At 52.8% G+C, this 63,947-nt stretch overlaps 1 protein-coding gene and 1 pseudogene across 1 annotated transcript; one reads left to right on the top strand and one right to left on the bottom strand.

Annotated features, from left to right (window-relative positions):
* Positions 1–8,683: 8,683 nt before the first annotated feature.
* LOC137167760 (uncharacterized) lies at positions 8,684–14,124 on the top strand (annotated as a pseudogene).
* A 13,661-nt stretch (positions 14,125–27,785) lies between these two features.
* LOC137167761 (adhesion G protein-coupled receptor E3-like) lies at positions 27,786–54,332 on the bottom strand. Its single transcript, XM_067570045.1, has 20 exons — positions 54,091–54,332; positions 50,764–50,876; positions 50,150–50,305; positions 49,327–49,482; positions 48,419–48,574; positions 46,127–46,282; positions 42,834–42,989; positions 41,444–41,593; positions 40,843–40,910; positions 35,544–35,651; positions 34,710–34,887; positions 34,058–34,177; positions 33,183–33,388; positions 32,925–33,095; positions 32,577–32,771; positions 31,859–32,094; positions 31,587–31,653; positions 30,996–31,066; positions 30,469–30,637; positions 27,786–30,352 (listed from the first exon to the last, which is right to left on the bottom strand). The coding sequence occupies exons 1-20, from the start codon at positions 54,330–54,332 to the stop codon at positions 30,191–30,193; spliced, it is 3,036 nt and encodes a 1,011-aa protein (XP_067426146.1). The 3' UTR covers positions 27,786–30,190.
* Positions 54,333–63,947: the final 9,615 nt, after the last annotated feature.

Here is a 63,947-nt window from a genome sequence, read left to right as displayed (position 1 = left end):
CCCAGGGTACAAGCTGGCATCGGGGTACCATTGTGCCCCCTGATCCCGGACTGTCCTTCACAAAGCTTTGTTAGGGACCAACAGCAAACCCCTCTGGGCGCTGTGATCACTCACCCAACAGCACGTGATGCCCCACACCCAGCTAGACTGTGCAAATCCTCCCTGAGCCACTCGTGAATCTCACAGAGAAAGGAACCAGCCAGTTCAGCCTCGCTCCCTGCCTTGCACCCCAAACTTGCACCATCCTGCCCAGGACAGAAGCCTGACCCAGTATAAATTTATTACCTAGTCCGTCCCTCTCTCAGTGTGGAGAGGACACAAACAAGCTTCTATTTACTTAGCTGAGATTTCCAAAACACATCAGCTGAAATGCACTGTGTTAGTTAAAATATGAAACAGATTTATTGACTACAGAAACCTGGATTTTGAGTGAGTGTAAGTGGTAAGCATAAGAGACAGGTACCAAAGAAAATAAAGATAAACACAATCTAAATCTTAACTCTGGTAACACCAGGCAGGATCTAGATTAAGCAGTTTTTCTCACCTCACTAGATGTTCTAGTTTTCAATGCACAAGCCTCTCCCTGAAACTTGGGACCTGTCTCCTGTGGAAGTTTTTATCTCTCAGCACTCTTATTGCTTCCAGCATAGGTGGGGAGGAGAAAAGCCAAAGCACGCAGCCCCTATCCTTTATTTATATCTTTTGACTGCACCTACTACACATGATTCCAGGCACGTCAAGGTGGGCTCTTCTGACTCACAAGGTTGCTCCTGTAGCCTATCGGACTAGCCTGCTTGCTTGCACATATAAACCTTTCCTTATAGATTTAAGTAATGTTGTTTTATTATATTAGAGTCATAGATTCATATTAACATATTATAATTGTAATGCAAGATACCTTACAGACCACATCCTGTATGAAAGCAAAGGCAGTTAGCATGCATATGTTCAGGACCTTTGGCCCAGAGAAGTAATGATGAGTTAAAGGATAAGACATATATGGTTATAACCTTTATGCTAGATAAGTCAGGAGGCATCAAGACAGGGGCGGCTGCCTCAGTTTATGCCCCAAGTAAACTTCACAGGTACACTACAAAACCCACAGAAAGGGCCAGAAATAAGAAAGGTGAGATGAGCGAACCGTCTGGAACCATCTGGAAAGAATATGGATATGTCATTAATACACACGAACCTGCCAGCCTATAGAAGAAGTGTACCCAAATAATTTGGGGTGAAGAAGCCAAGTTTGGACTTCGAAGGAGGAGCCGTATTATTCAGGGTATAAAAAGGGGCAAACCATTTTACTTGGGCGTGATCACCAGCTACTCCTTCTTTAAGCTTCTTTTAGTTAGTGTTTGTTAGAATTTTGTGTTTTTAGTTTATACTTAGTGTTATTTGTAGTCGTAGATGTAGTAAGAAGTGAGAGCTTAAGGCCTGTAAAACAGGCTAAGGCCTAAATGGAAAAAGCCGAGTGAACAGAAGTATAAGGGGTCACTCAAATTAACTGAAACTGGTATAGGAAAGTGCTGATTCTGCAAGGTTGTAAGACTGCCAAAATATTACTAAAATATGTAGTGGGTATAAGAGGTACCAAGATACTAACTCTCTGAAATGACACTTTTATGGGTAGAAATGATACATGGAGTGGCGGTGCCCAAATCAGCCAATCAACGGAAAAAGGTGGTATTAGACTACGTCAGGAGGGTGGCAACTACCTACGTGAAAGGGGGCAGACCGAAAGTGTATGTAACAGTGTATAAAAGAGGGTGTCAGAGGGAATACCGGTGTCCGGTCTAGGGGATAACGGAAAATCCCGCCGTTGGGCCGAGACCATTGTAACGCCGCCAATATGAAACTGACCCAGAGATACTCTGTAAGTCATTTCTCATTGTGCCGCACGCAATAAACCTGGCCTGGGCGCCTTCATTGCTCAGCTAATCTGTGGTCGTGTCGACTCATTCGATCGTGAGAGCCGTCTCAGTTTCCTGGCCAGAGCTGGGACAGCATCTACACAGGGACACATGCACGCAGCCTACACTGATAAACATCGGTGACCAACACACCGAGTACCACAGTAGACTTAGCCTTACAGCTCTTAGCTCTCGAGCACTGCCCAGCACTCCATCCATCCACACAAGAGTTGAGGAACTTAACCGGGTCATCAGGGAAGGGTGTGAGTATATTAATCCAAAGCATGCGGTATAAATATATATCTCACATGTGTCTTTAGAAGAAAACTGCAATCCTACCCATTATCCATTTCATTATTCATTTTCTTTTAATCACTCATTTCTCTATCATTTTATGATATCTTAATAAAAGTTTATAAAATTATACAGATTTAGTTTTCAATGTCATGCACCCCAGGGGTCCCTGTAAAAACTCTTCTAGAGCCTGATTCTGGGACTAGAACCTCATTATCTTCTGATCAAATCAATTGGCGAGCCTATAACTCCATTCACATGACTAAATACCCAGAAATCAGGCAACAGGCTGGCAAGCCAGATAGGATGCTCGAGGAGTGTGTGGCAGGAATTTGTTTAGGAATTCTAGGTGTTTCCAGGCACCTGGGAGACTCACCTGAGGTAAATTGAGTTACAGAGCAAAAGAGAGAGCAAAAAGGCTGGCTGTGTATGAGTGTGGGAGGCTGCCTTAAACACCAGAAACTTCATTTCCTTTGACTGTTTCTTGGCAGTGGTCCCAGAAGTGTTTCCTGTTCTTCACCGCACGATAGCATCTGTTTATGAGTAGTAATTAATCATGAAAGAGAAAGTGGTACTGTTTAATGTTATACACGCGTTTAGGGGCTTTGGAGTGTAGAAGGAGTATTGATATTGAGGTCCCAGAAGTATAAGTAATTGCAGTAGCACTGGGGCCCGGTGACCCACACTTTGAGGTGACCAGTAGATGGCTGGCACAAACAGTGCGATCCAAGAGTGCTCTGACTTAAAGCTATAAAATACTTAGTCTCAAACACTTACACATGTCCACAACAGATTAGTAGAACACCCCCGACCCTCAATAATTACTGAAGTTTGGTATGGCTCTCGAGTGGTACACCGGCAGCCTTCTGATGGCCAATCTTCTGTCTGCTGGTGGAGACCCCAAGAGGTGTCCATGAAGAGATCTCCCTAGTCCAAACCTCTCCCACCCTTATTTATCCTTGTTAGCAGAGAGCACATCAATAAAAACACTTGTCAGGCAAGCAGTTTCAAAAAGTAAGCAAGAGGTTTCCTCAGTTTCCTAATTAGCCAGATATGTTCTCGCAGAGTCCGCCTGACAAACACATTCCAGAAGGCAAATATAGATAAGCTTCTTTTCTCCTAAATCACAGATCCCGGCACGGTCAACAGAGGCTTCATCAGGGAGGGGTGCAGGGTCAGACAAAGGCTGAACAAGAGGCTTCCTTCCCTCCTGGCTCAGTCAGGCTAAGGCTGAGGTTTCAGAAAGGCCTCCTTTTAGGTGCTTTCAGCAATAAGTGTAAGAATTGGTGTTCCAGCTGCAGGCAGCTTCTCCACAACCCTGTGGTTTGCTGCATCAATGACCATCTTATTTATAAAATAAATCAATAGATGCTTAAAATTAAAAGGGCTGCCAACCTATACCTCCAGCCCTACACCTGCTACTGGGCTACGTGATGCTCTGGTGATCTGACAATGCACTATGGGGGAAACGGACCTCTCTGCAGAAGGTTAGCCCAAGGTTTAGGGCGTAAGGAGGGTGTAAGTGGGGCCCAGACCATGGGCTAGCCTTTTTTCACTCAGCTAGTTCGCGGGTTGGGGATTGCTATGTAATGATGCCTGCTTTCCAACAGCCTAGCTCATGGCATAGGCCCACTTATCCACGGCAAGGCCTGGACTGGTATTGATCCCTGCTACAGAGCTGTGGTATTGATGGAGTTATGGGATGAAAGTCAAGCTACCTGTGCAAAGCCAGGAACAGACTCTGATGCAGGTTGGAATCTCCCCTCCCCCCATGCAATCCAGAGCCACGGCATGGGGACACTGGTGCAGCTAGGACACAGGTCTGCCTGTGGACTCTAGGAGCAGCTGCAGTGGGGCTGGCTGCCGTTACAGACAGGATACTGGGCTAACTGAAGCACAGGTCCAGTCCAGTCTGGTGCCTCCTATGCTCTACAGCAGTAATTCCCAACCTTTTTGGCTCAAGGGCCACAAATATAATTTTTACAACCCTGAAGGGCCACCAGTCTCCACCAGAAGCCCCACCCCGGTCCCCTAAAATGCAGCCAGATGGAAGGAGTTCAGCAAGGAAGATCTGCCATCCCCCTGGCTGCAGCAGGGAAACCATGCATTCTACCTGGGTCCCTAGACAGTGGCTCCCTTCTGCAGCTAGGAGGACGGGAGATCAGTGCTCCCCTCCCTCTGGCTCCAGCAGGGACCCAGAGCCTAGGGACCCAGGCGGAGCGTTTTGGCGTGCTCCCTGCTACAGCCAAGGGGAGGGGAGCGGTGATCTCCCATTCCCTTGTCTGCAGCAAGGAGCCTGCACCGGCAACGTGCTCCGCCTGGATACTTAGACCCGTCTACGCTTACCTCCGAGATACGGCGGCAGTCGACAGGAGTTACGCAAGTTTCGCAAAGAACTTGTGTAACTCCCGTCGACTTCTCTGCTTCTCTTCTGCGCGCCGTCTTCACTGCACTGCGGGTTCCCGTCGACGCAGTGCTACGCCACTTGTGAAGCTGGTCTTAGTACATCGATTTCTGGATCGACTGAGTGGGTCTTCACTGATCGATCTGATGGCGGCGACTGCCACCGTCAGTGTAGCTGTAGCCTTAGGCAGTAGCTCCCTTCTGCAGCCAATGGGAGCAGAGCCCTGGGTCACTCTGAAAGACCCAATGTGCCATGAGTTGGGAACCACTGCCCTACAGAGTGTTTTTGGGCAGTAGACCCACTCAGCTCATAGACCCGGTGGCCATTCCACCACCATTCCACCAGCCATCCCATGGCCCTGCACCCCACAGAGCACTTGTGGCATAGCTAAATTCCATGGCACACAACATGGTCTCCCCTCTTTCCTGGCTTCGGCGCACAACAGGTTCTGCTGCATTTCAGACTATTTGCATAGTCTTGTTCTTCCCAGCCCCAACAGAGAGAGGAACTGAAACTAAGTTATACAACTGCACCGAGCGAGATGCTGAGAGCAAGGGACTGCTTCAGCCAAACGGGAGCCTGGGGTTGGGGCAGGGCCTGTTGATTCAGCCCCTGGTCCCCCACAAGGAAGAATGGCCCAGAAGGAGTTGTATGGGAACTGGCTGTGCCCTCCACCATTACCAGGGAAGAGAGTGGGGAGACAAACAGGTACAGATAAAGAGGTTGGAATTGGGGGACCATCTGTAGCCAGACTTAGAAGGGGCAGTGGTGTGCAGATGTGTGTTCTGTAGTGGTTGCATGAAGTGTGCAGCCATGTGCATTGTGTAGGGGGTGCGAGGAGCATGCACCTGCAGATGTGTGCACTTTGTGTGTGGATGTGCATGTATAAGCCCTGTTTAATGTGGGTTATGTAGTGTGTGCATATTCAGTTGTGTGTAACGTGCTTGGTGTGCAGCATTGTGTGCGTACAAATGTGCTGTTGTGTGTAGCAAGTTTTGTGTCCATATGTGTGGAGTATATCCATCTTTCTGTGTGAAGGGTTGTGTGTGTTCTGTGTGTCCATGTGCACAGATGTGTGCCATTTGTCTTTGGGGGGGGGGGGTATATGTGTGTAAGTATGTGCAGATATGCATGTTGTATAGTGTGTGGTCACTTTGTGTGTGTGTGCGTGGGAGATGTGTGCATATGTTCAGAAGGGAGTGTCCAACAGGGGGACAAGTCAATCAGCCATAAACACAATACATTTCCCCACTCAAATCTAGCGGTAGCTGGGGAACCACTTTGTGGTTCTCCCTTGTACCAGTTTAGATCTTTGGGGAAGAAAATGACTGGTAAAATAACCGAGGAACCACAATTGACTTTGAGCTGAATTCTGCTCCCACTCAAACACAGGCAGCCAGCCTGAGGTCAAGGGCTGAGCAGGCCCAGTTCTTTTGGCGCTAGTAGAGTTGCAACTGGTTGTACCTGGGTGGAACTGAGCGGGGCTGTGCGTGGTGTAACAGAGAGCAAAGTCTGAGCCAGATCCCAAGCTGGTGTCAACTGTCATCACTCCGTTGACTTCAGCGCAGTGACACCTCAATGACAGCAGCTGGGGATCTGGACTTAGGGCATGTCTACATTAGGGGATACTTTAATTTGAGGTTTACGGACACAAACATGCGTGTGCTAGAACAAGCCTTTGGGAAGAGTCCACAACATCGGCTTTTACAAAGGTTAACTTCTTCCAGTGAACTGGCAAGTATTTAACTCCAGGTAATAAACTCTAGGTCTTGTCTACACTAAAGTAGAAATATTAACATGTCACCAGGATCAGATATGTCATGTCCAAGGCTCTCGCACAGATCTGAGAGGCCATCCAAACCTATTCAGGTGCTGACTATGCTGTAAGAAAGAACGGTATTTTAACAGTTTCTGGGAAGACCATAACTGTAACCCCTGACCTGGCTGGATTCGTAGTCGTGATGGGATGTAGGAGGCTCAAAGGAGAGCCAAACCTCCACAACCACACTGAGGTCATTTCTCCCTCTCTTGTGGAGTCACACCCCTTCTCTCTCAATTCCTGCCAGTAGGAACCTCCATGCCCCAGGCAAAATGCTTCTGAAGAGCAAATTTGTTTCCCTTTTGGAATGCACCAAGCATCAGGTATTTTCAGAAGGCGGCTATCACAAGAACCGTCCTGCTACATGACCTTCAGTCCACCAACCTCCAATGAAGATGACATGAGCTGAATTCTGTGCTTTGCCGCCTTTGGATAATTAGGGCCAGATCCCCAGCTAATGTTAATCACGACTTGTCTGCACTAGAAATATTTGTTGCTTTAACTATATACTGGTATTGTTAAAGTAGAAAACCCCACGTAGCATGAATGCAGCTATACTAGTATAAAAGTCTTCATCCTGGCATAGTCTCTGCTGATACAGGCAGAGGTATAAGCTATATTGGTATAAGGCACCTTTCAACCAGTATAAATGCATCTATGCTAAGGCAAACAACAGAATATGGGCACCTATGTGGAAGGGCGTGGGGTGGGGCTACTGATGTTATTTTGGTCTCTGAATTAGTATATCTGTGCTAGGACAGGCATGCCAAAGGGGCAGAAGTAGGGAGAGGGCATCACAGAAAAGCAATTAACAGAAAAAAAATGCATTGCTACTACCCCACCACCCAAATGCTCTGATTTCAGTTACACTAGTGCCAAAACATCCTCAAAACCCACATAGATCTCACAGGGGTGAGAAAGCATTCCCCCCCCCCCCCCGCCCATACACACACTTCTGTATCACTTGTGTCAAGGAACCTCCAGTATACATACTAATCTCAGTAGCACTGGTGCATCAGCACCACACTGTGTGTCTCTGATCTGTATCACTAGTGTAAATCCAGAGTAACTCCAGCAACGTCAACTCTGTAAGCCTCATTTTATGTTGTCTTGAGCCCCGTTCTGACCTGGTATTTTACACCCACCTTGCACTGGAGTAAATGACTGTGCAAGGTTCAGGGCGACGGGAATCAAGCTCTGCCTATACAAGCAACACCACTGAATGTTAAGTGGGCTTGTACTAATATTGAACATGGAAGATAGGGGTGGGGGAGCGTTACCAGCAACTCCAGACACATCCGTGCTCCAGTGATTCTCCCACTGGGTCATCTCCAGGAGAGGCCATTTGGGTGAAGAGAAAAGTTAGTGCCATATCCTCTCCTCCCCTCCCCCCAAGTTCTTATATTATTTATTTATTATTACGTGTATTACAGTAGCACCTAGAGACCATGACTAAGATCAGGGCCCCATTGTGCTAGGCACTGTACAGGAACAGAGAGAAAGGCAGTTCTTGCTCTCACCATCTAAATGGATGAGGGTACAGCTACACAGTAACACAAAAAAAAAAAAAAAAAAAAAAAACCCCACCACTCCATGGCAGCGGTCTCAGACTGGAATCAACTGACCTGGGCTTGGGGCGCTAAAAATAGTAGAGTAGATGTTTAGGTTCAGGCTGGAGCCTGGACTGCAGGAGCCTCGCCTCTCCCCAGGTTTCAGAGCCTGGGCTCCAGCTCGAGGCTGAATGTCTACACTGCTAGGTTCTCTCCTGCAGCATGAGACCCAGGAGCCTAGCCAGTTGACCCAGGCTCGGAGACTGGCTGTCACAGGTCCTTTTTTGCAGTGTAGGCATACCCTAAGACAAAGGGCGGGAGGGACTCCTGGCAATGCGGTTGAGTCCCATGCCAGCAATCCCACATTAAGGGATCAGATTCTGATCTTGGTTACAGTGGTGTAAATCCAGAGTAACTCCACTGGGCCAGATACTCAGCTGTGTAAATCAACACAGCCCAGTTGACTTAAAGGCATCAGCCAACCTCTTACTATAGGGTGGCAGGAGGAAACTTCCCTTGGAGGCAGGTTATCACCAGAGCACCTTCCTCTGAAGCAACTGGTAGAGGCCGCTCTTGGAGACAGGAGACTAGACTAGATAAGATTCCTGATCTGAGCCAGTGTGGTCAGTCGTTCCTAGCTAGCTGAGGATTTATTTTAACCTGAATGGAAAAGCCATATTCTTTCGTTTCCCTTTTAGACTCGGAGATGTCAGAGGAGTTACAAGTTTTAATCTATAACCACTCGGAGAGGCTAATGAATGGTAGGTTCTTGGACTCTAGCCAACATGGCGTAGGTACTTCTGGTTAACAGTGGACAGTGCTGGGTTTGAATTAGGTGTGGATGGGTCAATCTGGGCTATGCTAATCCTTCCAGGAGTCCTTGGTCCATCTCTAGCCCACACACCCAAGTATCTCAGAGCTTTTTGCAAATAATGAAAAAAGCTAAACCAACCAACCCCCGGAGGAGCTCATAGCTACACCTAGGTCTGATTCTCCTCTCACTTACCTCAAGGGAAGAACCCTTGACTTCAATAGTTACTTCTGATTTATACCAGAATTACCCCTTCAGACCTGATCCAGCTCTCACATCAGTTTATCTTGGTTTCACCCCCATGACGCCAGTGGAATTAGTCCCAGTGTGACGGGGGAAGTTCGTTTACCCTGGCGTCCGGATCTCTCACTGGGAGCAGACTGTAAATCCCACTGCTGGTGTTCAGTCAAAGGGACAAACACCACACACAAACCCACTGGAGTGAAGCACAACCCAACGGGGAGAAACCCCAGACCCCAAAACAGTAACACACCCCTGGGTTCCTCAGTCTGTGACTATTTACAGTCACTCTTCGCTCCACCCACGCAGCGCTGCTCACCATCTGCTCTTCATCCTCTGCTTCGGCTCCAGGTCCGCAGTCGGTGGCTTCTCGGCCTCGATTCTCGCTGCCCACGCAGACACTATGACACCCCGCCAGGCTGCCGCTCCGATGTACAGCCCCGAGCGCCGGCACTCGCTGCCTTCAGTCACTGCTGCTGGGGCTGGCCTCGGCCAATCAGCTGTCGGGGATTTTCCCGCCTTGCAGGCCTTTGCCCCCGGCCCTCCTGTTGTGCACACGGCACTGCTGCCTTTGCATTCCGCACTCGGGCTGCTGTTTCCTGCCTTTTCACCCGTCACTGGGTGGATTTCAGGCCTTTGCATCCTGCCAAGTGGCATTGTCTAGCTGCCAGGGTCCGACTCCAAGATGGATTCCAAATCCAAAATGGAGTCTGGCCTGGTTCACAACTATTTACACTTCACATAACGCATCCTGTAACAGGTCTCTAACACCGGTGCACACAGGTTTAAGTGAGATCTAGATCAGACCAAGTGAGTTTAATGGAGTTACTCCTGATTTACACGGCACAGCATGAGAGGAGAATCAGACAGACACTGAGGCTGCACGAGGTGAAGGACTCGGTTAAGGTCACACAGAGACTGGACAGTTAGGAGATGCTTAGCTGATGTCAGTCAATAAATGCCCATTTACAGCAATTGAGGCTTATCGTTATTATCATTTATTTGTATTGTGAGAGCACCCAGTGGCCCCATCCCTACTGTGCTAGGTGCTGCACGAACATAAAACAAAATTGTGGGCCCTGCCCCAAAGAGCTGACACACTAAGGCAAGAAACATCAGGTGAATACAACAAATAAATGATAGGATCACTAGATCACCAGGAAGGAGTTAAGGATCTGGCCCTTCGTGAGGAAGGCTGCCTCTCAGAAGAGCTTACGCCTGGTTTTTCAGCTCCAAATGGCTATTTAGCTGCATTTCAATTGTTACTTGCATTACAGTGGCACCTACAGCCCCTGACCATGATCAGGGCCCCATGGTGCTTGGTGCTGTACAGGCACATGAAGAAAGACAGCCCTTGCCTGCACAATCTAAACAGCCAAGGCAGACACAGGATAAGAGGGAAAAGAGACTTGCCCACAGTCAGGGACAGACCTGGAAATAGAACCCAGCTCCCCTGAGTCCTAGGACAGCACCTCTTCTGCCAGACCATGCTGCCTACTTCCTAGCTGCTTTATGTGCTGCATTGTACTTTTCAGTGCTGCAGGAGCTGGATGCTGCACGAACAGAGCGAGATCGAATCGAGTGCCGCATGAACAGGAGCTATAAGGAATTTTGGGACTGCAAAGGTGAGAGAACATCAGGGGCGTTTTCATCTCCAGTATTTTCTCCTGGTCTGATCATACTAGCAGTGAAAATATGTTGTTGTGATCACTTTTACCCCCAAGCAGCATCAAAAGGGACTGGTGAATGAAGGGCAGTTCCTGCTCTTGGTTACCCAGTGTAAATCCAGAGTAACTCAACAGAAGAATATTGAGTCACTTTGGGTTTACAGCAGTGTGAATAAGAGCAAAATTTGGAGAAAGGAGGATTTTAACGTAGCCAGAATCCAAACCAAAAAGGACTTACAGGTTAAAATGTCTCATGGAAACAAATGGGAAGATAGTGCAAACTCTGGAAAACATGTGACACACTCCCAGTGAGCGACCCCACTAAATAAGCAAAAAACTGCTTCCTGCATGAGCCAAAGTTTCCAGCGTTAATGCAGGGCTGCCCTGAATTCTGCCTTACAGCCTCTGTCTGCAGCACCTTCCCAGAGCCTGTGAAATGTGCAGCCAACTGGAAGAAGTCTGAGAAAGCCGGCTATTACTTTTCAAATATGACTAAAGACTGGAGGGGTGCGAAGCAGTTCTGTACTGAGCAAGGGTCTCACCTGGTTATCATTAACAATGATAATGAGCAGGTAAGCCCTCCTGTTACAGGGCCGTCCGATCCGGCCCGGTCGCTGTGCCCCTTCCTCAGGTCCCGACTCCAGGGGAGGACACAACGCCTTCCTAAATGGGGAACAGTTAGCTCTCTTGGGGGTCTTAGCCCGGCCCTCAGGCAGGGCGGGTGAGCAAACAGTCAAAGGCTCTGACCCTTCGGCAGGGCAGGCGAGCCGTGGGTTCGCTCTCTGGGGCGGTCGGGAGGAGAAGTCTCTCCTGGGGTGGCTAGGGAAGGGGGGAGGGGGACACAGGCCCACCCGTCTCCACTGCGTCCCAGCCCAGGGCCCTAGCAGTGGCACTGGCATTGCCCCTCAGCCGGCAGGGCTCCCGCCACACACACCAACGGGGCTCGCCCCTGTCCCAGCCACTGACTATGGCCGTCCCTGGGCCACTTCCTGCCCATATCCCCCAGTACCTGACTCCTCAGGGTCACTCCATCCAGGGTAGGCCCACCAGTTCCTCCTCATCCACAGGCGGCAACAGGGGAAGATCCTCTGCTAGGGGCAGCTCCTCCAGGTCACAGGGCTGGGGAAAGGTTCCGCCTCAGGCAGCTCAGCCAGGTCCTGCCCTGACTCTGGGGGCTCAGCAGCCAGCAGCTCCTCCAGGTCCCATCTGGCCTCGGGGGCGGGCGGGAGGGAGGGGAGGGGATCTCCCACCTGGGCTGCTCAGCCAGCTCTGTCCAGTCCCAGGGTTCAGGGGATTCAGTCCAGCCCCAGGGCTCTGGTATCTCAGCCCAGTCTCTCTGGCTGGGCTGTCTGGTCCAGCTACATGAAGGCCCTACCCAGTCTCCAGGCCCAGGTTGATCCAGGGATGGTCAGAGTCTCTGTTCTGACCTTGGCCTCAGCCAGCAGAGCAGCTCACCTGTCTCTAGCAACACTCTCCTCCAGACTGAGCTCTGGGGCCTGTCCTTTATACTGCCCCTTCCTGTCGGAGCTCCGCCCCACGGTAGCTGATTGGGCTGGCTGGGTGGTCCTATCACTGCCCGGCCTGTTAGTTGCCGGGCAGACTGGCCTGCCGGCCCCACCCCAGCCCGGCCTTTCTGTTGCCGGGCAGACTTGCCTTCTGGCCTCTTCCGATCCGGCGAAGTTCCTGCGGACCTTCATCGGGTCCCGACTCCGGGGAGGCCACAGCACCTTCCTACACATCCCCTCTGTTTGCTGTAACATATCATTCAGAATGGAAAAAAAGAGGCTTAAGGGTCAAATCCTGCTCTCAGTTCCAACTGTGCCAATGCAGAGTAATGCATGAAATCCCTCTGAATTTACTGGCGTTTGCATCACCTGATCTTCCTCTTGGACTGATGTAACTCTCCTGGCTAAGTTACACTGACGGGAGAAGAGAATCAAGTTTGGGGTAGGAGTTTGTGACTCTCATCACAAACGCGATTTGAAATTTGACCAACTCCTGAGATGTGTAAATCAGCATTGCTCTGCTGAAGGCAATGGAGCTCCTCTGCCAATCTAAGCCTATCGGTGCTTTATTTTATAGCACTGGGGAGGAGGCTATGGGGGAGGATGTTTGCGGGAGATGTACACCCTGCCCCATTGAGAACTCCCAAACTCATCACCTATGAGGCAGTGAAAATCCTTTCAGAAGGCATTGACTTTTGATCGCTAGACGGCTGGCTGACTTGAGAGTGAAAGGCTGCTGGGATACCAGGCTGATGGGTGCATTAGAACTGCACAGACTGACCATTCGGTTTCACCGTGCCAGTCTCAGGAGTCATCATGTTGGCCTTCTTCGTATTAAATTCTTGTCCTTTCTAGGGTTTTTTGAAAGACAGTAATAAAAACACGATATACTGGCTGGGACTGAGCGATGTAGAAGAGGAAGGGAAGTGCCAGTGGGAAGACAATAGCCAGTTTTCCACCAGGTAAGCCCCCTTTCACACAAATCCCTTAATCAGAAAATTAGTCCCGATACTCAGGAATTTTGAAGCCATGGCTGTCTGTTTTGTCTCCTGTCTCATGGGAGAGGCCTGAGCAGGATAGGCTCAGAACAGGCACTGATCACAGGAAGCAGGGATGCTAGGGGTGGCTCAAGGGTGCAGGGTGCTGTCCCAGTTCTGGGAGGCGATTGGGAGCTAATAGGCTCAGAGTCAGGACTCGTGGGTTCTAGTCTAGGCTCAGCCGCTAACTGCCTTTGGACAAGTCCTGTCCCCTCTGCCTTGGTTTCCCCCAACACGAAGGGGAAGACGCTCCCCCAACTCCCGGTTTGACTGCGTGGCTGCTGACGCTGCTGTCCCCATGGCCGCCTGCAGGTGGCGGTGTTCTTCGGGGGCTTGTCCATCAAGAAGGATGAGGAGGTGCTGAAGAAGAACTGCCCCCACATCGTGGTGGGGACCCCGGAGCGCATCCTGGCCCCCGTGCGCAACAAGAGTCTCAACCTGCACAGCGTCAAGCACTTTGACGAGTGTGACAAGATACTGGAGCAGCTCGGTGAGGGGGGCTGGTCCCAGGGGCAGCTTCTGTGGGGCGGGACGTGCAGGAGATCTTCCGGCTGACGCCCCACGAGAAGCAGTGCATGATGTCCAACGCCACCCTCAGCAAGGAGATCCAGTCTGTCTGCAGGAAGTTCATGCAGGATGTGCGTCTCCCCTCTGCCCGGCCTGCTGATTCCTGCCGCTACTGGAGCAAGTGGGTCAAGGCTGAGGTGCCCGGGGGCCCTGGCTCCCCAGGAAGGGGCTTGATCCAGGCCTGTCTGGTGTTTGCAGATGGGGGGGCTCTTTGCCTGGGTTCAAGCAGCCGAAACATCGGGCGGGGAGGATGCTTGACTATGGCCCCCCCTTGAAGTCCCCATGGTGGTGGGCGGCATGAGAGAGCTGCCTCCAGCCCTCCCCCACTGCATTGCCCTGGGTGGGTCACGGAACCGCCCCAGCCCTTGGAGGTCCTGTGCTGGTCCGTGTCTCTCCCCCCTCCCCCCGCTTCACGCTGGCTCCTGGTTGGCTGCAGGCACTCCCTGTAGGAGTCCAGCGGCTCCCCCCAGTGACTGTCACATGGTGCGGATGGGAGGGGCTCTGGGAGGCCCCTCCCTCTCTTGGATTCCCAAGGGGCTCCCCACTGACGGCCCCTCTTTGCTCCTTGCAGGTGGCGCGTGCCAGGCGCTTCGGCACCAAGGGCCTGGCCATCACCTTCGTGTCGGACGAGGGCGACTCCAAGATCCTCAACGAGGTGCAGGATCGCTTCGAGGTGAACGTGGCGGAGCTGCCCGAGGAGATCGACATTTCCACGTACAGTACGTACCCGCGGGGAGGCCTGCCCCGTGTCCCTTCCCTCTCCTGCCTGCAAGGGCGGATCTGCCCAGGGGGAACAGTTGGGGGGCTTGGGCCCAAATCCTGGCTTTTTGGGGGGCACCACAGCTGGGGAGCCCTGTGTACATGGGAGGAGGGAGAAATAACCAGTCCTGAGTGGGGGGCAGATTTTCCTATGGCACCCAAATGCCATGGTGATGGGCCTGGAGATGAGACTCAGCAGTGGATGGGGCCCCTCCTGATCTCAGATGCTTGTGCAACAGCAGCAGCCAGGGACATCCCATTCCCCACTCCAAAGCCTCTGCCCCCACCACTGTAGAGGGGGCTGTGATGGCTGCTGTGCTGTTGTTTTGGGGGGCAGGGCTCTGTGGTGAAGCCTCCTAGTGGTAGCGGCGCTGGGGAGTCTGGCTGAGCCAGGTCAATGGGAGCTCCCTGGTGGCAGAAGTGGGATTAACAGCCTCTTTCTCTTTCAGTTGAACAGAGCCGATAACCGGATTGGACCCCCCCTGCCCAGAACCAGCATGGCTGCTGTTTTAACCCTTTCTAAGCCACATCATGGGTATTTCATTTTTTACACAGTTTTTAAACCTGTAGGTGTGTGTGTCTCGAATAAAATTTTTATGACCAAATGCCCCTGGGGTTTGTTTAGCTCCCCGCACATGCAGAGTTGTGGCATCACAACTCAGTGCCACCCTCTGGGCCAGCCTGCTGGGCTTCCAGCTATGGCTGTCTGCGCTGCCAAGCCTTGAGTAGGGGGCAAGGCCTAGTGACACCATGAGGAGATGGCTCAGTGCGGCACGGCAGAAGCAGGAATCCTGGTTAGAAGACGGTGTGTCTAGTGTCAAGGTAGAACCCGTAAGCAGAGGGGGTGAGGGAGACTGAATGGACAAATGGACTTAGAGGGACTAAAGCTCACACACGGAGGGGCCAGATCCTCAATGGGTGTAAGCTGGCATCACTCCTTTAACATCAGTGGAGCTCTGCTGATTTACTCAAGGTGGGATGTGGTCCGTAAACCTTCCCAGTTCTGAAGAGTCTGGGTTTTCCTTTCTGTTGGCAAACGGTACAGCCAGCTGCTCGACCGCACTTTGGTTGGTTGTGCAATACATTCAAGAGACCAGATAACCAGCACCAGTCAGGTTCATTGCTAAAAATCAGTAATAGGATATTACAGGGGAAAAGGTTCAATACAGCTCCAGTTTCCAGGAACCCATCTCGTGCAGCAGTGTTGAATTCACTGTACGAAGAAGGCTTGCTTCCAAAGTCACACCCCTAAAGCTGTCCTTTTTATACCCAAGCTCTTTACAAGGAAAAAGGTACCGTAGCCATCCTCTGAGGTTAGTCTTAACCAATCATCTTTCTACCTTGTTTCTCTTGTATCAGACTGTGCCCCTTATCTCTTTGTTCTGGACACACGCATTCCACGGAGCAAGAGTGCGACGGCAGCTGCTCGGCTTGTCCCATGTATATTGTCTTTATCTTTTGGCCATTCCAGTGAGAGTAACTCCCTGCCTGTTCCTTGGTAGAACCCCCTATGTTCTGATCCTGGCAGTTTTCCTGGCTACTTAAGCTAATGCTAATGCAAGTTGTTATGGGATTCTTAGCAGAGGTGAACAAGATTATAGAAAAACAGGCCAGTGTAGGCCTTGTATCTGTTAGAAGTGTATCTGTTAGAAGTGTATATACAATACAATGTTATATGCAATAAGCACATCCCATCAGTATTAATATATGGAATGTGACTCATACCTATTGATAATGTGATATATTCTATTAGCCCAGCACACATTGGTCAACACTTCAGAAATCGATTTAACCTCCACCTAAACAATCCAGCTATTCCCAATGACCCAGATCCAATTACTCCCCACCCCCAAGTACAGTCTCAGTAATCCCACTGAGAGCTGCCAAGCCTGCGTCAGTTTCATGGCAGAGACACATTCTGTGTGGGGCTCTCATGTGATGGGCAGGAACGGGTCACATACAGCATTACATTCTGCCAGCCAGGGAACTTACCGAACGACGTTTGGGTGCTCCCTGGTGGTGAAGAGGGGAATAGGACGAGGAGAAGAAATACTTGAAAGAAATAAAAAAAAAGATGTGATTTTAACATGTTATATACAGAAATAAGCAACAGAATGAGAGAGAGCGAGAGAGGGGACTTCCAGCCCCGCCTATGGACCAAATTTTGCTTGTTTACCCCACTGTGATTCTGGTGTAAATCCAATTAAGTCAATTCTTTCATTAATAGCTAGGATTATCGTAGCAATATGCAGGAACTCCAGCTTTGTGCCACGACGGAAAACTGGCTTAACCAGCTACCTGGAAATTCCCCTTGTGCAACTGCCACCTGTCACCACGTAGCACACTCAGCAGTGTAAATTCCAGCTCGAGGAGTCACACCCGCTCTCGTTCTGATCGAGCTCGCACGCTAAAAATAGAAGCGTGGCCGTGGTAAGGGCAGTAACAGGAGAGGCTCGCGGCCCAGACTATGATCCCATCCAAGAGAACAGGTACATAAACAGGGGGCTAGTCCCTCCTACCACCACAGCAACACTTCTCATTGTAGCACATAGCTAGATGAGAGCTATGTCTTCTCAAGCTGGAACACTCACTTTCCAGCTCCAGTGCAGACATTCCCATAGACCCCTCTGGATTCTCCTACCCCAACCCTTGAGTTCAGCCCATGGCCTTCGTTCCATTCACCCAATAGATACGTGTCACCTCGGGTTCCCATGGTGGCTCAGCTGCTAACGGGAGAGGACGAGCTCTGAGGAGTCTGAGCTTTGCAGCCTCCTTATCTTGAAGAAATTAGACAGGAAGGCAAGTTAACTTACGTCCTGCTGCTTTAGATCGTATCAATCAACAGCACTGCACACAGGACAGCACTGCCTTCTCACCATGCCCTGTTCTCCTTCCTTCTGACTAACCGCATCTCCCAGTCGCAGAATAGTTTGCTTTGGTGAGACACTGAGAACCTATGGGGGGAAACTGAGCACAGTGCAGACGGCCTAGCACCATTTCATGGAATCACAGAAATGTAGAGTAGCAAGGGAGCTCAGGAGGTCAACTAGTCCATCTCCACGTTCTGAGTCAATTGGATCAGATTCCCCAGCTGGCGAAAATCAGCACCACTCCATTGGGGTCAACGCACCCATTTACACCAGCTAAGGATCTGGCCCTATGTAATAAACTTCCCCATGCTCCGGAATGGAATGTGCTCAGAATGATTTCCTAGAACTAGAAAGAGGAAAATTCACTAGAATGAGGAAGCGCATCAGAAATGACCTTAAGTGGCTAAACTGAGGAAACTCAACTGACTCTGTGCAGAGGCTCCTCGAACCAAACCATGGAGCTCTGCCAGGAGGCAAAGCCCAGACACCCAGGCACCGTGAGGCTCCATGCTTCTCCCTCACTGACGTTCATATCTTATATACAAAGTGACCTGAACAAATTGGAGGATTGGGCCAAAAGAAATCTGATGAGGTTCAATAAGGACAAGAATCCCACGTACTGCTACAGACTGGGGACCGACTGGCTAACATCAGTTCTGCAGAAAAGGACCTGGGGGTTACAGTGGGCGAGAAGCTGGATATGAGTCAAGGCTAATGGCACATTGGGCTGCATTACTAGAAGCATTGCCAGCAGATCGAGGGAATTGATTAGTCCCCTCTATTCGGCACTGGTGAGGCCTCATTTGGAGTACTGTACCACGTTTTGGGCCCCTCACTACAGGAAGCATGTGGACAAATTGAAGGGAGTCCAGTGGAGGGCAACAAAAATGATTAGAGGGCTGAGAACATGACTTATGAGGAGCGGCTGAGTGAACTGGGCTTGTTTAGTCTGCAGAAGAGAAGGATGAGGGAGGATTTGATAGCAGCCTTCAACTACCTGAAGGGAGGGTCCAAAGTGAATGGAGCTAGGCTGTTCTCAGTGGTGGCAGATGACAGAACGAGGAGCAATGGTCTCAAGTTGCAGTGGGGGAGGTCTAGATTGGATATTAGGAAAAAGTTTCTCTCTAGGAGGGTGGTGAAGCACTGGAATGGGTTACCTAGGGAGGTGGTGGAATCTCCATCCTTAGAGATATTTAAGGTGTGGCTTGACAGTCCTGGCTGGAATGATTTAGTTGGGGTTGGTCCTGCTTTGAGAAGGGGGTTGGACTAGATGATCTCCTGAGGTCCCTTCCAACCTAATATTCTATGATATCCCCTCATCGCCACACCCCCTGCACAGTTCTTGTTCCTAGTTTTGTTTGCCCTTGTACAATTCCCTGTGCTCCACACCCCACCCACGTGCCTGGCCTTGTCCAATAACCCCACCCCTGTTTTATGTCCTAGCCTAATCGTCCCCTTGTACAATCATCCACAGCCCCCACCCCACCAAGGTCCTGGGTCTTATCTGCCCCATGCCTCCTGCTCTGCCCACATCCCAGCTTTGTCTGCAGCTGGTACAGCCACCTCTGTGCCCCTCTCCAGGCAGGCGCCTATGCATGGTACGACCTCCCACAGTCCATCCTACAGGCTCCAACTCTGTGCACACTTCAGTCCTTCTCTGCTTTGCTCTCTCGAGTGAATCTTGCTGATCGGCATGGAAAAAACCTGATTTTAGCTGCTCCCCTTCCCTGGCCCCTGCCTGTCTGTCTCTCCATCCTTAGCCTGCAAGTTCCTCAGGGCAAAGACTGTCCCTTCTTGCCTCTCTGGAAAGCACCCAGAACACTGCAGGCCACAACAAACAAATCACCACAATGTACACAGCACAGAATTAGCCAGTGGAACTCACTGCCACTGGATGTCAGTGAGGCTGAATTGAGCAGGTGGGTGCAGGAGGGGGGGTGCAGGGGTTCGGTGTGAAGAGGGCACAGTACAGGGAATAGGACAATGGGGGCGGGGAAGCCTGAGGAGCCTGCAGGGTCCCGGGCAATGGGGGGATGCCATGCCCACGGGGGCCAGGTCACCAAAATACAAGTTCACCCAGGACACCATTTTCCTAAGGCTGGCCCTGCAAAGGATGGAGGGCTTGATTCCAAACAGGCCCCTTTACCCTGATATAAAGGGGCCTTCGTGTGACTAAGAATCAGGCCCTATGTATTTTTATGCATTATAAGAGCCAGTGACATGAGATAGGATAAAAAAAAGAAACTTAAGGGCTCCACCCACTTCTGCTTCCGGGCAGAGAACCATCACTAATTGCCTGGAGTTAGAAACGTCCCCCAGTTCCAGAATTGTCCACCTCAATTCAATTCAATTTCAATTCAGGGCAAATCCCAAAGGGACCTGGCCTCTTGCAGACTGAGCCCTAATCAATCAATCTCTGGCAAGATGCTTCAGGTGGTCTGACTGCATTTATTTTATGTCCATCACTGGCAATCTTAAGGACATAAGGACATAAGGACAAGGACCTAAGGACATAAGGACATAAGGTCATAGGCGGCGTTACAATGGCCACGGCCCAACAGCGGGACTTTCCATTATCCCCTAGACCGGACAATATTATTCCCTCTATTATACATTGTTGCATACAATTTCGTTCTGCCCCCTTTGACACAGGTAGTTGCCACCCTCTTAACGTAGTCTAATGCCACCTTTTTCCGTTAATTGGCTGATTTGGGCAAAACAACGCCATTTATCACCTTTTAGTCATTTCTATTCATCAAAGTGTCATTTTAGGGAGTTAGTTCCTTTTAGTATCTTGGTACCTCCTATACCTGCTACATAATGTAATATTTTGACAGTATATATACTTGCAGTATCATCACTTTCCTGTGCCAATTTCAGCTAGCTTGGTTTTTTCCACTTAGGCCATAGCCTGTTTTACAGGCCTTATGACAGGTCTTATACTTACTACACTGGCTTCTGTGGGGATTCAGAAGTGCAGTCTGTGGCTGGTTGGGGAGTCTGGCTTCAGTGCCACCCACTAGTGCTGGGAGAATCTGCTCTCCGTTTGCAGCCTGCCCAGACCTTGGCATTATCAGTTGGCTACTCTGGGCACGGACAGGTCACATCTATCCTTTGAGTAAGGATTTCCAACCAACTTTGCACCCACTTTGTGATAATTTCATCTAGTCCACGTTTCCTTAGTTTGCTTACGAAAATGTCATGTGGCACTGTGTTGAAAGACTTACTAAATCCAAGATATATCACGTCCACCTCTTCCCCCCATCCACTAGGCTGGGTACCAGATCAAAGGAGGAAATAACAAAGTTACTTACCAGTAACTGATGTTCTTCGAGATGTGTTGCTCATGTTCATTCCACTATAGGTGAGTGCACGCCACCGTGCACGGTTCCCAGAACTTTTTTCCCCTTAGCAGACCCTGTAGGGCCGGCTCTGGTGCCCCCTGAAGTTCCACGCACATGCTGAAGTATTTGAGGCACTGCCGGCCCTACGCCCACTCAGTCCCTTCTTTCTGCCAACTCCAGCAGCGGGGACGGGGGGTGGATTGTGGAATGGACATGAGCAACACATCTCGAAGAACATGAGTTACTGGTAAGTAACCTTGTTTTCTTCTTCGAGTGATTGCTCATGTCCATTCTACAAAGGTGACTAACAAGCAATACCTTGGAGGTGGGTAGGAGTTACCGGTGAGCTGCCCTCAGCACAGCTCTGCCGAATCCCACGTCCGCCCTCGCCTGCCGGACGATGGCGTAGTGGGACGTGAAGGTGAGTACCAACGACCAGGTGGCGGCTTTGCAGATATCCTGCAGGGGCACGCTCTCCAGGAAGGCTGTAGACGAGGCTTGAGCTCTGGTTGAGTGCGCTGTGATGGTTCCCGTAAGCGGCACCCTCGCCTGCGCGTAGCAGAAATTGATGCACGATGTAATCCACGAGGAGATGCGCTGGGTGGAGACAGGTGAAGAGCTGCGTGGATTTCCAGAACGGCTTTGTACGCTCGATGTAGAAGGCCAGGGCTTGTCTCATGTTTAGCGAATGCCATCTCCCGTCCTCCTCCAAACCGTGCAGTTTGGGAAAAAACATGGGGAGACATATCTTGATTATAATGAAATTGGGAAACCACCTTGGGCAGGAAGGCTGGGTGTGGCCTCAACTGCACCGCATCCTTATAGAATACTGTATAAGGGGACTCCGAGGTGAAGTCCCTAATTTTGGAGACCCTCCTAGCTGAGGTAATGGTCACCAGGAAGGCTACCTTCCATGAAAGCAGGAGCAGAGGGCATGAAGCCATGGGTTCAAAGGGGGGCCCCGTGAATCTCTTGAGGACCGGGTTGAGATCCCAGGGAGGCACCGGGTCGCGGACCTGCGGATACAGCCTCTCCACCCCCTTGAGGAACATGACTGACATGGGATGGGAGAACAGGGATCTCTCCTCTAGTGACTGATGGAAGGCCGAAATGGCCACCAAGTGAACCTTCAATGAGGCCAACGCCAGGCTCTGGAGCTTTAGCTGGAGCAGGTACTCCAGGATCGCCTGCAGAGGCGAGAGGCTGGGCGGAATGTCCCAGGACTCCACCCAAGAGGAAACTGTTTCCACTTAGCCCAGTACATGACCTGTGTAGAAGGTTTCTTGTTTCCCAGCAGGACTTGTTGGGAACCGAGCAGGCTCTCTCTCTCCCTCCGTCAGCCACAGAGCCTCCAGGCCATGAGGTGCAGGGAGTCCAGGTCCAGGTGCAACAGGCGACCGTGGTCCTGGGCAAGAATGTCGTGCCGCCTCGGGAGCTCCATTGGCGGGGCGATCAAAAGGTCCAGCAGCACCTTCCTGCTTATTTATATAAAACATAGCTGCGGTGTTGTCCGTCAGCACCTGCACCACTCTGCCTGTCAGGAATTGGAGGAACACCTTGCACGCTAGGCAAATAGCCTTCAGCTCCTTCACGTAGATGTGCAGGTGCCTGTCCTCCACGAACCAGAGCCCCTGAGTGCTCAGGTTGGTGCTGATGTGGGCTCCCCATCCCACATCCGAGGCGTCGGAGATTAGGGTGACTGACGGGGCCAGATCCCTGAATGGGACGCCATTCAACACTGCTCTGGGAGACCTCCACCAGTCTAGGGAAGCTAGGATTGGCGGGGGAACTGTGAGCACCTGATTCAATGGGTTTCTGCTCAGCACATATACCGAGGCCAACCACGCCTGAAGCCACCTGAGCTAGTCTCACTACATACATGCAGGCCACCATGTGGCCCAACAGCTGTAGGCAGTGCCTGGCTGTTGTCCTGGGGCATCGGTGCAGCTGGGAGATGACAGAGACCATCACCTCGAAACGTGGCAGAGGCAGGAAGGCTCTTGCCTGGGAAGCGTCCAGGGTGGCTCCAATGAATTCTATGCATTGCACTGGGGTTAGTGTGGACTTCTGCTTGTTTATGAACAGTCCCAGCCTGCTGCACGTGGAGCAAATGAGAGTCACGCTCTCCTGCACTTGGGACCTGGACCTGCCCCTGATCAGCCAATTGTCCAGGTAAGGGAAGATTTGCACACCCTTTCGCCTCAGGTGGGCTGCCACTACTGCCATGCAGTAACTATGCCCAGGGAGTCTTTAGTAGGATGTTGTGGGTCAAGGCAATCTCCTGTGTCTGGGCTTTTACCTTCCCCAGCTTTGGATGTGCCCTAGCAGAGGGTTACTGCCCTGGCTGTTTTTTCTAGCCAAGCGATCTGGGGAAGAGGGTGGGATGAGCCATAAATGACGGGTTTCTGGGTGCATGGGGCAGTGGCGGAGGGAGGAAAAGTCTGAAACTAGGTGGATGGGTTTGGAGCTGGGCACGTCCTGGCCCGAGAGCTGGGCAAGAGGAATTTGCCTAGGTGCAGCGAGTGAGTGCGGCCGCTCGAGGAACGGAGCGGTGTGCAACAGGGAACTACAGCCACTCTGGAGGCTCCAGCAGAGATGCTTGTAAGATGAAGCGTGATGAGAATAGTCGGCCCCTTAAAGGCAGTAGTGCCTAGAGATTAGCCCACTCCACCACATGGCATGGCCCTTTCAGCAGCTCATAGAGGGAGACCGGAGGAGGTAGAACTAGTGAGGCAGTGGCCCTGGAAGGGAACAGTGATCGGAGGAGGGCTCCTGTCCCTGGTGCTTTAAGGACCCGGGAGCCTTGTAAAGCGGGTGGGACAAGGCTCCCCGGTGGCACTGGTGTAAATAAACCCACCACACATGGGTGTGACCACACGTGACTAAAGATGTGAGTTATTCTCTGGAGAAAGAATGAATAGCCCAGGCCCCAGGAAGGGGGGGGCTTTGAACGACCTTGGTCCAGGAAATTGTTTGCAAAGACCCAAGAGGTGCTGAGTGCAATGTTCTTGCAGGGCCATGACTGCTCACAAGTGGCTGCGCAGGAGCGGCACACACACACGAATCAGTGCCGTGTGTAAGGGGCTTATTAGCCCCTCACTGACACTTAGCGGGTCTTTTGAGTCGGCATCTCCTGAGGAAGCAGGACCCTGAACCAGACACAGCCCCAGGGCCAGTGGGGAGAGGCCAACTCAGGTCAGCCTGATTGACAGGGTGGTTCAGCCAATGAGGGAGCCAGGAAGGCAAGGGGAGTCCCGTCCTCCGTGTGAGCTGGAGCTGCCTGGGCCTGGGCCGAGAGCGGGGCCGAGCTAAGGACAGAGCAGCCAGCGGCTGGGGGCCAGAGGAGAGGCCCAGGGAGCTGAGCTGAGCTGACCCATAGCAACAGGTGGAGCAGGAGCAGGAGCTGGGGCTGGGCTGGGCTGGAGCCGTCCGGAGCCGGGTGCAGTGATTGAGCGGCTGGGGGGAGCGAGGGGGACCCTGGGTGGGGCTGGGCACAGGGAGACACCCCCAGCCCAGAGGCCTCGCAGGCCAGACTGGGAGGGGGATCGTGACCCTGACGGGGGGATGATGCTGGGGAGAAGGACCCTGCCCCCTAGAGCCGGGGGCGTGTGGCCCCTGCCAGAGCCAGCGTCTGACTCTGCATCCCTGCAGCGCGGCCAGGCCTGCGCAGGGGCCTGCGACGTGTGACACAGACTGTGAGCGTCCCTCACACCCCAGAGACTCCCCTGCATTTCGTATGTCTTTATTTGCTGTTTGATTGCTGTCTGTTTAATACATTGTATTATTTGCACTGTGTGCAGTGACCAGGGGTCAGGGACGCGCCCCGTGCAGAGTTAGTACCTGCAGTGGGGACTCCCTAGCCCCTGCCCTAAGGGACCACGGCAGGATTGGGGGTTGAGCCCCAGGAATCAGGGCCCAGCCTTGTCGGAGTTACAGGGACCCCCCCACACAGGAGAGTGGGAGGGGAGCCCCCGAGGTCAGGCCGGCCTCTGGGTAAAGGGAGTGGGGGCAAGGACTCAGATCCTGTCGCTAGCCATCTCCACCGGGGTAGTGCATGAGCCAGGAAAGATCCCCAGAATAGCGGCCCATTCCCCCGCTTACACATAGGAAGCCTGACATAACAAGAGTGCCTGAGGAAAGACACAGAACAATGGAAACCTCAGAGTGTGAACTGCCCAAGTGTTTCAGTTTAGGGCAGACATCACAGGGGAGGGAGGAAGTGGGGGAAAGAGGCGGTAAAGCAGATATTGGGACCGGTGCCATATTTAGTAGAGGTAAAAAAGGCGATAACAAATGAGGCCCATTGATCAGCTATTACCAGCTAAAAGTTCGGGGTGGTTACAGGCCCCTGAAGCTAGCAAAAGCGGTGACGGGTTTTGTTGGCAAGTGGAAGTACCAGAAATTGGTAGCCAGGAATGAGAGAGTGAGAATGCGCCTGCTGTCTATGTACCTCCAAACCTTCCAGCTCCCCAGGGTCGCTCTTCCATTGTAAGATACTGAGGCTCAGCAATGTGGCAGCTGGGTTGATAATAATTTGCATCAGGATTCGAGTCCTAAACCGCCACCTCTTGAGGCTAAGGAGCAGCTCCACCACCTGGCAGCAGCAGTAGGCTGTTATAGCTGAGCAGCTCAACCACCAGAGGATGACATGATACGCTTTGCTGGTAGATGGCACCTTGAGAACAGGCAACATCATTAGGACTCAACTGTCATTTTTTTGTTTTTTCTGAACTTGTTGCAGTTGAAGAGCATAAGTAAAATTCAAACAGCCTGACTTGACCCAGGCTGGAAACCGCAGAGGAGGGTCATGGGGGCCAGGAAAAGTAGACAGACCCCTGGAAAATTGCTCATCTTCACCATCCACCCTGCAGATCTCTCTGGGTTTGCATTCTCAATTTCCCCAGAAGGTGTGTGGGCTGACGTTCTTGCTAATTTTCTTCTCTACCCAGCGTCACTTTTCACCCTCCTACCCGGGCTCCTGCCCTGCTGCTGAGGAAGAATGGCCCTGAGATGACCTTGGGAGCTGGCATATTTTTTCCCCTCTCTTCCTTCCTTCTATTGTAACAAATCCAGATCTCCCCAGGCCTGCTCAATGCTTCACACAAAGCCAGCTCAGAACATCGCAGCCACAATGATGAACCCCAGACCCTCCCACTCCTGGGGCCTGAGCTAACCGAGAATCTCTGTTTGCATCATAGGGCATATGACACACAGGTGAACAGCTCCAAAGCCACAGGAATCCCCAGGGATGTGAGGAGTCAAGACACACCGAGAAACCCGGGATTGTCACTTGGGAGTGTTATTGCCTTGACAGTAATGAACTCCACTTGCTTGGGCATCAGGGAAGGGCTGAGTCAGAAGGAGGAAGAGGGGAGTGGCCTGGTGCTCTGAGGTTGGCAGAGCAGAGGGGTTGATATGGGATGTAGTGCTCTGAAAATGCTGGCAGTACCTAGTGGATACCGACCACTGGGCCTCTTCAGCAATTACCCTGCCCAGACTTTGGTTAGCAGCCAGCCTTCCATGATGGAATATGCTTAGCTTGTCCCCATTTCACAGCTGCCCTCATGGAGCAGAAAAGCCTACCACTGCTGCCATCTAACTGAAATACCACTCAGTTCAAGTGGTGAAGATCTGGGCTTTGGTTATGCAGGTTCTAAATTGACGCCCGGCCGCTGCCCTGTGGTGGGGATTGTTACAACATGAGAATTTAGTGAAGGAGGAAGAGAACCAGCAGAAAGCACTGAGAGTGATCAGAGATATGAAAAAGAAGGGAGGGGGCAGGACATTATGAGGGCAACTATTGATAATGGCCTACTTTGTAAAGGGCATTGAGATCTTCTGAGGAAAGGCACTATAGAAGAGGAAGGGATTATTAGGGGGCAGGTCCCAAAGGCTGATCCTATCTACTTCCTAATAGAGGGGTCAGCTGCTGCTCTAGAGGTAAAAGGGTCTTGTTGATATCTCCTCAACCACCAGGCCATGTAATGACCTAGGGAAGATCCCCCTCTGGATTCTGTTGAAGTAAAATGCTTAGGCCTTAAACTTTGGTCAAGGAAAGTATGTCTTATGGGTAAAGTGAGGGGATAAAACAGAGAGTGAGACAGTGCAGAAGAAAAGAATGTAAACAGTGCTGAAAAATATCAACTGTCAGCTGAAAATACTTGTACTGCAGTTTGCTTATGTCTGTGACCTTGACTAATGATAAGAAGAATGAATGCTGTAATTCTAACACTGTTATAAATATATGTTAAAATCTGCCGAAGGCTGGAGACCCTTTACTGACCAGAGACAACCCCGTCAGTGGCTCTCCCCTTGCATATGCTTGTGCTTTTATAATAATAAAAGAGTCTCAGATCTCTGATGAGCCTCAACTAAAACGCAGAATGAAGCTTTGTTTCTTCCACAATTCCTGACCAGAAGCAGCAATCAGCAGTTTGTAATAAACCAGCAGCTTCCTCTCCCATGCAGAGGTGGCCATGTCTGGGGCTGAGCGGAGCAGGGAGCTGTTTCAGACACACAGGCCTCCACTTTTCCTCAACGTTCTTCATTCTTGTGTAAGTGGGATTGGAATGAGCTTCCTCCTCCCCCACCCCCGACATCTAGTGATGAGCTGGGTGTGACGGGTTCCCCCGGGTTACAACCTAGGACCCGCTGTGCCCCCTTAACTCTCCAGCCTGGGCTGTCCATTACAAAGCTTTGCTAGTGACCAGCAGCAAACCCCTCCGGGTGATGTGATCACTCAGCCCAGCAGCACGTAATGCCCCCACACCCAGCTAGATTGTGTGACTCCTCCCTGAGACACTCACAAATCTCACAAGAAAGGCACCAGCCAGTTCAGCACAACTGTCTACCTTGCACCCCCAAGTTGCACCATCCTGCCCTGGCTGGAAGCCTGACCAGTATACATTTATAACCTAGTCCTCCCCTCCCTCACTGTGGAGAGGACACAAACAAGCTTTTGTTAATTTAGCTCAGATTTCCCAAGCACTTAAGCTGAAACGCGCTGTGTTGGTTAAAATATAAAACAGATTTATTAACTAAAGAAAGCTGGATTTTCAGTGAGCATAAGTGGTAAGCATAAGAGACAGGTACCAAAGAAAAGAAAGATAAACACACAATCTCAATCTTAATCCTGTTAACACCAGGTGGGCTCTAGATAAAGCAATCTTTCTCACCTCACTGGATGTTGTAGTTCTCAATGCACAAGTTTCTCCCTGAAACTAGGGACCAGTCTCCTGCCAAACTCTTTGTCTCTCAGCGCTGTCATTGCTTCCAGCATAGGTGTGGAGGAAAAAGGCCAAGACATGCAGCCCTTATCCATTATTTCATATCTTTTGATCGTGCACCTAGTAGACATGAGTACAGGCACGTCCAGGTGGGCTCTGCTGACTCACAAGATTGCTCCATCCCACCCCTGTGGTGTCGTCTAGTTCAAGTGAATCATAGAGTTGAGCAATCTCCATTGTACAGTCTTGCACTGCTGTCACTGTATTGTAAATCCTTTGTATCCCGTTGCAGATTCCCTGCTGGAGAATAGTCACTTCACATCCTGCTAGGCAGGGGCTACTGCCCTGGTAGAAGAGACTCTTAAGCATACAGCATATTTCTCTAACAACTATGCAGCAAAATCTCATAACTTGATACACACTGACGCTACACATATTTGGACAGCACAATGGGTTTAAGATATTCTGACCTTTCATCAGATATTTATCTGGCCTGCTTAGTATGAACTATTACAGCCACACTGAAAGTATGAATATGGGGTTCACAGGGTACTGCTTTGGGGTGCAGTGTGTCACCCGGGGGGGGGGGGGTGGAAGACTTCAGGAAGAGGCTGTTTTTGCAAAGCCCACCTGTCCTGCCTAGGAATTCAGCAGTGGGAATTGCTTTGCCAAAGTGATCAGTTTTGGCTAGTGCTGGGTGACAAATCACTTGAGTACTGAGTGCAGGGGTAGTGGCATGTTGTGATCCTGATTGCGTGAAGACAGGTCTTTGTACCCAGTGATGTGGGCTCTGCCAAAACAATCCTAGCTGCCGTTGGACCCTCTCCTTCCGCCCCGTTTCAAGACACCGCTGATTTGACTGAAATGAGAGCCTTTGTTTTGTTAAGTGATCATTAGAGCTGAAATCGCTGATAACCAAGACTAGCTGCTGAACCTCAGGGCACGTCTACACTTAAAATGCTGCATCGGCGCTGTAGTGCTTTAATGAAGATGTTCTAAACCTATGGGAGACAGCTTCTCCCATTGTCTTAATCAATGTACATTCCCGAGAGCTGGTAGCTGTGCCGACGGGAGAAGCTTTCCTGCTGACATGGCATTGTCTACATGGGGAGATAGGTCTGTATAACTACATTACTCAGGGAGGTGGATTTTTCACATGCCAAACAACGTAGTCATACTGATATAGGTCTGTCATGTAGACCTGTCCTAATTTGCATAGATGGCGGCAGCAGCAGCTGAGGCATTTCTAATGCCATCTTCCCCACCCCTCCAGTGGAAGGGGAACCCATGTGAACGTACCTTAGAACTCTGGGCCTTCGCTCACCAAGAACAGCAGCTGTGAGTGGGGTGCAGTGGAGGGAGAGGGCAAAGGCAGATTCAAGGAGCATTTGTTGGACTTTCACCGCGCAAGGGGAAAAACTGAGGCAAACGACACCGGCCAATGGATTCTGGGCTGGGAGTTTGCTCATGGTCACATGCTTTCGAGTCGTGGTTGTGGTATTTTCCCAGATTAATGCCAAATTCCATTTCTCTTTTTTATTAAAAGTTCTCTTTTTTTAGACCCAGACTCTGTGCTTGCGAGAGGGAAATTCTGGCTTTTAGCAGCGCCCGAGGTGGTGATACTTTTCCTAGATTACTGGGTGGGGGCTCCAGCCGGTCCTGTTTCGTACTGGAACCCTGCGGTATTGAACTGGTGGTTGCTGCTGACTCTACCTGGCAGAAGGGTTACGTCTGGCAAAAAAAGCAGAAACATGGCGATAGATTCCACTAGAGTGTGATGTGCTAACTGGTGGCTTGTCTCTGGGAGGCAATATGCAAAGTTGCTGAATTCTGACCCGTAAGAATAGTGGAGCCAAGAGAAATTCTTCACGGTGATCACTGCTCATAGGGGATGAGTTGTCCACACTGACGAAGTTTCAATCCCAGGGGATGTTCAGATCATTACACTGCAAAAGCCAACACTTCCCAGTCTACAGTGAATGACCCCTGGGGTTCTCAGAAGAGCCAAAGGAAGGGAACGTGGAGGTGGTAGGAAAAGGCATTCTGTGCTGGTGCCTAAGACATCTAGGATATCCCTCAAGAGGGACCGACTCTCCCTGACATGCTCGATGACGTTCTCAGCTGTCTTATAAAAAATCCTGGGTCACTCGGGAGGCAAAGCACCTTTACAGCAATAATGAGACCAAGCTAGAGATGACTGTCTAACAGGCTGGTATGGGAACAGAGCAGAGGACCTCTTATCATCTTGGTGTCGGCCATGTGGACAGTGGACATGGATACATCGTACGTCTGAGACTTGGTGCCGAATGTTCGGACTCTCTTGATCCACCTCCGGTACTCCTCTCTCACCTAGACAGTCAGGGACACGTTCAATGCATTAGGTCACTAACCCTGAGGAAATCAGACATGGCCACCACTAGGCCGGTGAAGGCTCTGGGTGGATGATGAAGGGCCATGGGCATTACCTGGCGATTGAGGAGACAGTGCACCAGAAAGATGAAGGCTCCCTGCAGGCCGTAGCTGATGGTGAATAAATACTCCATGACTGTGGCTGCTGGGCCAACTTTTAAGAGAGCAAAGATCCACGGGCAGCCCAGAATGAAGAGCTGGGCTATGGCTTTAAAGGTCAATAACCTGGATAAAGGCACATGGAGAGATCTCGTTACAATTATCCTGTGGACAGCAATTGCATCAGGAGGGTCTGGGCAGTGTGGAACAGAGCTATCGGCCCCTGCTTTGCTGTGTGGGACAGGGGTATTGTTAATGCCAACACAATGGGAATTTAGAATGATAGAAGATGGAGGTTGGAAGGCACCTCAGGAGGTATCTAGTCCAACCCCCTGCTCAAAGCAGGACTAACCCATGGGACCAACATGTTCCTGTGCATCCTAAATAGGTTGTCCCCTTCCTGCAATCCCCACACCTTCCCTGTGCCAAGGACTTTCCAAACCAAGGGATCTGACCCTCCTCCATTGTTTCATTGCCTTCTCACCTTTGGTCTCTGAGGGAGGCGTGTTTGTTTCTCAGGATGCACAGGATCAGGACAAAGAATGCTGCATTTATCTGTGGAAATGGCAGGAAATATTTCCTGTAAAATGTCCCTTCCGGGGCCGGGGAGCCCAGCTGAGGCAGAGAACGATCCCAGGGGACTGATCCGAACACTGCTGAACCAGTGGGGAGTCCAGGTGGGAATCATCCAAGGGAATCACCCCTCCCTTGTAATCTCCCGTGGCAGCTCTCGGTCCCTCCCCATGCACAGAAGTGATGGCACAGCCAGGGCTGAGATGAATCAATGGGATCCCAGAGGCCAGATTGTGCTCAGAGTTAAATATGGAGCCACTCCAGTTTCCGGTGGGGTCAATAGTTATTCTGGGTTTACACTGGTGTCACTGAGAGCAGGATCTGGCTCGGATATAGCATGGGACTAATCCCAGGACTGGCCCAAGCGGATGGGCTCAGTGGGACCTAACTGGGTCGTTCCTTGGGTTCCCGTGGGCCCCGTTCTCCTTCCTGCTTCACTGAAATCAGTGGGGCCACAGAGGTGAGACGCGAACAGGGCCATGTGGTTCTGGGAAATACCCACCAGGATTATGACACAGACTGGACCCAGGAAGCTCCAATGAAATCCTTTCTCCTGGCTGAGCCAGAAGCTGCAGGTAGGAAGGAAGAAGAAAGGCATTATCCCACAAACAATAACGTGGTGACATAAATGTGACTGCTCCCCTTTGTCAGCCCTCGCCATCTACCACCGCATCTCCTGCTTTCTGTCACCACTTCTTCTGGCAGCCCCTCCACTGACCCTCTCAGGTGGATGCTTCTAGCATTGATGGAGGCCGGAAACACCGCTGCACTTACTATTGGGGAGATCCATAGCCTTCAGGATTCAGGGCTGCAGAAATAGCCACCACCAGGGCTGGGAATCCGTAGCCCAACGGGTACATGTATCTCGTCTTGAACCTGCCAGCGCTGGTGTAATTCACGACCTTCGGGTTCCTGACGGTGAGGAAGAGATGCAGCCCCTCCAGGAACATCCAGGTGAAGCAGGCCAGGAAGAGGTAGTGCAGGAAGCCAGCAATAGCAGCACACACCACCTGGGGGAGACAGAGAGCTCAGGGACACTGTGGCTGGGAGGGGAAATGCTGAGTATGGGACAGACCTGCCTGGGGGGTCACACCGGGATTCTGGTTAACACAGCTCTCCAGTTATAAGACTCCCTGACCCAGAGACAGCAGGTTCCTGGGACTCAGGGGGCCCAGGTTCTGTTCCCAGGAATGGAACAGATTCCCAGGGTGACCTTGGGCAAGTCACGTGGGAAAGGAATTGAGGCACAGGGAGAATGTGACACAGGGATAGAACTGGCCGAACTCCTGGGAATGGAGAGACTCAGGCCCCTGTGTCCAGCGTAAAGGGGCCTAAAGGGGGATGGAAAAATCTCCCTGGGAATCTGACCTGGGTCCAGCCCAGCCCAGAATCCAGGGAGCACAAAGGGGTTTGAACCACACACCCCTGCCCCGCTGCAAGCAGAGGAACAGAGCAGGTGACAATTGGGCCCTGGGAGTGGAGCAGGCCGTACCCGACTGCTGGTGCGTTTCACTGCGGTGAGGAAGAGCAGGTCGGCCAGGAAGAGGCAGAGGCAGAGCTGCAGGTGGATGGAGGTGCTGACGTTGCAGATGGAGCGGCACAGCAGGAAGGTGAGGATGGAGAAGAGGAGGCAGAGCAGGGAGAGGGTCAGCCCCACGTAGGTGACGACGGTCAGTGTGTAACTCTCCTGTAACACAGCAAAGGAGAATCACCACCACCCTACTCAGCCTTTTCCCGGCAAAGCCTCCAGTCACTGCAGTGACAGTTTTGCCCAAGCAATGGCAGAGTGCGGCTGGCGCTGAGAGTCCCGCCCTGCGATCCGAGTCTAACACCGAGATACCGTCACTGCGGTGGGAGCCATAAGGAGGGCGAAGCTGGAGAGATGGTCGCAGCTGCAGGTGGTGTGAGTGCTGTTCGCGTGCAGAACGGTGCAGCCGTCCGCAGACCAGGTGCCTTCCCCGCCCACGAACTTCCAGTAGACGCAGAGAGACTCTTCCTTCGCTTGTATGTCCTGGAAACACAACAGAATCATCCTCATCCCCACGGGAGCACAGAGCGCTGTTTGGGTTAGCACGTGTCCATACACACAGTAACAGACCTGGCTGTGGCGCAGGGTGAAGTTTGCAGGTCTGGAGAGGTGAATGTGTCTCCTGCCTCCGACGGCCCCACTCACCACCCTGGAGTTCAGGTGACTATTCCCCAGCTTCCCACAAGCTGGTGGATTTCCCTGGCTGAGAAGTGTCCTGTTGATGATGGAGCCCAGGGTGGAGTAAGAAATAAAAGCAGCAGCAGCCGTCAAACCTGCTGGGAGAGGAGACGGAGACGCTATTGCAAAGAATGAGCCAGCCAGGTGCCCAGCAACCAGGGATCCCAGCGAGCCCGTGGCAGAGCTGGGAATGGAACCCAGGAGTCCTGGCCACAACTCATAAGATTTCGTCACTGGACCATGCCACCTCCTTTCTGAGAGCCCCCAGGAACACGTCTGGCTGGAAGCTTTTGGCTGCAGGAAGCAGAGATGATGATATCATTTTTCTCAGTGAGAGCAGGCAGAGGGGCTGGCCAGGGATGAGCTTCCCCTGGTTCTGGAGGATTAGGGGCCACCAGCCTGAATGTGGCAGCTGAGGGTACATGTTACCCTGGTCCCCTCCTATCCCATTCGGGGGTCCCTGCTCTTTCCATTCTCTGGGCCCATGTCCTACCAAAGAGTTTTGCATTAGCCGCCTCCCTTTGGACCCCGCAGCCCCTCACCGCTTGGAGCTCAAGCTGTAGGGCAGCTGGGAACGAAGGGGTCTGCAGAGCTCACAGCCCCACAACCTGAGAAGGAGCACTCTGGTGTTAGAGACAGAGGTGAGGGTCCCAGCCTGCAGATCCCTGGGTAGGGAGGAATGGGGGAACCCAGTCTGGGGGTCAGTGCCTGGGAATGGCTCTGTGCTGTGGTTTGGGCCCTGGGTGTCTCCATCCCCAGGATGGTACCTTGTGTGGCTGCCCCAGTGACTGTATCGCAGTGGACGTCCATCGTCTCCCCATGAGCGCTCAGCCTGAAGACCTCGCTGTCCTGGCTGCAGTCCCCTGTGACGAGCCGCGTCTGGACAGCTGCAGGGCAGAGGGGGAGATGACAGAGCCCCTCGCTGTGAAACCACTTTCCTGGGAATCCATCCCGGCTGGGCCAGCTCCACGCCCCCTCCCACGCCACTTGGTGCGGCGGGGTTCAGGGCTCTTCCCCACTGGGGGAGGGGGAAGTTTGGAGCTCCCCCTCTGAGTCCCATTGGCCACCCCTCCGTGCCCCCTTCCCACATTCTGTCTGTGTCTCCCTGGGGATGCTGTGTACAGCAAGGGGAGTACCCCCGGGGGGGGGGGGGGGCGGTGTGTAAAGTCCCTATGGTGGATTGCCAAGTGTTGTATTTAACTCCTTCTCAAGCAGTTGCTGTTGCTCCCGGGGGCACTGGCAGGGCTGGGCTCTATTTCCTGGGCCGGGTCAGGGCAGGTCCATGTCTGTGTTCACCACAGGCTCACAGCCACACAGATATTTCGGCTCCAACTTCCAGTGGATTTGGGGCCCAGTGTAGAACCCCGGATCTCCCGGCAGCCAGCAGGCAGCGCTGAGAGCCACCCTTCCCCCGCTCACCAATAGACTCTGTTGTCACGTTCTGTGGTATCCTCTCTGGAGACCTGTGCGCAGTGGCCAGCGTGGCCACTTCTACGCTCTGCAGCAGGATGTCCACAGCCAACACCACCTCCCCTTCGCTCATGCTGTCCCAGACGGAGGTGTTGTTCATGAGGGCGCTGAAAGTGTGAATCTCTTCCTGGGGAGAGGAAAAGAAACACCCTGGAAGCGAGGAGTCCGGGGGCGCAGGCGCCACGTCCCATGTGTTCACAGTGACGTGTCTTAGGGACATCGGGCGTCACAGCCTCTCCCAGCTCAGGGGGCTGCAGTGCTGTCAGAGGGGAATCCTTTACAAAGCCAGTAGGGGCTGGAACCCTTTGTCATTCCTTCTTCGTCCCCCGCTCTCCCATCCCTCCCTCCCAGGGCATAACATTGTCAGAAGCCCATGGCTACCGAGGTCAGAAAGGTATGGCAGAGCGGGGAGAGACCCAGACTGATGAGCTGAAGGAGAATCCCCATTAACTATTAGCAGTATGGGGCTTCTGATGCACAATACAACATTTCTGAACACTAGAGGGTGGAAAAAGACACATGTGCACACACCCCACTAGAGGATGCACACAAGCATCACCACCAGAGGGCATCTGCATGTGCCCACACCCACCCACACCACTAGAGGACACATACGCGCACAAACACCCATCCACCAGTGGAGGGCACAGATATTTTCTGAAGAGTATCTGTCACCCGCAGTGAGACTCCTAAACCGGCTGAGCAGCAGGCAGGGCTCTGGGCTGTGGGTCACATGGGGGGGCCTTAGCCAGCAGGGCACATTCAGGGGGTGGAGCCTCTCACCTCTAGAGATAATGCCACACTCCTGGCTCCACACGTCAACGTCAAAATCTCTAAGGTCGAATTCAGGAAAGAGCAAAAACTGCTGCTGCTGCTGCTGCTCAGCTCTCCCTGCAGAGACCAGGGCAGAGGGTGAGTTCTGCAGGCACTGCAGGGCAAACATGCAGGGGCCTGATCCTGACACCCTTAATTGTGTGACTGAAGCTTTTCAGAATCGGGCCCTAGATCCCTGAAGACTGTATCAGACTTGTGCAGCCCAGGACACGCCCGATGGGCTGTTACCGCAGTGAGATTCATGCGGAGAAACGGAACAGGTGCGGGTGTGTGAGAAGAAGGTCAGAAGAATAAACAGGGAACAAAGTGCTGAACTTAGAAGCGAAAGGTAAGAGAAGGATCGGGGAACCCACAACTCGATGGGGGGATGTCATACAAAAGGATTTGATGAGCTGCAGAGTTTCCGAGGAACTGCTCCAAGACAGACTAGAAAGAAGAAGGACTTGAAAACAAGGTTACTTACCAGTAACTGATGTTCTTCGAGCTGTGTTGCTCATGTCCATTGCACTATAGGTGAGTGCACGCCCACAGTGCACGGTTCCTGGAACTTTTTTCCCCTTAGCAGACCCCGGAGGGCCGGCTCTGGTGGCCCCTGGAGTCCCACGCTCATGCCGTGGTATATGAGGCACTGCCGGCCCTACTCCCCCTCAGTCCTTTCTTTCTGCCGACTCCGACAGCGGGGACGGGGGTGGGTGTGCAATGGACATGAGCAACACATCTCGAAGAACATGAGTTACTGGTAAGTAACCTTGTTTTCTATCTTCGAGTGCTTGCTCATGTCCATTGCACTCTAGGTGACTAACAGCCATCCCTCGGAGGTGGGTAGGAGTTACCGGTGAGCTATCCTCAGCACGGCTCTGCCGAATCCTACGTCCTCTCTTGCCTGCTGCACGATGCCGTAGTGGGACATGAAGGTGTGCACCAATGACCAGGCGGCTGCTTTGCAGACGTCCTGCAGGGGCACTCTCTCCAGAAAAGCCGCAGACGAGGCCTTAGATCTGAGTGAATGCGCTGTGATGACACCCGGCAGCGGCACATCCGCCTGCTCGTAGCAGCACTTGATGCAGGATGTGATCCAGGCGGAGATGTGCTGGGTGCAGACCGGTGATCCTTTCATCTGGTCCCCCGCCAGGGCGTGGAGCTGCGCCGATTTCCGGAACGGCCGCGTCTTCGATGTAACAGGCCAGGGCTTGTCTCGCGTCTGGCGAATGCCATCTCCAAACCCAGACCGCGCAGTTTGGGAAAACACAGGGAGATCAATCGTGGTTACAACGAGGTTCAGAAACCAACCCAGGCTAGGAGGCCGGCATGGCCTCCACTGCTGTTTATCCGTATAGAATACTGTATAAGGGGGCTCCGAGGTCAAGGCCTTAATTTTGGAGACCCCCCAAGCTGAGGTAATGGCCGCCCGGAAGGCTACCATCCACGAAGCGCGGCAGAGGGCATGAAGCCACGGGTTCCAAGGGGGAGGGCCCTATGAGTCTCAAGAGGACCAGGCTGATATCCCAGGGAGGCACCGGGGTGTGGACCTGGGGATATCGCCTCTCCACCCCCTTGAGCACCCTGACCAACGTGGGATGGGGGAACGGGGATCTCCCCGCTAGCGGGTAATGGAAGGCCAAAATAGCTGCCAAGTGGACCGTCAACTAGGCCAGCACCAGACCCCGGAGTACTCCAGGGTCGCCTGCGGAGGCAAGAGGCTGGCAGAGTGCCCCGGGATCCGCCCAAGAGGTAAACCATGACCACTTAGTTTGATACACGACCCGTGTAGAAGGGTCCCTGCTGCCCAGCAGGTGTTGTAGGACCTGCACCGAGCAGGCCCCCCTACCTCTGTCAGCCACAGAGCCTCCAGGCCGTGAGCTGCAGGGAATCCAGGACCGGGTGCAGCAGGCCTCTGTGGTCCTGGGAGAGATGGTCATGCCACCTCAGGAGCCCCATGGGCGGGGCGAACGAAAGGTCCAGCAGCATGCTGAGCCAGCGCTGGCTCGATCAGGCCTGAGTTGTGAATATGACATCTGCCCTGCCCCTGTTTATGTTCAGTAAGACCTTTGGCAGGAGTGGAGTGGGTGGGAACGCGTACCTGAGGGTCCCTGTCCCATTACTGAGGAACATATCTGAAAGCAACCCAGTCTCATGACCCCGGCGCAAGCCGAGCCTTGGCACTGCGCATTCCAAACCGGCATGAACAGATCCGGTTGGGGGACACCCCACTTCTGGAGGATCGCAGTCACTATCCCTGAGTGCAACGACTAGTCGTGGTGGGGTAGAAACAACCTGTTGAGGTGATCTGCCTCGTCGCTCCTCACCCCATGAGGTGAGATACAGTCCAGAGGAGTCTTGCCTCATGGCAAAGCCCCATGGACGGGTAGTTTCCTCGCAGAGAGGCAGGGAGGACGCCCCTCCCTGTCTCTTCATGTGAAATGGCTGCAGTGTTGTCCGGCAGTGCCTGCACCACTCTGCCTGTCAGGGATCGGAGGAACAGCCTGCACGCTAGGCGAACGGCTCTCAGCTCCCCCACGGTGACCTGCAAGCACTTTTCCTCCACCGACCAGAGCCCCCGAGTGTTCAGGCTGGCACCCATGTGGGCTCCCATCCCACATACGAGCTGTCGGAACTTAAGGTGACCGACGGGATCAATTCCATGAAGGGAACGCCCTTCCCTACTGCCCTGGGGAATCTCTACCAGTCCAGGGAGGCTAGGGCGGGCAGGGAACTGGACCACCCAGTTCAGTGGGTGTTGGCGGGGAACTGGACCACCCAGTTCAGTGGGTGTTTGCTCGGCACATATACCGAGGCCAACCATGCCTGAATCGGCCTGTGCCTCAGGCGAGCTAGCCTCACTATGTACGTGCAGGCCGCCACGTGGCCTAACAGCAGTAGGCAGTGCCTGGCTGTTGTTGTGGAGTATCGGTGCAGCTGGGAGATGCTAGAGACCAGCACCTGAAAACATGGCTGACGCAGGAAGGTTCTGGCCTGGGGAGCGTCCAGGGTGGCCCCAAGAAACTCTGTGTGTTTCACTGGGGTCAGTGGACGTCTGTTCGTTTATGAGCTAGACCCAGCCTGCTGCATGTGGAGCAGCGTAAGTCGCGCTGACCTGCACTGGGAATCTGGACCTACCCCTATCAACCAATCGTCCGGGTAGGGAAAGATTTGCACACCCTATCGCCTGAGGTGGGCCGCCATTACCGCCACGCAAGTTGTAAACACCCTTGGAGCCGAAGGGAAGGGGAGGGAAGGGGTAATAGGACTACCGAGGCAAGTCTTGCCGGTGCTCCCCTTGCCGAAGGGATGCACCCGTAGGGGGGTGTCTCCACGGGGTCCGACTCCTCAACCGAGGAGCAGTGTTTGTGGCCTCAGACTGTGCCCGGGCCCGGACTGTACCCCAACTAGCACTTTTACCGCCTGCTTGGAGACCTTGAGGGGGCAGCGGCTGTTCTGATGACTGCCCCCCCCCCCCGGGTGGGACCTGAGCCACCACAAGGGCAGTTGTCCTAGGTCCCGGGTGCCTTGTCCACTCTGGGGACCATGCTTCCGCTGCCTACTGCTGAGGGGAGCTCCACCTTGTGGAGAGCTGCAGCACGGCGTGGAGTCCCGGTGCCACGTAGAGCTGCGGGGTGGCTGCAAGCTCCAGCCCCTTTTGGGGCTGCGGTGCCGGTAGAGCCCCATTGCTGGCAGGAGCCCCGCTGCCTTCGGGATCTCCAGATCCGGCTCTCTTTTTTTGTGTGTGTGCCTGCAGTACCGCGGGAGCCCCGCTGCCGTCCGGCGCACCAGCCCCGCTTGGGGCTCCGGAGCTGGCTGGAGTCCCACTGCTGCTGGAGGCTCTGGCCCTGCTTAGAGCTGCAGAGCCGGCGGGGGGTGCGAGCCAGCGGGAGCCCCGCTGCCCCGGGAGTTCCGGCCCCACTCGGGGGTGCAGAGCCGGCAGGAGCCCGGCTGCCGCCTTTTTTTTTTTTCCCTTCTTCTTCTGGAGATTTCAGAGCTGGCAGGAGCCCAGCTGCCACCGGGGGCTCCGGCACCGCCTGGGAGGTCCGGTGCCGGAAGAGCCCCGCTGCCACCAGGAGCTCCAGTACTGACCCGCTGGGGGAGCGTCTCTGCTCTGCCCCCGGTAGCTATCTGGCGGGAGACCGTCCTCCTCGTACCAGGGATCTCCACCGCCCTTCGGGGGGATCCACGCGGGCTTGTCCCGGGACCCCAGCCCCTTCTCCCTTGGTGGATGGCGGGGGTGAAGGTGGCATGGGGCGGCCAACAAGGCTCATGCCGCCAGCCTCCGCGATGGCAGGGGCACTCTCCCACTCCGAAGAGTCGGGGGTGGACCCCTGCACAGAGATGCAGACCCGGAGGGGACTCGACAGGTCGTGGCTGGTGCATCTCTGTCCTTGAGCCTGTCCGTACCCACGGTGCAGGGGAGCGTCCGCACTCCATGCACTCTCCTCGTCGTCGGCACCGGGGATGCTGCTCCGTGCCGAGTGGAATCCGGTGCCGATGGTGCGCTCCACACCGAGGGGGAGCAGGACGACCCGGACACAGAGCGGAGCGCTGCGCTGGGAGCATGGCTTTAAACCGGATTGCTCACTGTTTACAGCCTTGCATATCTTACTCATCTGCTGTCCCCCCAAGCACTTCAGGTACCAAGTGGGGGGGGGGACAGACAGGGATGGGGTTAAACCCAGGCGGCTGGGACATAGCCCGGCCACCTTAAGTCCGTCAGGGACTATTCCTAATCTACAACACTTAACAACTACTTAAACTAACTAGGTACTTTGATTAACAAAGAGATCAAAGAAGGGGAATGGCACTTGCAGAGAGCAAGGCTAGTTCCATCCGACAGTCACGGGCGGAAAGAAGAGACTGAGGGTGCGTAGGGCCGGCAGTGCCTCATGTGCTGCGGCATGGGCGTGGCACTCCAGGGGGCACCAGAGCCGGCCCCACGGGGTCTGCTAAGGGGAGAAAAGTTCTGGGAACCCTGCACTGTGGCGTGCACACACCTATATTGGAATGGACATGAGCAACACATCTCGAAGATAGAACAGCTGATCACACGTAGATGGGACCAGCCTAGCAGGAGGAGAAGGAAGAGGAGGAGGAGGATTGGGTCCCAGCTATGAAAGGAACAAACCCAGCAGTGCCTTAATCTTGGCTGGGGTTTGTAGGCGCTACCGAAAAACAAAGGTTTTTGTCTGGGAATTTGCATATTGGTGGCACAAATCACAGGACAAAATCCCCACCAAATGAAGGAGGGGTTCAAAGGTACCTGCACAGAGCAGTTCCTGCGCCTCTCTTTGATTCTCTCCAGCTCAGCGCTGCTGTTATAGCAGGGGTCTTGGAGCAGCAGGAAGAGAGGAGCAGATATTAGCGCTTTCACCGCAGATTTTCATATCAACTGGCTCCTGCTTGAGGGAAAATCCCCCTGTCCTCCGGCCCCGCTGGCTGCTCTCTGTCTACATGCTGCGCTGCCAACAGTTTAACAAGCGGCTGCTCTAATAAAACTCCCTCCCTTCCTCCCCATCTCACTCTGTGGCCCTGTCCCCTCCATTTACACTGCGCTTTGCCCCGCCCTCCTGCTCCCGTCCCCTGCTTCCCGCACATGACTCTGGGCACCTGCCCCCCTCCAGCTGGTCTGAGCATGTGGTACGGTGGCTGGATGAATTTGCAGGCTTTCCTTCTGCAAACACAGGGGCATTGGCAGCCCCAAGTCTGTGCATTAGCACTAGAGGGCGCCCCTGAGTGTGAGGGTGGGGAGAGAAACTAGTTATCCCTGCCCCCTGCCTGCCTCCTAGACTTCCTGGTTTCCATGGACTCTGCAGAGAGATCTGCTGGGTACAGACGCCTCTGCCTGCAGGGGGAGAACTCACCTTTACACGTGGTTTGGTTCAGTATCCAGCTCCCGACTCTGGTGGAAGGGATTAGGCCGGCTGGGCACGTACACTGGAAACTCCCGTTGGTGTTGATGCACAGGGCTTCCGGGCCGCAGATGTCAGAGGATCTGGCACATTCATTAATATCTGGGAGGGGAAATCAGAGAGGTCCCACTGAGCAGCTGTTTTGAATCCCTCACCACAGAGGTGTCATCAGCAGGGCTTTGAACCTGGGACTTTCAGCACCATAGTGAAGTGTACGTTAAAGGAGCAATTCCATTGCCAGGCAGCAGTAGAAAGTTATCTTCTTGATGGACCAAACACTAGAGGGGAACCTCTGAGGCTCACTCAGGGCCCCACTGGGACCTGAAGCCAGGTGGGGCTGGAGTCCCCTGTCATTCCGTAGGAGCGGAGAGTTTTTGGACAGGGGAGGGGACAGTGAGAGCCCAGCAACTCACAGCATCTCTGCTCTCTTCTCCTCACTCCCCTCCTGTGAAAAATGGGGTCAACTGCTCTCTGCTCCTCCTCCCTTCATCCCTTCAACAGCAGGACTGGAAGTGGGGGATAAAGAGACCCTGGTGCAGCCCCCCCTCCCAGGAGACAGGGGTGAAGAACCCTTTTCGCTGCAGGAGGACATGAGGTGCGCTGGGGGGTCAGGGGCAGATGTGGCGGCTGCTGCAGGGGGCAGAACTGATTGCGGGACTGGATGAGGGGCACGGAATTAATTAACCAGAAGGTGGAGGTGGTGGGTGCAGGGGGGTGGCAAGAAGCTGGACGCTCAGCGCCATCAGCTGCCAGAGAGCTCCCGCCATGGGACCAAGCCAGCGTATCCTACCCCTGGGAGAGTAGGCAATGCCAGAGTGGCCACCAGCCTGGATCCCCTCCTGGTGGGTCCTGTTTCTGCTCTAACACTGGGATAAAACTGGAGAAACTATTAGAGTAATTAAGGCTGCTCTGGATTTTACACCAGTATAACCAAGGCCAGAGTCTAGTCTAAGGGGCCTAATCGTCCTTCAATTCACCCCCGCTGGCTGCTTCTAATGAAACCCCTGAGAAAACCCTGGTTTCCTCAGGACTGTCCCACCGAATTTAACAATCAAAGTCCGGATTCTCAGCAACACTCAGGCCACACTAGGCTGCTATGGCAGCGTAACGGCCACTTGAGAATTTGGTGTATTGAAAATTGTGTTAGCCTTACTTTACATCTGCAAGGGGACTTTCTGGTCCTGTTTAGAGGCCTCCGTGCAGAAGTGTGTGATCTGATCACAGCGCCATTACTACAGCTGGCAGCAGCATCTGGTGCAGCACAAGGCCTGGAATGAGCGCAGAGGTGCGGGGGGGGGGGGGTGTCTCAGCAGAGCACAGTGGGGGACAAGGGACAGCTCACCCTGACAGACGCTCTCACTCGTGCCTCTGAACGTGGCTTTCCCAGAGCTGGACTCGTAGCCATTGATGCAGCTGCAATAGTAACTCCCAGGCATGTTGGTGCAGTTTGTGTGGGGTCCGCAGTCTGCCTGGCTGGGCTCCAGACACTCGTCAATATCTGCAACACAGGAGGGGTTGCTCTGTCCAGTCCTGGCAGGGAGACGTTCCCCGTATCACCCCCTGCACTGAGCTGGGTGACAGGACCCAGGTGACTGGGCCTCTTTGAAGTTTACAATCAAGGTCCTGATTCTCAGCAACACTCAGGCCACACTAGGCTGCTCTGGCAGCGTAACGGACACTTGAGAATCACCTGCCCTGAACAAGGGGCTGCCCCAGCCGGTGTGGAGCACCTTTTGGGGCCCTGCCCCCATCCCGTTCCCAGCCCCTGATGTAGGGGCCATGGCCCGGGCGCTCTGTGCTGCAGCTATTCTCTGCCTCACAGGGTCCATAAAGGGCAAAACGGGGCCGTGGCTGGGGTGCCCTGCACTGTGGATATTCCCTGCCCCCAGGTCCCATGGGGGGCAGAGCGCACTGAACTATTTCCATGGCCCACATATAGGGCCCCTTCCCAGGCTCAGGGGGGCACTAGCAGCCTGGATGCTGTGTGCTGGGGCCAGTGATGGTCCCCTCCTGTCTCCATGGTGCTTCTCTGCAGCACAAGGAGTTTACTGCGTGGGTCTCTTTCTAAATCTGGGGTTTATTCCTCGTCCAAGCGTCGGGGAGAGGGGGGAGCCTGGCCCCCTGCTCTGTGGGAACACACGAGGGTCACGTCTCATCACATCCTCAGTGATGGCCTCGAGCCTTTGCCAAAGCTGATGCAACGCCAGGTCTGGGCTGAGCAGGTGTGAGCTGTGTGTGGGGGGGTGTCTCAGCAGATGAGGGCCAGGGGAGAGCTCACCACGGCAGGTGTTCTCACTCGCGCTCCTGAACGTGATTTTCCCAGAGCTGGATTCATATCCAACGACGCAGCTGCAACTGTAACTCCCAGGCATGTTGGTGCAGTGTGCGTGGGGTCCGCAGTCTGCCCGGCTTGGCTCCAGACACTCGTCAATAACTGCAACATAGGAGGGGATGCTCTGTGCAGTCTTGCTAGGGAGACGTTTCCCGTATCACCCCCTGCACTGAGCTGGGTGACTGGACCCAGACGACTGGGCCCCTGTGAGGTTAACAAAATCAAAGGCCTGATTCTCAGCAACACTCAGGCTACACTAGGCTGCTCTGGCAGCGTAATGGCCACTTGAGAATCCCCCGCCCTGAACAAGGGGCTGCCCCAGCTGGTGTGGAGTGGCTTTAACAGCCCTGCCCCCACCCTGTCCCCAGCCCCTGATGTAGGGGCCACGGCCTGGGCGCCCTGTGCTGCAGCTATTCTCTGCCTTACAGAGTCCATAAGGGGCAGGTCAGGGGCATGGCTGGGGTGCCCTGCACTGTGTATATTCCGTGCCCCCAGGGCCCATGGGGGGCAGAGCGCACTGAGCTATTCCCATGGCCCGCACATGAGGCCCCTTCCCAGGATCAGCGGGGGAACTAGCAGCCTGGACGCTGTGTGCTGGGGCCAGTGAGGGTCCCCTCCTGTCTCCATGGTGCTTTTCTGCAGCACAAGCAGTTTACTCCATGCGTCTCTTTCTAACTCGGGGGTTTATTCCTCGTCCAAGCACCGGGGAGAGGGGTGAGCCCGGCCCCCAGCTCTGCGGGAACAGGCGGGTGTCATGTCTCATCACAGCCTCAGTGATGGCCTCGTGCCTTTGCCAAAGCTGGTGCAGCGCCAGGTCTGGGCTGAGCAGGTGTGAGGTGTGTGTGGGCGGGTCTCAGCAGGTGGGGACCATGGGAGAGCTCACCATGGCAGGTGTTCTCACTCGCGCTCCTGAACGTGATTTTCCCAGAGCTGGATTCATATCCAACGTCACAGCTGCAACTGTAACTCCCAGGCATGTTGGTGCAGTGTGCGTGGGGTCCGCAGTCTGCCCGGCTCGGCCCCAGACACTCGTCAATATCTGCAACACAGGAGGGGACACTCTGTGTAGTCTTGCTAGGGAGACGTTTCCCGTATTACCCCCTGTACTGAGCTGGGTGATGGAACTCAGTAGACGGGGACTCCACTGAATTTAACAATCAAAAGCCTGATTCTCAGCAACACTCAGGCTACACCAGGCTGCTCTGGCAGCGTAACGGCCCCTTGAGAATTTGGTGTATTGAAAATTGTGTTAGTCTCACAAGTACTCACTTTACATCTAGAACGGGCCTTCCTGCTCCTACTTGCAGGCTGGGGGCCTCTGTACAGAAACATGTGATCTGGTTTTTTCAGAAGTTTGTTTGCAAAAGAGCTAGCCTAGAGCAAACGGGCGCGGGGGAGTTATGCCCATCTGTCGCAGGGAGCAGCCTGCTTTGTCTCTCTCTGTTTTGGGTTCTTGACTGTTAGGGTTCTGAAGTTAAGAAATAACCTTGTGTTGTGTTGCTGCCAGCCAGCAAGAGGATTTTATGCTTCGTTTCCAACTGTGTGCGTGTGTACCATGAACATAACAGATGGGAGAACAGTCACTGTGGCATCTATGGTTCAATCCCTGTCCCACAATGGGGCCAATAACATCAATGGGGCCAAGATTGGAGGAGATTTAGGAGTCCATGTTTGAAGCTTGGTCTCCCAAGGGGTAGAAATGTGGCAGAAATCCCTATCACGTTCCAATCACAGGGGAACACGCTGGCATTGCCAGCCTGGGTCAGTCCCAAGGCCCTTCTACCCTAGTGTCCTGACTGCGACAGGTGCTACAGAGGAAGGTGTAAGTGTCCCACCATAACCGTGGGATAATCTGCCCCAGGGAAGGTCTCTAATAATCAGAGGTCGGCTGAAGCCCTGACGTGGGATGTTTTCCTCCCTCCCAAAATTATTGTCCATTAACTATCACAGCCCCAGGTATTGTTGTTCCCCATAGAGGCGGCCAGTCCCTCTTTCAAACTTGACTCACTCACAGCCTGGCTGCCAATCGGTAGCAGTGATTCCATGGGCTAGTGCTGCACCGAGTGGAAGGAGTTTCCTCAATCGGTTTTATCCTCCATACAAGCTCTGGAGACCAGGATGAGCCCAGCCCCCAACTCTGCGTGAGCAGGAGAGGGTCACGTCTCATCACAGCCTCCGTGACGGCCTCGTGTCTTTGCCAAAGCTGGCAGAAGCCGCAGTGCAGCGCCAGCCCTGGAATGGGCATGTGAAGTGTGTGTGGGGAAGGTGGTGTCTCAGCGGATGGGGGTCAGAGGAAAGCTCACCACGGCAGGTGTTCTCACTCACGCTCCTGAACGTGGCTTTCCCAGAGCTGGACTCGTATCCATCGATGCAGCTGCAATAGTAACTCCCAGGCATGTTGGTGCAGTGTGCGTGGGGTCCGCAGTCTGCCCGGCTTGGCCCCAGACACTCGTCAATATCTGCAACACAGGGGGGTCGCTCTGTCCAGTCCTGGCAGGGAGATGTTCCCTGTATCACCCCCTGCACTGAGCTGGGTGACGGGACCCGGATAACTGGGCCCCTGTGAGGTTAACAATCAAGGGCCACTTGAGAATCCCCTGCCCTGAACAAGGGGCTGCCCCAGCTGGTGTGGAGCGGCTTTTGGGGCCCTGCCCCCAACCTGTTCCCAGCCCCTGATGTAGGGGCCGTGGCCCGGGCACCCTGTGCTGCAGATATTCTCTGCCTCACGGGGTCCATAAGGGGCAAATCGGGGGCGTGGCTGGGATTCCCTGCACTGTGGATGTTCTCTGCCCCCAGGGCCAATGGGGGGCAGAGCGTACTGAGCTATTTCCATGGCGCACACATGAGGCCACTTCCCAGGCTCAGGGGGGCACTAGCAGCCTGGATGCTGTGTGCTGGGGCCAGTGATGGTCCCCTCCTGTCTCCATGGTGCTTCTCTGCAGCACAAGGACTTTGCTCCGTGGGTCTCTTTCTAACTCTGTGGTTTATTCCTCGTCCAAGCGCTGGGGAGAGGGGGGAGCCCGGACCCCAGCTCTGTGGGAACAGGCGAGGGTCACGCCTCATCACAGCCTCAGTGACGGCTTCGTGTCTTTGCCAAAGCTGGTCTATCGCCAGGTCTGGGCTCAGTAGGTGTGAGGTGTGTGGGCGGGTCTCAGCAGATGAGGGCCAGGAGAGAGCTCACCACCGCAGGTGTTCTCACTCGCGCTCCTGAACGTGATTTTCCCAGAGCTGGACTCGTATCCAACGGCACAGCTGCAACTGTAACTTCCAGGTATGTTGGTGCAGTGTGCGTGGGGTCCGCAGTCTGCCCGGCTCGGCCCCAGACACTCGTCAGTATCTGCAACACAGGAGGGGACACTCTGTGTAGTCATGCTAGGGAGACGTTTCCCGTATCATCCCCTGCACTGCGCTGGGTGATGGAACTCAGTCGACGGGGACTCCACTGAATTTAACAATCAAAGTCCTGATTCTCAGCAACACTCAGGCCGCACTAGGCTGCTCTGGCAGCGTAACAGCCCCTTGAGAATTTGGTGTATTGAAAATTGTGTTAGTCTCACAAGTACTCACTTTACATCTGAAAGGGGCCTTCCAGCTCCTACTTGCAGTCTGGGGCCTTTGTGCAGAAGCCTGTGATCTGCTTCTTTCAGCAGTTTGTTTGCAAAAGATCTAGCCTAGAGCAAACGGGTGGGGGGAGTTATGCCCATCTGTCGCAGGGAGCAGCCTGCTTTGTCTTTCTCTGTTTTGGGTTCTTTACTATTAGGGTTCTGGGCTTAAGAAATAACCTTGTGTTGTGTTGCAGCCGGCCAGAGAGAGGATTTTATGCTTCGTTTTCAGCTGTGTGTGTGTGTGCTATGTACATAACAGATGGGAGAACAGTCACGGTGGCATCTATGGGTCAATCCCTGTCCCACAATGGGGCCAATAACTTCAATGAGGCCAAGATTTGGGGAGATTTAGGAGTCCATGTTTGAAGTTTGGTCTCCCAAGGGGTGGAAATGTGGCAGAAATCCCTATCACGTTCCAATCACAGGGGAACACGCCGGCATTGCCAGCCTGGGTCAGTCCCAAGTACCATCTACCCGGTATCCCGACTGCGACAGGTGCTACAGAGGAAGGTGTAAGTGTCCCACCGCAGCCCTGTGATAATCTGCCCCAGGAAGGTCTCTAATAATCAGAGGTCGGCTTAAGCCCTGAGGTGGGATGTTTTCCTCCCTCCCAGAATTATTGTCCATTAACTATCACAGCCCCAGGTATTGTCGTTCCCCAGAGAGGCGGCCAGTCCCTCTTTAAAACTCGACTCACTCACAGCCTGGCTGCCAATCGGTAGCAGTGAATCCACGGGCTAATGCTGCACTGGGTGGAAGGAGTTTCCTCAATGGGGTTTATCCCCCATACAAGCTCCGGAGACCAGTGTGAGCCCGGCCCCCAGCTCTGTGGGTGCAGGCGAGGGTCACGTCTCATCACAGCCTCTGTGATGGCCTCGTGACTTTGTCAAACCCGGCAGAAGCCGCGGTGCAGCACCAGGCCTGGAATGGGCATGTGAAGTGTGTGAGGGAGGGGGTGTCTCAGCGGGTCGGGGTCAGAGGAGAGCTCACCACGGCAGGTGTTCTCACTCGCGCTCCTGAACGTGGCTTTCCCAGAGCTGGACTCGTAGCCATCGATGCAGCTGCAATAGTAACTCCCAGGCATGTTGGTGCAGTGTGTGTGGGGTCCGCAGTCTGCCCGGCTCGGCCCCAGACACTCGTCAATATCTGAAACAGAAGAAGGGACGCTCCATTCAGTCCTGGCAGGGAAACGTTCCCCGTATCACCCCCTGCACTGACCTGGGTGACGGGACCCAGGCGACTGGGCCCCTGTGAGGTTAACAATCAAAGGCCTGATTCTCAGCAACACTCAGGCTACACTAGGCTGCTCTGGCAGCGTAACGGTCACTTGAGAATTCCCCGCCCTGAACAAGAGAATCCCAGCTGGTATGGAGCAGCTTTAGGGGCCCTGCCTCCATCCTGTTCCCAGCCCCTTATGTAGGGGCCGTGGCCCGGGTGTCGTGTGCTGCAGCTATTCTCTGCCTCACAGGATCCATAAGGGGTAGGTCAGGGGCATGGCTGGGGTACCCTGCACTGTGGATATTCCCTGCCCCCAGGGCCCATGAAGAGAAGAGCGCACTGAGCTATTCCCATGGCCCGCACATAAGGCCCCTCCCGAGGTTCAAGGGGGCACTGGGAGACCGGACGCTGCGTGCTGGAGCCACTGAGGGTCCCCTCCCATTGCCATTGCTCCGTGGGTCTCTTTCTAAATCTGGGGTTTATTCCTCGTCCAAGCGTCGGGGACAGGGGTGAGCACGGCCCCCAGCTCTGTGGGAACAGACGAGGGTCACGTCTCATCACATCCTCAGTGATGGCCTCGAGCCTTTGCCAAAGCTGGTGCAGCGCCAGGTCTGGGCTGAGCAGGTGTGAGGTGTGTGTGTGGGGGTGTCTCAGCAGGTGGGGGCCAGGAGAGAGCTCACCACGGCAGGTGTTCTCACTCGCATTTCTGAACGTGGCTTTTCCAGAGCTGGACTCGTAGCCATCGATGCAGCTGCAATTGTAACTCCCAGGCATGTTGGTGCAGTGTGCATGGGGTCCGCAGTCTGCCTGGCTCGGCCCCAGACACTCGTTAATATCTGCAACACAGGAGCGGACGTGATTTGCACTGAGCTGGGCAGCGGGACCCAGGCGACTGGGCCTCTGAGCTATGAGTGAATAATGCCCCGATTCTCAGTTCTTCATTTATGTTGCTGGAATTTCTGTCCCAGGCCCCTGAGCGCCCAACCCCAGGAATGGGGGGGGTCGGCTCCACCTGCACCCAGATCCCCCATGTGAGGGGAGGGTGGGGGGATGTCCCCCTGGGTCTCCAGGCTCTCTGTGTGTTGGGGGAGGGGAAAGGGAAAATGAATCTCCTCTGTCCCCCCTCCCCATGGATCCCTGCATATGCGGGGAGGCAGAAGGTGTAGCTGGCTGCCCCTTTCTGTTCCTCTAGGTAGGGATCTGTGGGGCCTCTGCCACCAGGGCTGATTAAGGGCAGGCTGGGGTTCAGACTGGTCCATATGACAGGCCCCTCCCACCCCAAACTGTGCCCGATCCACAGAGCCCAAGACTCCTGGCACTTTAGCCCCAGCTGCAGCAGCTCCTGCTCCTAGCTCTGGAATCCCCTGGTTCAATTCCCCAGGAGGGCAGCCCTGACCAGTGCTGGTTCCCCCTGTTCCCCAGATGGGCTGAGCCCTGCACAACAGGCCCTAGAGTTGGCTGCTCTGGTGCAGTCCACCAAGAACAAGGCAGGAGCCCCGTTACTGTCACAGGTGGCTGTTAGATCGCTGAAGATTGGATTCCCACTCGGCCGGTATCCATCCTGGCAGGTGGAGTGGGTGCTGTTCACACACTTGGCGTTTGGCACGTGTGACAGGTGGTTGCTGCAGCTCTCAGAGGTACCTGGAGGGGCAAGAACAGCTGGACAAGGTCAACCAGCGCAGAGCGGCTCCCCCCAAAAACACACACAGCAGGACCGACTCCTTTCACAGGCCCCATTCACTGATTCTTATCCCTGGGCGTCTGGCAAACAGCTCTGCCGCCATCCACCGCCTGGCAGCAAGTTTCACCCACTGCACAGGAGGCCTGGACTACCCAGGTAGTGCAAACGGGACGAGCCACCAGGGCCTGGCATCGGTTCACATGAAACAATTTCACTAAATTTTTCTCTTCTCCACAGTGGTTGCGGTCACTCTCCTTAGCCTCAGTTTCAATGTGAAAAGTCACTTCCAACTGGAAAATGGGAATTTCTTGTTTAAAAAATTATTTCATCTCCCTCCCCCCCCAATTTTTTTACTAGTAAAAAAAAAAATTACACTGATCTCAACAGGAGCTGGGAAGGGAAGGCGAGGGTTACACAGGGCACCGTCTCCTCTCACCTGCACACATCTTCCCTGCTCCAGTCAGGTGTAATGCAGGCAGGACCTGCGTGTTGTTCTTCAGGGCAACTGTATCCTCACCCACAGCCCCGACCCCACATTCCCATCCTGGGCTTACATTCAAGAGACCAGATAACCAGCACCAGTCAGGTTCATTGCTAAAAGTCAGTAATAGGATATTACAGGGGAAAAGGTTCAGTACAGCTCCAGTTTCCAGGAACCCATCTCGTGCAGCAGTGTTGAATTCACTGTACGAAGAAGGCTTGCTTCCAAAGTCACACCCCTAAATCTGTCCTTTTCATACCCAAGCTCTTTACATGGAAAAAGGTACCGTAGCCATCCTCTGAGGTTAGTCTTAACCAATCATCTTTCTATCTTGTTTCTCTTGTATCAGACTGTGCCCCTTATCTCTTTGTTCTGGACACATGCATTCCACGGAGCAAGAGTGGGACGGCAGCTGCTCGGCTTCTCCCATGTATATTGTCTTTATTTTATGGACATTCCAGTGAGAGTAACTCCCTGCCTGTTCCTTTGGTAGAACCCCCTATGTTCTGATCCTGACAGTTTTCCTGGCTACTTAAGCTAATGCAAGGTGTTATGGGATCCTTAGCAGAGGTGAACAAGATTATAGAAAAACAGGCCACTGTAGGCCATGTAACTGCTAGAAGTGTATATACAATACAATGTTACATGCGTTAAGCACATCCTATCAGTATTAATATATGTAATGTGAATCATACCTATTGATAATGTGATATATTCTATTTGCCCAGTATACATTGGTCAACACTTCAGAAATAGATTTAACCTCCACCTAAACGATCCAGCTATTCCCAATGACCCAGATCCAATTACTCCCCACCCCCAAGTACAGTCTCAGTAATCCCACTGAGAGCTGCCAAGCCTGCGTCAGTTTCATGGCAGAGACACATTCTGTGTGGGGCTCTCATGTGATGGGTACAAACGGGTCACATACAGCATTACATTCTGCCAGGCAGGGAACTTACGGGTCGACGTTTGGGTGCTCCCTGGTGGTGGAGAGGGGAATAGGATGAGGAGGAGAAATACTTGAAAGAAATAAAAAATAAAGATGTGATTTTAAAATGTGATACACAGAAATAAGCAACAGAATGAGGAAGGGGGGGGGGGGGAGGGAAGAGGGTCTTCTGGCCCCGTCTATGGACCAAATTTTGCTTGTTTACCCCACTGTGATTCTGGTGTAAATCCAGTTAAGTCAATTCTTTCATTAATAACTATGATTATTGTATAATATGCAGTAATTCCAGCTTTGTGCCACAACGGAAAACTGGCTTAACCAGCCACCTGGAAATTCCCCTTGTGCAACTGCCACCTCTCACCACGTAGCACACTCATCAGTGTAAATTCCAGCTCGAGGAGTCACACCCGCTCTCCCTCTGATCGAGCTCGCACGCTAAAAAGAACTGTGGAAAGGGACGTAACAGGAGAGGCTCGCGGCCCGGACTATGATCCCATCCAAGAGAACAGGTACATAAACAGGGGGGCTAGTCCCTCCCCCCACCACGGCAACACTTCTAGTTGTAGCACGTAGCTAGATGAGAGCTATGTCTTCTCAAGCTGGAACACTCACTTTCCAGCTCCAGTGCAGACATTCCCATAGACCCTCTGGATTCTCCTACCCCCACCCTTGAGTTCAGCCCATGGCCTTCGTTCCACTCACCCAATGGATACGTGTCACTGTGGGTTCCCATGGTGGCTCAGCTGCTAACAGGAGAGGACGAGCTCTGAGGAGTCTGAGTTTTGCAGCCTCCTTATGTTGGAAAAATTAGACAGGAAGGCATGTTAAAATACGTCCTGTTGCATTAGAGGGTATCAATCAACAGCACTGTACACAGGAAAGCTCTGCCTTCTCATTACGCCCTGTTCTCCTTCCTTCTCACTAACCGCATCTCCCAGCCCCAGAATAATTTGCTTTGCTGAGACACTGAGAAACTGAGCACAGTGCAGAAGGCCTAGCACCATTTCATAGAATCACGGAAATGTAGAGTAGCAAGGAGCTCAGGAGGTCACTAGTCCATCTCCATGCACTGAGGCAGGACCTAGAACATCCCTGGCAGGTGTTTGTTCTTAAAAACCTCCAATGATGGGGATTCCACGACCTCTCTAGATCACCTGTTCCAGAGCTGAACTCTCTTTAGACTTAGAAAACTTTTCTTAATATCTAAGATCAATCTCCCTTGCTGCTAACTAAGCCAATTCCTTCTGGTGCTGCCCTTGGTGGACATGGGAACCAAGTGATCACAGTCCTCCTAATAACAACCTTTTACATATCTGAAGGTCGTTATCATGTCCTGTCTCCTCCCCTCCTCCGAGCCTTCTCCTTTCTGAACTAAACATACCCAATTCTTTCAACCTTTCCTCACAGGTCAGGTTTTCTAAACCTCTGATCATTTCTGTTGCTCTTCTCTGGACTCTGTACAATGTGTCCTCATCTTTCTTGAAGTGCAGCACCCAAATCTGGACCCAGTACTCCAGTGCTAAGTAGAGGAGAACAGTCACCTCCCTTCTCTCACCCACACCACTCCTGGTAATACATCCCACAGTGACATTTGCCTTTTTTCCAACAGCATCACACTGGAGACTCACATTCAATTTGTGATCCCCCAGGATCCTCAGACCCTTTTCTCCAGTGCTGCTGCCCAGGCAGTTAGTCCCCATACCTACCCTTTGAGTAAGGATTTCCAACCAGCTCTGCACCCACTTTGTGATAATTTCATCTAGTCCACGTTTCCTTAGTGTGCTTATGACAATGTCATGTGGCACTGTGTTGAAAGACTTACTAAATCCAAGATATATCACGTCCACCTCTTCCCCCCATCCACTAGGCTGGGTACCGGATCAAAGGAGGAAATAACAAGGTTACTTACCAGTAACTGATGTTCTTCGAGATGTGTTGCTCATGTCCATTGCACTGTAGGTGAGTGCATGCCACTGTGCACGGGTTCCTGAGAACTTTTTTCTCCTTAGCAGACCTCATAGGCCGGCTCTGGTGCCCCCTGGAGTGCCGCGCACATGTCGTGGTATGTGAGGTACCGCCGACCCTACGTCCTCTCAGTCCCTTCTTTCTGCCAACTCCGGCAGCGGGGACGGGGGATCGGTGTGCAATGGACATGAGCAACACATCTTGAAGAACAACAGTTACTGGTAAGTAACCCTGTTTTCTCCTTCGAGTGCTTGCTCATGTCCATTCTAATATAGGTGACTAACAAGCAATACCTCGGAGGTGGGTAGGAGTTACCAGTGAGCTGCCCTCAGTACAGCTCTGCCGAATCCCATGTCCTCTCTCACCATGTCATCTGCTGCACGATGGTGTAGTGGGACGTGAAGGTGTGCACTGATGACCAGGTGGCGGCTTTGCAGATGTCCTGCAGGGGCACCCTGTCCAGGAAGGCTGCAGACGAGGCCTGAGCTCTGGTTGAGTGCTCTGTGATGGCACCTGGAAGTGGCACATTCGCCTGCTCATAGCAGCACTTGATGCAGGATGTAATCCATGCAGAGATGCACTGGGTGGAGACAGGTGAGCCTTTCATTCAGTCCGCCACTGCGACGAAGAGCTGCGTCGATTTCCAGAATGACTTCGTCCTGTCGATGTAGAAGGCCAGGGCTCGTCTCACATCCAGTGAATGCCATTCTCCTCTCCTCCTCCGAACCGTGCGGTTTGGGAAAAAACAAGGGGAGGAAAATATCTTGGTTATAATGAAACTGGGAAACCACCTTGGGCAGGAAGGCTGGGTGGGGTCTCAACTCAATCCTTATAGAACACGGCGTAGGGGGGCTCTGAGGTCAAAGGGTTACCTAGGGAGGTGGTGGAATCTCCATCTTTAGAGGTTTTTAAGGTGCGTCTTGACAAAACCCTGGCTGGGATTATTTAGCTGAGGTTAGTCCTGCTTTGAGCAGGGGGTTGGACTAGATACCTCCTGAGGTCTCTTCCAACTCTATGATTCTAAGTGATTATTCCCCTCTATTTGGTATTGGTGAGGCCGCATTTGGAGTATTGTGTCCAGTTTTGGGCCCCCCACTACAAAAAGTATGTGGACAAGTTGGAGAGAGTCCAGCGGAGGGCAACAAAAATGATTAGGAGGCTGGAGCACAAGACATATGAGGAGAGACTGAGGGAACTAGACTTGTTTAGTCTGCAGAAGAGAAGAATGAGGGGGGATTTGATAGCAGCCTTTAACTACCTGAAAGGGGGTTCCAAGGAGGATTGAGCTAGGCTGTTCTCAGTGGCAGTAGATGACAGAAAAAGGAGCAATGGTCTCAAGTTGCAGTTGGGGAGGTCTAGGTTGGATATCAGGAAAGTTTTTCACTAGGAGGGTGGTGAAGCACTGGAATGGGTTACCTAGGGAGGTGGTGGAATCTCCATCTTTAGAGGTTTTTAAGCTGTTGCTTGACAAAGCCCTGGCTGGGATTATTTAGCTGAGGTTAGTCCTGCTTTGAGCAGGGGGTTGGACTAGATGCCTCCTGAGGTCCCTTCCAACTCTAACATTCTATAACTGGGGCAGGAGTGGTGTTAGGGGCTCCCACCCTGGATAAACCAGCAAATGCTTTTGGCAGCTACCAGGTACCGCGGGAGCTTCCTTCAGTCAAGCCCTGCTCCCGGAAAGCATTTCAGCCAGGGCTCAGCTTTAAGCAGGCAAGTGGCGCTGGTGGGACAGGTGTGTCAGCGCTCAGCTCCCACGCTAACAGATTGGATTTTCCAACGAGTTCAGACCCCGATACTCTATTCTATTCAGGTTTAAGGGTAGGGGTGAACTGGGTGGGCCTGGGACATGGCTGGGGAAGCCTGGCTGAAGCATGGGCAGGAGGCCCAACCAGTGGTGGGTAGGGGCATGAGAGACCAAGCTCTGTATGGAGCTCGGGCTACATAACCAAGGTACAATCTGTCCCTCCAGTAACTGCATTGAAAGTTACTGTAACCACCATGTACTCAAACTTTCAAGCTTTTGGGCTGCAGGTCACGGATGAGATTCCTCTCACTTGCCCTATTAGCAATGACAGGTGGAAACCATTTCAAAGCATGGCCCCTATGCCCATTCCACTATATCAAGATGTACAGGAGGAGGGGGGAGCACTTAAGAAACACGTAACAACCATGTGGCCTAATGGAGAGTCCACTGGACTGGGACTAGTCCTGTCTCTGCCCCTGTCATGCTGGGTGACCTTGGGCAAATCACCACACAGCCCTGTGCCTCAGTTTCCCCATCTGTAAATGGAGATAATGAGGTAAAGTTCTTTGAGATTTACTGATGACAAACACTATATACAAGGTAGGTCATTTTGTTATCACCTAGCCACCACAGTGTGTCATAGTGAGAACTACAACCGCCAAAATGCCCACTAATTCCTACCACAAACTTTTCTCATTCTGTTTAAAACACTAACTAGGGATTTAAATGGCAAAAATCTTCATTAATGCGGTGCTCTGGAGGCCAGATGGTGCCTCGTGCCCTCCCAGAACATTGAGTTCAGCACATCTCAGCTCTCTGAAAACCAGAATTAAGGTCACACTAACACAACTTCACTCTGCCCTCATCAAGCGATGGCCCACTATGCCCGCAGCATGCATCCACACTCCGCCTGCGCAGACACAGCGTACCATGCAGGGAGCACGGCACCTGACACACATCATACAGAGTCTAATACCTTCTCTTTGCTAAGGCAAAACTTGTGTTCAGGTGAACTGTGCTAGTCTGGAGCTTTCTACACTCCAGACTGATCATCCTCCCCAGTAACAACCCCCTGCCTGCTAAAGTTCACAGCCTCTTCACCCTTCCTCACAACATCCAACTCTACCTTGCACTTCCCCGTCACTAAACACACAGCCTCCTCTCATTGTCCACCTGCCGCTCCCAGTTGGCATGGGTCTCTAGCCTGGTCTTAGCTGGGAGCCTCGGGAGAGAGGCATCCTTCTCCCTCTGCCATCTTCCCCTGAGTGGGCTCGCAGGCCGGGGTTTTAAAGGCCTGGCTCCGCCCCCTGCTTCCGGTCAGGTGGTGTCCCTGTGGCTTCTAAAGGCCTGTACCGGCCCACCTGCTTCCAGTCAGGGGTTTTCCTTCGGGGTTGTACCAGCCAGCCTGGGTCCTTCTCCAAGGGGGACTACCCCTCCCGGCTACAGTGACATTTTTTCCCTCTTTGGTGAGTTACGCAGTTCAGAACAAACATTTGACAGTTCTGGGGACAGCCATTAAGTGTCACCTTGTGGCATGGCACTCTCATGTTGTGAGTAGGATTAATACATGCAGCAGTTTACAGACATGGCATAACGTCTAAGCACTAAACACATTGTCATAAGTCCAGTCCCCCACGTTAACCATGCTAACGGTGACAAACTGCCCGCTCTGCTATGGTGGGGCCCGCACTTGCTCTCGGGTGGTGGTCGGGGCACCACCTGTTGACTCTGTCTCTGGACCTCAGTGCCCCTGTAGTGCACAGTGAGAGGGAGGGGGAAGGAACCCAGGCCCACCCTCTACTCCGGGCCCCCACCCAGGGGCCCTTTGAATAGCAGCTGTGTTCTGCTGACACTGCTCCAGCAGAACTTTTCCCCTGGACTATTCCCCCCTCTGTTCTCTTGTACCTTTCTCGTGGCTCTTGGTCTGGTTCCTGTGGTTGATCACAATACTCCTCCCACACTACTGCCTTCAGCCTAGCCATCCTGCCCCTCCCCTTCCCAGCCCCTCTCCCCTTTGGTGTTTGCCCCTGCAGCCCCTCCCTGCTAGCACCCTCCTCCCCTGCCTGCAGCCTAGCGGAGAGGAGCAGTCAGCCCTGACCCGCCCCTTTGCTCCTGTGCATCCCCCAGTGTCTGCTCCCATCCATCCCTCCAAATGGATAGGAGGCCCCCTTGGTCGACCCTGTTCCTCCCCCCCAGCCTACCCTGTCTACCCCTGTGGCTATGCTTTGACCACGGCTGCCAGATCTACTGTCACCACGGCCCCCTTTACAAACAGATCATTAAGAGGGGAGGGGGAGGAAGGAAACATTCTTGACCATATCCCATGTCTGCCGCCTGTAGTCCCGTTGCCATGGTAGCTATCATATTGGCTGTTTGTTCAGCCCTAGCTGTGCTTCCTCCTACAGACGGGCACCCCCCTCATGGATCCAGTGAAGATGTGTGGAAGGGCCAGGGCCTTCTACATTAGCCTCTTCTTCCTGGATCTGACTGAAGCCGCCGCCTGCAGGGTGCTCTGGAACAAATGTGAGCCGTCCCCAGGAGCTGTGCAAACAGATCAGACGTAGATTCCTTGTTCTATTGTAGAAGTGAGATAGAGAGAAATTTTTCCTGTACTGTTATGATAATGGCATAGTACTGGTTGATAATGTACGATGTGATATGTATGATAATGGTCTCGTACTGTTTAGTTCGGCATAAGTGGACTCTATCTTCTTAGTTTCTTGAAGCGAGCTCTTTCCTGAAACTTATACTATCGAACCTAAAAATATCTTGATAAATTCTCTCTGTGTGAGAGAGGAGTGAAAGTGCAAACTGCAGGGCATATAAAGACACCAACCTAAACTGCTCTGACAACGGAAAGGGGAATAAAGACACCAACTACCATCCTAACCCTGAAGGCCGAAGAATACCTGTCAACGACCCTAACGTGCAAATAAACAACCCTAGAGTACAGAAGTTTCCACCCTGGGAACAAAGTACAGAAATAAGAGAATAGTCGTGCGTTTAATTAGCTGTTTGGCTTTATTTTTCAGCATTTAACCCTGGAGAGGTACCTCAATGCTTTACAGTTTTAATACCTTTTTAAATAGGGACCAAAGAATGTGGTCATGGCTGTGGATGGGCAGCCTAAAACAGGAGAATGAAAAAAGATTCTGGATTCTTTTTATTTTTGGTAACAAAATAGCAGATCAGAGCTGAAGTAAAATAATAAGAAATTAAAAGGAAAATATCTCCTTGCGGCAATATTTGGGGTAAGATGCAAACCACTGAGCCTTAAGGTGACTGAGTAATAAGATGCAAACCACTGAGCCTTAAGGTGACTGAGTAATCAGACTGTCACTTTGGTAAGGGTAGATGAAAACTCTAAGCACAAAACAAACAGTTACACCTCATGTATAAATGGATATGGTAATATAATGTTATAGAGAAGTTAAATTATGAAAGAAAATGTGCATTTTCCCATGACATATGCAGTATATATTGTAGAAGGGTTAAAAGAAATGTCAACCAAACTTCCTACTTAATTAAAATCCTACAAGGGCTCAAAAAGGAGCCAGGATAGGTTGTGTTTTCTTTTTCAGGTCACTGTGTGCTTTAAGAACACACAAAAAAACCTGACAATCAGTGGTGTCTGTCGATGCAAGTTACATAGCTGATAGGGATAGAAGAGAACTGCCCAGAGATGGTAGCACAAAGGGGCTGCATGCAGATAATGGACACAAAAGAAAGGTAAGAAAGAAGTCCGTCCTTTACAAACTTACCCCACCAGAACTCCAAGGATGTAATTAAATTGAAGCCTATGCAAAGAGTCCAAAAGGATATTGAACACCCTGGCTTCAGAGACAGATTGTCTAAATAAAAGGCCTGATATAACAAGATACTTACAAACACCCACTTGTCATACATTTGATGCTAATGTTATTGTTATTATTAAACCTTGAAAGAAATTTAATATTAATGAGTAACTCTGTAACAGTGTATAATTTGCATCGTTTTTTTGGGGGGGAAAAGTGGTAACTGAAAACACACCTCATGTTAAAAAGCCTTATGGTAATGATACTTCTCAGCTATTACCTGCAGATAATCTTAAAACTTGGCACAGCAGAGAAAACATTACAAACCTGGCCTGCTGGATAAAAAGGGAAACTGAGGTACACCAACTCATGAATTTCATGAATTAAAAAAAAAAAAAAGGAAGATTCACCCTAAAACCTTAAAAGGTAGAAACCATTACAACCCTGGCCTGCCTATAGAACAAAAACACTGGAAAATATGAGGGTAATTCCCCTGTTTTGCCTGCAATCGGAAAGGAAATTTGTAAAAGAAAGGGCCATTTTAAGCAAGAATCTGCCACCCTCCCAAAGGGGGTCAAAAATGTTTTTATCTTTCAGAACTTCAGGAAAAGCTGGTGCCAGCAAAACAGCTAAAGAACAAACCCATGGATCTACTGTGCAACAAAGTTTGTGTTTTATGTTTTGTGTTGTTTGTCTTGTTACTAACAATATTGTGTATGGTATTGGGTTTAAAAAAAAAGGTGAGGTACTGCATGAAGCAGAAAAGAATCAAGGAGCACTGTAACTGTATTCACAAAAACATCCTCTATCAGATAGGAAAGAGGAGAAATAAAGGGCAATAAAGTTCAATGAATTTGGAAGGAAAAGGGGTCCTGAAAATAGATGTCTTGGCAGAGGTAAAAGTGCTGGTTAACTTTGCTAACAGAGTCCTATGAAAAAATGCCTCCTGTGACACCCTGGAAGCCTCTGGAAAGTTCAGTAAACCCTAAGCAAACCAGCCAGGGCTGATGTGATGAATTTGCTGAGCCCATGTGGGTGAGGTGCTCAAAGCACAGTTAAAAGCTCAAGAGTCCCCTCCCAGGGTAAAAGGGAAGGGAGAAAAGGGACTGAGGCTAGGCTGGGTCTGAGTAAAAGTTAATTCAATTGCCTTAAATGGTTTAGTGAAACCTCCCAGATAGGGAGGGGGAAGGTTGTTCTGCCTTGTGTTTCAGATTAACAACCTGTGAATGCTGGAAGATCTTGAAGCACCTATAGCAAGGAGTCAGGAAAAGAAAGATCACGGTCTTTGTTCTGTGGGTGGTAAAAGATGATGGGGAGGAGGAGTGGAGCGGAGGGGGCCGAGGGAAAACCAGTAAAATTGGAAGTCTGTTTTAAAAAAAAAAGAGTGAAATTGAATAAGAATGTGCTCCAGCCACAGGATGCGTGTTTGGAAACCACCGAAGAGAAATGCCACTATGCTATTAACCCTTTTGCCACTAATAACTGTCTGTGTACGTAGGCGATCACTCTGTGTCTCAGAAGCTGGTGTTCTATGCTTCTTGTTAACTACATACATCAAGTAGACTATAATCCTCATGAAAATAGACGGTTTTTGTAGTGTTGTTGCGATTAGGGGATGTGATTTTGAATTTCAAGTGCCTGAACCTAGATATAATCAGTTAAAAGTGATGTAAACTTTTTATTCTGCTGTGAAACCTGCACCACTTGCAATGAATTTGACTCTTTTACAAATGTTGTTTGTACGTCCTAATTTGCAGGACCAGTGGCACTGCCAGACAGGAAGGGCGCGGAGTCATGGCTATAGTGTCTCATAATGTCAAAGTGGGTATTGGCCAGAATTGGCCAGATTCTAAATCATGAGTGTTGGGAGTATTGTTTCAATGTTCCCCGCTGGCATGGCAATCTTGAACTTGGCCTTGCGCCCCATTGTAGTGATTTTGGGGTTCCAAATATTGATCCTCCTTACCAGCTAACGGTATGCTGGTTCTGGTGCAAAATTTGGCAATGCTCCCCGGCACAGTAGCCAGTGGCTACTGCCACCCTCGCTCCGGTCCTGGAAGGGAATGTATTGAATTTGTCACCCCGCTTTCAAATGGGAGTGAGGGGAGACGACTGCCTGTCAGTTGCTGGGCTGGTGTGTTGAGTGTGAGACGCCAAGAAGATCATTTGCCCGAGACCCTTGGGCTTTCGTTGGATCACAGCTCTAGGGCATCCAGAATATGTGTGATGGCAGTTATGTAAAGGCCCCGTCTATAAAAAGTGACCTTTTAAAGAGAGGAACTGTGTGGGGAAATTTTAATCATCATATTTGTTGCTAACAGTAGCCAAAATCAGTAGGCCTTTCTGCAGGCCTGTGCAGCCATGGCAAAACTAGGCCAGGAGGGGAGCCTCTTGCTCAACCTTTGCCTGACTCCATGTCCTTCCCTGATGCTCTGGTGGACATACTCCTCGTGGTCCAGAACCGGGTGACCTGATGCGGTTGGAGGCCTGCCTGACGCCAGCTACTCGGCAGCCTCCTCCACCCAGGTCAGGCAGGGTCAAGAGCTCTGGCATGGAGAATTGTGGGGACCGGGTGGTGGTAAGCTCCCTCCTACCCACGCTTCAAGCCAGCCGGTGGGTCCGCTGCTCTATCTGGGAGTTTACGTTTCCACCACCCATTCTTCCCCGGCAGAGAACTGGCACGATTTTGAGGACAGGGTGTCTGAGCGGCTGTGGAGGTGGACAGGACTGCTCCAGTACCTTTCCCTTCGGGGGAGGGCTCTGGTGCTCAACCAGCTAGTCCTGTCCATGCTCTGGCACCAGCTCAACACGCTGGTCCCACCCCAAAGGTTCCTGGCCCTGCCTCCAGACGACAATTCTGGAGTTCTTTGGCCAGGACTGCACTGGGTCTCTGCAGGGATCCTGGGTCTCCTCTTGGATGAAGGAGGGGCAGGGCCTGTGCTGCCTCTCTCTGCAGCTAGGTCCACACCTTCCGCCTCCAGGCCCTGCAGAGACTCCTTTATAGTGCAGGTAGTCCGGCGTGGAGCCACTGGCGCACACCTTCTTCTGCCACCTCGGGCTCTGATGTGACCAGCTTGGCTCTTTTGTCTCCATCCGAGGGTCTTCCGCGAGATCTCTTCGAGCTGCCAGGTCTTCTACCAGGACCTCCTCACCGGAGCCCCTGCTACACAACCCCCAACTCCGTGTGCAGGTGGCGGACGCCCCTCAGCGCAATGGAGGATGGTCTTGGCAGGCGTCACCAGGATCGGAGATCTCTGGACTACGACCAGGAGGGCCGACTGGGTGGATCCCCAGGTGCTGGCTCAGCACATGGGGCTCTCCCTGCTCAGACACAGCGTACTCAGGAGGTGAGAGGCCGACATTGAAACATGCATGGCTGAGGTTTCTTTGGCGGGTGCTACAAACCCCTCCCAGTCCTAGCCCTCCGGAGCTTTTCATCAGGCCCCAGCCAGCAGACACTGTGACAACCTCACCCCACGCACTATGGTGGCTTCATGACTTGCAGCAGATCATACTCCCGAGAACCGCATGAGGACAAAGCCAATACATGCTTGTGCTCCACACCCTTCATTTCTCATACCACTGTATAACGTGGACACCAAATGGCAGGACCTGATACCACCTGTGGAGGGCGAGTGGGACCCCCAGTGGGCCAGTCTCTATTCCACCTGGACCCCACGGCCCGCCAGGGACATCAGTTAGCAGCTCCTTGGCGGAGCCGTGAGCACAGGCATGTGCCCAGCGTGGTTCACCCCCACTCGCCTCGACACCTGCCCCTTCTGCGGCGTGAGGAGACCCTGGCACACGTCTACCTCACGTGCACCAGGCTGCAGCTCCTGTTATGCCTTCTCCAGAACGTCTTGTTAAAGATTTCTGGATGCATTTTCCCCACCTGTTCCTCTACGCACCCCATCCATGACCCCACAAAGTCGTGGGACCTCCTCATCAACCTCCTCCTAGCCCTGGCCAAGGTGGCCAGCTCACAATAACAGAGGAGAGGTGGCTGGGGGTCCTGCTGACTGTGGGGCCTACTTCCCGTTCCTCCATCCATTCACGCACCCGGGCAAGTTCCTCTGGGCTCAGTGCGCTCGCTCCTAAATACCTTCCGGGAGCAGTGGGCGCTGGCCTCTGGGACCTCTGCTCGGGTCTCCCCTTCTGGTTCCCTTCGTTTGACCTGTGACCGACCACCCACGCCCTTTCCTGTTTTCCATTGAATTGTCCCCCAGAATCAGTTGCATCCTGGATCTAGGGACTCCTCCCCTTAGGCTGGGCCACTTGGCTTCCCGGAACACAAATAGGATGTCCCTCCTGCTGTCGTCTGGCCCTGCTGTCTCTGCATGTAACACATAGGCAAGCAGGACTGGTTGCCAACAATGAATTTGTCAGTGCTCGGCTGAGGCCTAAAGCTAGGGCAGAGCTGGCATTTGGTTGCTGGTGTCACAGCCTCATATCACCACAGCATCACAAATCATAACACACTTTCTAGAGCCTAATCTTAACTAACAAGGCACTCCCCCCTACTCCTACAAGACCCTGCACCCCAGTCCTTTTCCTGGCATTTTCAAGCAGTCAGACTGAGATCTTTTCTCATAAGATCAAGCCTGCTGGTGGCTTGTCCACAGAGATAGAAGGAATCACTGGCGGTTCAGCTGCACCCCAGATATGGCTCCAAACATGTGGAGTG

This window comes from Emydura macquarii, unplaced genomic scaffold (assembly GCF_026122565.2).
Source record: "Emydura macquarii macquarii isolate MOO-44397 ecotype Brisbane River unplaced genomic scaffold, CSIRO-AGI_Emac_v2 contig_2984, whole genome shotgun sequence".
NCBI lineage: Eukaryota > Metazoa > Chordata > Testudines > Chelidae > Emydura > Emydura macquarii.
The sequence above is the reverse complement of the archived record's forward strand: the minus strand, read 5'-3'. Positions and strand labels throughout refer to the sequence as shown.

What these genes read in the sequence shown, in the direction of transcription:
- LOC137167761 (XM_067570045.1), bottom strand. Translation starts at nt 54,332, where the DNA reads ATGAAAGGCTCACCTGTCTCCACCCAGTGCATCTCTGCATGGATTACA. An exon ending in TCTAACAGCCACCTGTGACA is followed by an intron (nt 49,483 to 50,149) that starts GTAACGGGGCTC and finishes CCTGTGTTGCAG; the next exon opens with ATATTAACGAGTGTCTGGGG. An exon ending in GAACCAAACCACGTGTAAAG is followed by an intron (nt 40,911 to 41,443) that starts GTGAGTTCTCCC and finishes TGCTGCTCCAAG; the next exon opens with ACCCCTGCTATAACAGCAGC.